Raw genomic sequence first — 72,089 nt, 5'->3', positions numbered from 1 at the left:
CTGCTTAATAATGTGAGAGAGCCTTCTTAAGTAGTCTTGCCTTTCATTGGACACACCTGCCAAACTAATTAGCACAGGTGTCTGCAATTGCTTACAGTGATATAAAGAGCCCTGACACACATCACCATCAATGAGTTTAACTGACAAACAAACAAATTCTTCCCTTATCACTCCTAATCACTTTTTGCATAATAATTTGGAACGCAGTGTACATGTGCTTTTCCACAAAACACCAGTGGTTCACGTAGTGAATCTTACAGTTCTAACTTGCCAACCGTGGTCTGTATGGAATTGTTCAATAAAGGGCCCAAAATTAAGATAACATAGATGGGAGAGGTCTCTATGAATAGGAATTCCTAAGTATTTGATACCCTGTGAGGGCCAGGCAAAGGGAAAGTTGGACTGGATGGAATCCTATATGGATTTGGGGAGGGAGACATCGAGGGCCTCAGACTTCGCTGCATTGATTTTAAAATTTTACCATGTAACAAAGTGATCTATTTCAGCCATAACAGCAGGGATGGATATATGTGATTGAGTGATATATACTAGGACATCATCAGCAAATAGAGAGCACTTGTACTCGTTGCCTCCCACCTCAATCCACCTAATATTGGGGTTATGGCGAATTGATGAGAGCAGGTGCTCCGTCACTAGGATGTATAAGAGAGGGGACAGAGGACATCCCTGCCTTGTCCCATTGGTGATTGTGAAAGGTGATGAAAATGTTCTGACGCACCCCCTGGGCCTTGGGACACCCGGAGCCGGACCCTTTTTGGTGGATGCTGGTGGTTGTAGTCTTCGTGGCGGCGACCCGGTTCCGTGGCTCAGGGCGGTCAAACCAGTGGCGGAACTATTTATGTGGTTTTGATGTTTAAATGTCCGACTACGCCACCCGTGGATTGCGGTCAGAGTGAACCGCCGCTACAGGGCAGACCGCTGAGGCTGGTGTTGTGGGTGCAGCAGAGCGTAGCATAACTCCCCACGGGAGGAGTATAGCCTCAGGGCAGTGTATGCGGAGGATGGGGGTGATGGTGCAGGGCAGCAGCAGTAACGACACGGAGTCAGTGATGCAGTCCAGGGCCTTTACTCACAGTTCTTATTATCCAGACCACGTCTGCAGGTAACGGCTGCCCACGTCGTACTGTGCTCACCAGGTGAGGGGCTCAGACAACTCCCAGATAACTTTGGAGCACTTAACAGGACCCCCTTTGTGTGTCCTTTGTCTGGCCTTTCTTACCAACACTTCTGTCCGGCTGCCTCGGGCCTCCTCTTGGTAAACTTGGCGCCAGTTTCCCTGACCCTATGTGGTGCCTTCCTAGCGGGTTTAGCGAGGGGCTGCGCCACATAAAATGTCAGAGCCTCCGGTTTCTAGCTGAGGGTCGTTTCCTGCCTCCACTAGTTCGGGGACCGGTCTCCCCCTTTGGCCTGACCCCTCCACGCAGGTGGATTCGGGCGTGCGGTGGCGACTCGCCCATCCGCACCCCTGGGATCCCTTCATTCCTCGTTCCTGGAGCCTTCTCCGCTCCTCTTCCTTCCTTCTCCCTCTTCCAGGCCTGGGCCTCTGTTACTAGGCCCGCCTCCGGAGCAGAGCTCATGCAGAGCCCCTGCTCCCTGCCACTTCTGCTCAGACTTCTCTGCACTGAACTAAGATGGTGCCCACCTTTTATACTCCCTTCTCAATGCACCCAGGAACTGCTTCCTTCCTGCTCCTGCACTACAGGGTTCCCCTTCCTCAGTGTTCCCTCCCCCCACTCCAGCCAGGGACAGGGACTGTCGTGCCCATCTCAGGGGCATATTGGTCGCCCTGCCCCACGGCAATGTGGTGTAATGCATGCAGGTGTCGGGTCCTGATCCACACTCCATCCTTACCTGAGAGTTAGATATCACACCTCTGGGTGAGGTGCAATACGTCTGTAGCAACCGAGCCCTCAGAGTGCTACAGTTCCATTTATCTTCAGCCTAGGTGACGTATTGCGATACAGGGCCGTGATTTTGGCTATAAAAGGGTCCCCTAGACCCCTACCCCAATCTTTTTAAGAGAATCATATATGGCGTGCCAGGAGACTCTATGGAATGCTTTCTCAGCATCCAACGAGAGTATCTAATTACAAATTTTTAACTGCATCTAGCCCAGGAAATACTTTGTGCCTAGTAGCAGTGTCTGCTAGTCAGCGGATTATCCCGGCTGTTAAGCAAGCTACACCACCTGTAGTTTAGACACTTAATTTTTTCAAAGGAAATGCTTCGGGACCATGGGATACTTAGTGAAGAGCATCAGGAGGCACCCCAAGGCATAGGGGCTGGGACTGGCAGTAGGATGCCTTGCGGTGGACAGCCGAGCTTGATCCTTATAAAAGCTTTTTAACTGCAGCAGCTTTAGTGGACGCTACTGGAGCTGGAATTACCGCGGCTGCTGGCATGAGACTTGCCCTCCAATAGATCCTTGTAAATGGATTTAAAGTGTATTCATTCAAATTAGAGAGACAATTTAAATTAAAAAGCTTAGAGCTGCCTCCACCACAGGGGGGCTCGCTCGACCCACCAGCGGACAGGCACCAGTATTGGGAGAGGGGGGCTGGCCGTCAGGGTTCACCTCGGCTCTGGCACATACCCGGCGACACGGAGGTGGCACGGGCAGGAGCGGACTGGCCGTGTCGGCTTCTCACTTTTTGGATTTTAGAAGGGCATGACATGCCTATATCTGTGTCTCCCCATCCTTTTACTCCTCCACCTCTTTTATTTTCGCATGACTATATGTACTTGTCACTTTTCCATGTGTTAGTTATGTCTTCTGAGCAGTTTGTCATCTTTTGGACACCTTTGAAGGTGTTTTCTATGTGTTTTTGTTTGCCTGCCATTGGTTTTAACGGTGTTCGAAGGTGTTCGACGAACAGTTCGACGAACAGTTCGGCGAACACACGGGTGTTCGACGAACCGAACCGAACTCGAACACTACGGGGGTGGCTCAACACTAGTTACCAGTCTGGCACGCATGGCTGACTTTTTGTTACGCTGCCTTAACCGTGACCCTTGCATTGTAAAAATGTTGGGTGACAGTCATTACTGGTTGGTGACACTTGTAGACCCCCGCTACAAGGAGAACTTTCACTCTCTTATTCCTGAGGTGGAGAGGTCTACAAAAATGGGGCAGTACCAGAAGGCCCTTGCTGCAGAACTGTTAAAAAAATTCCCATCTGAATACGCTAGCGGCAGAGGTCACAGTTCGTTGACCAACCAAGGCGTACAGGCGAGAGAGATGCAACTCCAATCCAGCAGAGGCAGGGGAACACTGTCAACATTCTGGGACAGTTTTCTGAGACCCGCCCAGCTTACAGGCCCTGAGGTGCAGGGTACTCTCACAAGGAGTTGAAAGTTTCAAAAGATGGTGAGGGAGTACCTTGCCGACCGTACCAGCGTCCTCCGTGATTCCTCTGTGCCTTTTAATTATTGGGTATCCAAGCTGGACACTTGGAATGAACTCGCTCTGTACGCTTTGGAGGTCCTGGCCTGCCCTGCCGCTAGCATGTTATCGGAGAGTGTTTTTAGTGCCGCTTGGGGAATTATCACTGATAAGCGCACTCGCCTGTCAACTGACAAAGCTGACAAGCTGACTGTTAGCAGGGTGGTTGCAGACAACTTTATTAAAATGGAACGCAACCGACCCCGGGGTCCGCGATGCAGCCTGGAGGACTGCTGCCTGACAGTTTCCGGGTGGAAAGTAAAGTAACCAACTTAAATGTTAAACCCTTCCGTGTTACAGCACACAGGAACGAGTATAACGGTTCGCTCTATCTCCGTTAACTGCACGGGAGAAGAGTGACCGGGATAGCACCTACTTAACTGAAGAACCACTCCGTGTTAATGCACACGGAGCGGGTTTCAGCTGTTCACACAATCTCCAAGAACCACAGGGAGACGTGCGACTGGGGGAAAAGCAGTAGCCCTGTCTTCAATTCAGGCGCTATGCTCTAGGGGTTGGCGCTAAGATGCGTGTGACTCACGCCGACGGGTAAGTGCCCTCTGCCGGCGTGATACCGGACAGAGGAGTGTTTCTCCACGTGGTCCTGCAGGTTGCTCGGGGTGTAAGGTGACCCCCACTGACAGAGCCAGCCAGCAAGGCGAAGCTACCTGCCTACTTTCACTAGCCTGCCTCTATAGAGCTAAATTGCCTAGCAGAAACTACACGTTGAGCACAGACATCCACACACCAGCATCATGCTCTATGATCTGAGCGCGCCGCCATGTTTGTGGGCGGGCCTTTTAAAGATTAAACCCTGCCCCACTGTCGCACCATTGGTGACGTCACCTGTGACCAATCAGGCGGTGCCAGGTCACCGGATCAGCTGGTTCCCGAACCACCAATCACGGTCCGCCATGTCACGGGCATGCTCAGTGTGAAGCATCTTGGACTTAGGCTGCCAGAGCCCTGACTCCCTCTGCAACCTATACTTCATAGTGCTAGGCACAAACACCCAAAATATAACTTGCACATCTTGTGCATTGGCTAGGCGTTGGGACTGATGGTGATGCTGTGCAGCATCAGCCCTGGCTGAACCAGAATGGGAGACCACAGAATCTGCTGATGACTCAGAATCCATTTATGATCCAGCAAGCGCACAGTGCCTAACAATGACCCTTATCAAAATGAAGAAAGGCTGGAATGGGCCAGACTTCTCATCACCACCAAATGACAGCAGAGTAACATTAAGTAAAATCCACTGTGGTATTTTGGGAGGTGTATTCTCATGTACCCCTTCACACCCACACATGGTTATTTGCTTCCTCATTTCAGCTGTATTTTGTTTTTCTCCTTATCCTCAGCCTCCCCCACCACTATACCACCAGGGTGAACTTGGTCCGTGTTGCCAGCATTGCAATTTCCTCCCTTCTAAATTTTGGCAGCTTTTGCTTGGAAGGCATAGTCAAAGATTATGGGAGACCCACTCCCCTATATTGGGAATAATGTTTTTAAGATGCTGTACTTCATGGCTCTTCCAAGGGGCATTAAAACAGTCTTGTTAAGCTACTGCAACCTCCACCATTCTTCCAAGGGGCATTAAAACCGTCTTGTTAAGCTACTGTGACCGCCACCACTCTTCCAACGGGCATTAAAACCATCTTGTTAAGTACTGCGACCTCCATCTCTTCTCCAAGGGGCATTAAAACCGTCTTGTAAAGCTATTGTGACCTCCACCACTTCTCCAAGGGGCATTATAACCATCTTGTTAAGCTACTGCAACGTCCACCTCTTTTCCCAGGGGCATTAAAACCGTCTTGTTAAGGTACTGCGACCTCCACCACATTTTCAAGGGGCATTGATATTGTCTTTTTATTCCACTGTGACCTCCACGTCTCTGCCAAGGGGCATTTAAACCGACTTTTTAAGCTACTGCGACATCCACCGCTCTTCCAAGGGGCATTAAAACCATCTTGCTAAGCTACTGCGACCTCCACCACATTTTCAAGGGGCATTGATGTTGTCTTTTTATTCCACTGTGACCTCCACGTCTCTACCAAGGGGCATTTAAACCATCTTTTTAAGCTACTGCGTCATCCACCGCTCTTCCAAGGGGCATTAAAACCGTCTTGTTAAGCTACTGCGACCTCCACTATTCTTCCAAGGGGCATTAAAACTGTCTTGTTAAGCTACTGCGACTTCCAACACTACTCCAAGGGGCATTAAAACCGTCTTGTTAAGCCACTACAACCTCCACCACTTTTCCCAGGGGCATTAAAACAGTCTTGTTGAGCTACTGCGACCTCCACCACTTCTCCAAGGGGCAATAAAACCATCTTGTTAAGCTACTGCGACCTCCAACATTCTTCCAAGGGGCATTAAAATCATCTTGTTAAGCTACTGCGACCTCCACGGCTCTTCCAAGGGGCATTTAAACCATCTTTTTAAGCTACTGCGACCTCCACCGCTCCTAAAAGGGTCATTAAAACCGTCTTATTAAGCTACTGCGACCTCCACCACATTTTCAAAGGGCATTGATATTGTCTTTTTATTCCACTGTGACCTCCACGTCTCTTCCAAGGGGCATTTAAACTGTCTTTTTAAGCAACTGCGACCTCCACCGCTCTTCCAAGGGGCATAAAAACCATCTTGTTAAACTACTGCGACCTCCATCATTCTTCCAAGGGGCATTAAAACCGTCTTGTTAAGCTACTGTGACCTCCACCACTACTCCAAGGGGCATTAAAACCGTATTGTTAAGCTACTGCAACCTCCACCACTTTTCCCAGGGGCATTAAAACCGTCTTGTTAAGCTACTGCGACCGCCACCACTTCTCCAAGGGGCATTAAAACCATCTTGTTAAGCTACTGCGACCTCCACCATTCTTCCAAGGGGCATTAAAACCGTCTTGTTAAGCTACTGTGACCTCAGCAACTTTTCCCAGGGGCATTAAAACAGTCTTAATAAGCTACTGCGACCCTCCACCACATTTTCAAGGGGCATTGATATTGTCTTTTTATTCCACTGTGACCTCTACGTCTATTCCAAGGGGCATTTAAACCGTCTTTTTAAGCTACTGCGACCTCCACCGCTCTTCCAAGGGGCATTAAAGCCATCTTGTTAAGCTACTGCCCCCTCCACCACTCTTCCAAGGGGCATTGCATTTCCTCCTAATTTTAGTCAACTTTTGCTTTTCAATGCATAGGCGAACACTAAGGGAGACCCACTCCCCAAAATGGGTAGAAGGTTTTTAGTATGCTGTAATCCATGTCTTTTTCAAGGGGCATTGCAGTTCCTCGTAATTTTTGGAAAGCCTTCCATTCACTGCTTAGGCCAACAGTGCACAGGAGACCCAGTTGCTATAAATGGAAGAAACAGTTTAGTTAAGGAACTCTGACCTCCATGTCACTTCCAAGGGGCATTGGAGTGCCTCAAAATTTTTAGTAGGCATTGCACTCTTTGCATGCCCTTTAACTGTATAGCCAAACCGCTCCTTTTGGTACAGAAACATATCCTAAAAGACATGTGTGGTTGACTGGCCTGATATTGATGTGATTGGTCCCTGTTCCTCCTGCTCTTTCTCCTTTGCCACCACCTCATCCATCATTCATCACCTGAAGCTTTGTTTTAACGGGAGTCATAGAACTGGGATAGTAGCAGGAAAACATCCAGCAATCCTCGGAGGAAGTAGGATATGCGCCAAAACGCTGACCACCTCAGGCCTAGCCGCTGCTACATACATGCGCTTGCATTCCAAGAAAACAAAGCAGACGCTAACTTCTATCATCATCATCATGCTCCTCATCTTGGCACTCTCAACTCCCCTCATGGAGAAGCCAGGGCCCACCGGAGGAGTCTGGTTCTCTGGTGGGCTCGTCCAATGCTGCCTTACACTGTGTTCAAAATTATTATGCAAAAAGTGTTTAGGAGTGATAAGGTAAGAATTTTTTTGTTTGTCAGTTAAACTCATTGATGGTGATGTGTGTCAGGGCTCTTTATATCACTGTAAGCAATTGCAGACACCTGTGCTAGATAGTTTGGCAGGTGTGTCCAATGAAAGGCAAGACTACTTAAGAAGGCTGTTAAATATTATTAAGCAGCCTACATTTTCTGACAAAATGGGAAAGAAAAAGGATGTGTCGGCTGCTGAGAAGCAACAAATTGTGGAGTGTTTAGGTCAAGGCATGACTACAATCAACATTGCCAAGACACTTCATCGTGATCATCGCACAATCAAGAAGTATGTAGCTGATTCACAGTACACATGTGTGCATGCTGATAAGGGAAAATTGAGGACTCTTTCCAACAGGCAATTACATCAGGTTAAAAGAGCAGCGGCAAAAAAGCCTTGTCATAGCAGCAGACAAGTTTTTGAAGCTGCTGGTGCCTCCAACGTCCCCCGAACAATAAGATGCAGAGTCCTTCAGAGGTTTGCAGCTGTGCGTAAGCCATCCTGTCGACCTCTTCTATCCACTGTACACAAGCAGAAACGGCTCCAGTGGGCCAAACAATACATGAAGACTGACTTCAAAACTGTTTTGTTCACCGATGAGTGCCGTGCAACGCTCGATGGTCCAGATGGATGGAGTGGAGGATGGCTGGTTGATGGACACCCCATGCAAACACGGCTACGGCGCCAACAAGGAGGAGGTGGAGTAATGTTTTGGGCTGGAATCATGGGGAGAGAGATTGTCGGCCCCTTTAGGATCCCTGAAGGGGTAAAGATGAACTCCATAATGTATGTTGAGTTTCTCAAACAGCACCTCCTGCCATGGTTCAAGAAGAAGAACCGTGCATTCCGCAGCAAGATCATTTTCATGCATGATAATACACCGTCTCATGCTGCACATAACACATCTGCATCTATGGCTGCTATGGGCATAAAAGGGGACAAACTTATGGTGTGACCCCCATGCTCCCCTGACCTCAACCCCATTGAGAACCTCTGGAGCATGATCAAAAGGAGTGTCTATGATGGCGGGAGGCAGTTCACATCTAAGCAACAGCTCTGGGAGGGTATTCTGTCCTCATGCAAAACAATTGAAGCAGAAACCATCCAAAACCTGACAAATTCAATGGACGAGAGAGTTCAGAAGCTCCTTTCGAACAAGGGGTCCTATGTGCAAATGTAACATCACCCAGAATAAAGTTTTGAGTTGAAAACTGCTTGATTTCAGTTTGTAATAACCTGCTCATGCTTATAATTTCAAAAATGACCATTTTTTTGTTCTTTCTTAAAATGAAAAGGTTGAAAACTCTGCTGTGCATAATAATTTGGAACATGCATTTTGAGTGCAGTTTGAGTGTTTTATTTTTTTAAAAATATACTGTTATCATAGGCAGTTTGTACAAAAACCTTTCAATTGTACTCTAATAGTTATTTGACTGGAAAATTACAATGACTGCAATTCATATAGGTAATTTGGAAAAATCTGAGAAAACATTATTTGCATAATAATTTGGAACATAGTGTAAAGCAGGCCGGGCTAAGAAAAGTGTGTGGGAGAATGTTGCAAGGAAAAATGGGGGCGGCTGGAGACCGATTATGGACACCCGGCTGCCCCCAGGCGGCTGGGGAGCGTGTGTGGATACCCGGCCGCGGGGCTGCTGGGGACCGAGTATGGACACCCGGCCGCCCCCTGGTGGCTGGGGACCGAGCGTGGACACCCGGCCGCCGGGCGGCTGGGGACTGAGTATGGATACCTCGCTGCTGAAGCAGCTATGAGGTAGTGGCCAGCTTTGGCCTCTAAAAGGCCCCATTTCAAGTGCAAGCTAGCAGTATGGTATTGCAGCCTGGGGGTGGGTGGGTGTTTGGTTGCACAATTACGCTTGCATTCCACAAAAACAAAGCAGATGCTAACTTCTATCATCATCATCATGCTACTCACCTTGGCACTCTCAACTCCCCTGATGGAGAAGCCAGGGCCCACCGGAGGAGTCTGGTTCTCTGGTGGGCTCGTTCAATGCTGCACTAAAGCAGGCTGGGCTAAGGAAAGTGTGTGGGGGGATGTTCCAAGGAGAAATGGGGGCGGCTGGGGACAGTTTATGGACACCCGGCTGCCCCCAGGCGGCTGGGGAGCGTGTGTGGACACCCGGCCGTGGGGCAGCTAGGGACCGAGTATGGACTTCCGGCCTACCTTTGGCGGCCGGGGATCGAGCGTGGACACCCGGCCGCCGGGCGGCTGGGGACTGAGTATGGATACCTTGCTGCCGAAGCAGCCATGAGGTAGTGGCCAGCTTCGGCCTCCTCCAAACTAAAAGGCCTCATTTCAAGTGCAAGCAAGCTAGCAGTATGGTATTGCAGCCTGGGGGTGGGTGGGTGGCAGGCTGCATACTTGCGCTTGCATTGCAAGGAATGGGGGAGGTACAATTGAACACTGCCCTGGGACAAGGACTTGCATGGGCATAGTTGCAAGTCTGCATCTTCTGATGCGGGAAGGATCACTTCTGATGGGCACACTTTTAGGCAGTGACCTGGGTGTCAGAGATGCTTCCAGGGGTCTTCCCCATGCTGTTCCCATGTATTTTCAGCACTGTATGCATGTGTCACACAGAACATGGCCAGATAATATTGTAAAATGTTAAAATGACATTTCCCGGTGAATGCATTTGTCACGGTTGAAAGCAATACAAAAGTGCAAAAACGCATAAAAAATGCTACTTGTGAACATAGCCCAAGGTGTGGAGGAGTATTTTTGCTTTTGGTTATTTATTTTATCTTATACACAAGTCTTTACCCTGGAAAGGAAGTTCCTTAACATTTTTCACAGGAAAAACGTTTCAGTTTTGTTTTTGAACATTTTATTGTGAGCCTGTAAAAGTGGCTTAATACCTTTGACCACGTTGTTGACAGCAGTTACCTGGGGGTCAGAAATGCTTCCTGGGACGATGCCCATGCTGAGCACTATCACTATCGTTTTGGGCACTTTTTAGGCTTTCTACAGACTGCCGGGGGTGCCGCCGCAAAAATGCTCGGGTCTCCCATAGACTAACATTGGGCTCGTTGCTCGGGTCGAGCACACGAGTATTACGGTGAGCTCGGCCCGAGCTTCGAGCACCCGAGCATTTTAGAGCTTGCTCAACACTAATTGTCATTAGTCTTGAGCGCAAGTGCTCGCCACTTGAGTTTGCATCGGTTACTCAGGTATGCACCATGTATCGCGCATGCTCGAGTGACATGCTCGAGTCCCCGCCCCCATGTTTCATGGTTATTAGACACCCAAAAAAAAAACATGCAGGGATCGCTCGTGCTTGGCAGGCAATCCCCGCAAGTTTTTTTTGGCCACGTAGCGTAGTGTTTGATTTGTTTTTCTTGCCCGGTTCCTCTTCCTTTTTCTTCCCTCCCCTTGTACCTTGGGGAACATTGGAGTATAATATTTAGAAAAAGGAACAGTACATCTTTTTTTGTCATACTGCCCATACCATTGCCTCATGTTGTGTTGTTGCCCACCTGTCCATTCTATGCACTTTTTTCATTTTGTATGTTTTACTACTAAAACATGTTTTTATATATATTTTTGAATAAAGTTGTGTTTTTACAAATTAACAGGTTTCTCTTACCCTGCTTATCCCAATTAGGCTTCAATGCTCCCCTGGTTTTTGTTTTGGTGGATAAATGTTTTTGGGAGTGCCCCCCTCTTAGGACCATGGTCCTTTTCTTAGTCCATAATGCTGTCTTTGTATGGGGGACATATTTGATATTGCTGCATTCGTAAAAGTCCTAAAAGTCTGATCTGTCAAAATAAAGTAAATTAATCTGCTAAATAAAAAGCTTAACGAGAAAAAAATAAAAATTTTAGAATTATGTTTTTTTTAGCCTCCTCAAGACTGCAATAAGATGCAGTAAGAGCCAATCAAAACAACATATCTATCCCAAAATTGTATCAGTAAAAACATCAGCTCATGGCTTAAAACATAAGCTACTGTACAATATTATATCACGAAAATTGAAAGCGTTACAGGTTTTGGAAAAAGGCAACAAAAGCCACATTTTTTATTTTCTACAAATTTCCCATTTTTTCCCCCACTTAAATATAAAAAAAAAAACATGTTTGCGATGAAGGAGCTTATGTGATATCCGACCTCCGGCTATCATAGCCAGGAGCAGTGCCCGCACAGTTCCCAGCTGTTTAACCCCCTAAATACTGCAATCAATGTCAATCTCAACATTTGGAAGGCTAGGAGAGGGACCGGAGCCCCTGAGATGGCCTGATCACTGTAATGGAAGCCAGGGGTCGTTATGATGACCTCCGGGTCTGCCAGCTTAGGAAGCCGGTTTAGACCATGCCAGAAGCATGGTCTAAAAGGCGTTCTGTCAGTCCGGCACTGACAGTTCTAATGCATTGCAGTACTAGTGCATTGCAGTGCATTATACCAGGGATCAGAGTAATAGAAGTTAAAGTCCCATGAAGGGACTAAGTAAAGAAAAGTAAAAAAATCACAAAATGAACAAAAAAATGAAAAAAATATTATACCAATAAATAGGTATGTTCATGTAAAAACCAAAATAAACAAATAATGCACACATATTTTTATAGCCGTGTCCAGAACGACCCGCTCTATGAAACTGTCACACTGGTTAACCCCTTCAGTGAACATCGTAACAAAATAAATTTAAAAAGTGGCAAAAAACTATGCTTTTTCATCATACTACCGAATAAAAAGTGGAATAAAACTTGATCAAAAAGTTGAATTGAATTAAAAATGGTATAGCTGGTATGGCATCATATTCTTCTACAAAATACAAGCCACCATATAGCTCCCTCAGTGGCGAAATAAAAAAGCTATAGCTCTCAGAATATAGTGATACAAAAACAATTATTATTTCTATAAAAGTTTTTACTGTGTAAAAGCGCCAAAACATAAAAAAATTATATAATATAAATGTGGTATTGCTGTAATCATAGTGGCTCAAAGAATAAAGCTGCTTTATCACTTTTACCATGTTGTGAATGGCATAAAAAAAATCCTAAATTGTTGGTTTTCATTCATTCTGCCTCCCAAAAATAGAAAGAAATCAAAAAATATCATGTGCCCAAAAATGGTACCAATAAAAACATCAACTCGTCCTACAAAAAACAAGCTCTCACATGTCGGCAGAAATATAGAAAAATTATAGCTCTCAAAATATGGCAATGCAAAAACTTGTTTTTGCAAAACAAATCGTTTTTATTGTGTGATAGCAGCCAAACATAAAAAAACAATATAAGTCTAGCATCACTGTAATTACACAGACCTGAAAAATAAAGTCATTGAGTCAAATAGACAACGTCCAAAATCAGGTGAAAAAAGGTGAAAAATAGGTCAAAATGTTGCATCTATGGCAGAAAAAATATGTTTTCAGATTTTTTCACTTGATTTTGGATGCTGTATATTTGATTCATTGATGTATATTACCAAGTGGAATCCTTAGGACTCTTCTGACGATGCGTCTATACTTGGGCTTAAGTGCCCTATCTGAGTGTTCATATTGGAGTGGTGCAAGCATTTTTCTATTTACTGTATATCCGGAGAATGAAATTGTCCAATAACTTATACTGCATGAGGAACGGCATAAAAATTAAATAGAACCAATTCTTGAACTGCTGTTGATTAATTCATTCTGCCTCCCAAAGATCGCAGTAAGGCTCAGTACACATACGAGCGCTTACACCAGGGTTTCCGTGTAAATCTCTAAATACATGATTCAGACTAAACCCACAGCAGAAGATTCGCTATAATGAGGCAGATGTAGACCCTGTGGATGCTGTCTGGCCTATGATCAGGTGGTGTCCATCTTTTTAAGCACGTATAAAAGTGCAGTCAGACACAGTTTTTTGCACCTCTGAAAAGATATCATTGAACAGAGGCAATACAGAGTCCAGGGTAATCTCCTGCCTCATTATAGTGAATGGATCTCTCAGGGGTTTCATCGGAATTACAAAACTTGGAGATGTAGATGGAAACTCCAATTTAACTGATCAGCCTAGAGCGCAGAATAAATGTGATCCAAAGTGTAATGTAAAAAGTTCCCAATGAAAACTTCAACTCAATCCACAAAAAAAGCAAGTCCCAACTCATGTCCATCATCTGTCAATGAAAATATACTTGGCGCTTCAACTTTACTGATAGCACAAAGGATCTGCAAAGGTGCTATGACTCTTCGTCCCCAAAAGTAATCTAGAAAATTCTGCACTCCCAAATTCAAAAGCCCCCCTCCCTTCTGAGCCCACAGTGAATCTATATCACATTTAGCTTCCACATGTCTGGCATTTCTGTAGCAATGAGAACCTGCTCAATTTACTATCAGAAAAATAAAGCATGAGTTGGGCACAACAATGTATGGGCAATAAAATATATGGGCACTACAATGGCAGATTTGTAATTTTCACTCAGCAACATCCACTGCTGCATGTTTCTGGAAACCACCCATGGAGTCAAAATCCTCACTACACTTGTAGATAAATTTCCAGAGGGGTGTGATTTTCATGGTATCACTTGAGGGGTATTATTGTCTTCTGGCACTTAGAGGCTCTGTATATGGATTTCACAAACTATTCTACAATAATTTGTTCTCCGAGTGTCAAATAGCGTTCCTTCCCACCCTAATCTCATCGTGTAGCTAAGCGGTTCTGTACAGCCACATATGGGTTATTGCCACGTTCAGGAAAAATTTTGTGACAAATTTTGGTGCCATTTTTACGCTTTTCCCAGTGTGACAATGTAAAATCTGGTGATAAAAGTAAATTTTTGTGGCAAAAACGTAATTATTTTTTCTTCACTGCCCAATGGTATAAAATTCCGTGACAAACCCATTGGAGTCAATATGATCACTGCACCCTTTGATGAATTAATTGGGAGGTGTAGTTTGTAAAATTTGGTCACATATAGGGGGCTTCTGCTGTTCTGGCACCTCAAGGGCTCTTCCAGTGGATCATGGCATCTGCAAATCATAACAGAAAAATCTGCACTATAATATGATGCTTCTTCCCTTCTGAGTTTTCCTCTGTGCCTGAAAAGTAGTTCCCGATTACATATAAGGTATTGACTCACTTTGGAGAAATTGCACAACAAACTATGTGGTCCATTTGTTCCTATTAGCCCTTATAAATATTAAAAACTTGGGGCTAAAACACCATTTTAGTGGTAAAAATGTGATTATTCTTTCTTCACCACCCAATGGTATAAAGTACAATGAGACATATGTGGTGTCAATATCCTCATTGCACCCCTAGATGAATTCATTGAGAAGTGTAGTTTGTAAAATGGGGTTCTTTATAGAGGGGTTCTGCTGTTCTGGCACTTCAGGAGCTCTGTAAATATGACATGGCACCCTCAAATGTTTTTGACCCCATATGGGGTATTGGCGTACTCAGGAGAAATTGCATAACAATCATATGGTCCATTTTCTCCTATTATCCCTTTGGAAAATTGAAAACTTGGGGCCAAAGCAACATTTTAGTGAAAAAAATTGTAATTTTCCATTTACTAAGCCCAATGTTGTACAATTTGATGAATCGCCTGAATGTTAAAAATGCTCACTGCATCCCTAGATGAATTCCTCAAGAAGTGTAGTTTCCATAATGAGATCATTAAAATCCTCCCTTTCCCAACTCAGAACTAACATCCACCCTCCCCACACTCGCCCACCGTGTACATTACAGTAAAACGATACACATACTTAAATAGGTGTTACCCTTAGACAATTAGTCAAATACATTGTCCTATTACACAGACAGGTGGTAATCATAATTTACATGATCAATAAATTAAATAAGACATCTCTAGCCAGCTCCTCCGAAACCACAGCTGCGCAAATCCAGTCTCCACATATTTTACCAAATTTACCAACGGCTCCACCCTTGATAAAACCCTTTATTCCATTAAGATAGTAGAGTTGAGTGCTTGGACCACTGCTTCTACACAAGGAGGTCTGGTTACCAACCAGTGTGTGGCTATAGATTTTCTAGTCTGGTAGATTACTGTATTTTGCGGATTATAAGACACACCCCAAATTTTAGGGAGGAAAACAGGAAAAAAATGTTTTTTTATAAACCAGTGTGTATTATAATTAACTTACCTGGGTGGTGGCATTGATAGAGCGAGTTCCCAGGGTTGCCGCTGGCTGAGGCAGGAGATGCTGTGGGGTCCCGGAGATGCTGCGGGGTCCTGGAGATGCTGTGAAGACAGGACGGGGTGTTCGGCGCCGAGATCTCAATCTGAACATGCGCCGCCTCAGGCGGCCATTTTCCCGGAGTTCACCGCATAAGACAGTATGGAAGGTGTGGGGCTCCGGATGCCACAAAATCTCGGGAAAAAAAAGTACGTCTTATAAAGTGAAAAATAAGGTGTTTTAGCAATAGCTAACTGTACTTGGGGAGATCCTCCCACCTTCCCCGTTAATCCTAATGCACAGGTTTTTGCACTAAGCATAGATCAAGTATTAAAGACTTCTGCTATTAATCTACCAACCTCAGCCCCACCAATCTTGAGCATTTCCAAAACATGTGCATCAGTTCTATGTTTTCTTCCCTGCAACGCAGACAACAGTCATCCGTCTTTAGGCCCATTCTATACAATACTTTGGGAGTCCTATATAAACTGTAAACTGTACTAGAAACAGTCGAGACCTTCTTTGTGTCATGTTTATTAAAAGCAACCCTGGAGATTCCAGAACGTCTTCCCATTCCTCTGTAGAAATGCTACTCACATCCTCCTACCACTTACCCCAAACCTGAGCCATTGGGTCACCCAAAATCGTTAGCAACAATGAGTTGTAAACCAGAGAGATGATTCCCTTTGTTGATTTTACATGTACTACGAAGTTGAACAACCCATTAGAGGATATAGAAAGATCAGAGACGGCTTCCTGAGCCCGTATTACATATCTTAGTTGCAAGTAATTAAAGAATTCAGTTTTACTCCTGAAAGCTGAAAACTCCTGTTTCAGCTGTTCGAAATACTTGAAAATATGTGCATCAAAGTGTAACTGATGCACATATTTTCAATCCCTGATTTTTCCATTCTCTGAATCCCTCATATTTCCGCAACTCCTCTAGATTAAAGTTATTCCAGATAGGAATGTACTTTGAGTCATCTGTCATTCCAAACAGCCTTTTACATGGCTACCAAATTTTATGGACCAGTGACCGGGTAGGGTATATACTCGGACTGCCTACAAGTTTTATGTGATTTCAGTATTTCCAGTAAATTATCCCCCACTCCCAAGTATTTTAATACTATCAATCCTGCTTTTTGGGCCTCCTCCAATTCCAGCCTCGGAAGTGCTGAAACTGGGAAGCTAAGTAGTATCCCCATATATGAGGCAAAGCTAACGCCCCTGATTTTTTGCTAATTGCATTTTTTCCAGTTTTATTCTGGGGGTCCTTCTTTTCCACACCAAATCTCTCAAGATGTTGTGCATTTTCCTAAACCAGTATTTAGGAATTCAGACAGGTGAGTTATACACAACATACAGAATGCATGGCATTAAGCACATCTTAATGAGGTTTACTCTACCCAAGGCTGACAGAGGTAGTTTTTCCCAAATGCACACTTTGTTCCTTATTTTAATAACTAGTGGACTTAGATTTAATGGAATAAACCTCTGTGGTTTAATAGTAATGTAAATCCCAAGATACTTGTATTTATGAACTACTAGAATGTTGAACAGACTCTCCCAAATACAAGTACTCCTGGTATCCAAAGAGCAGATTTAGACCAGCTTATTGTCAGGCCCAAAAAGGTCCCAAATCTCTCAATTGTGTCCATTATATTTGGAATAGAGTTATCTGAGTCATTAATGAATAATAATAGGTCATCAGCATATAGAGAAATATTTTCTTCTTTGTTCCTATACTTAAAACCCTCTATCCCTGGGTGTCTTCTAATAATACAAGCTAACAGTTCTACTGCAAGTGCAAAGAGAAGCGACAATAGCGGGCTGCCTTGTCTAGTCCCCCTGAAAAGCTTAAATTGCTCTGACATTCTCCCATTAGCCCTTACTTTAGCCTTTGGGGATTAATATAGTATCCATTTAATGAAATTAGGACTGAATCCCATCTTCCCCAGCACTGCCCACTTAAACTCCCACTCCACACTAGCGACATCAAAGGAGACAATAGATTTAGTGGACGGGTTATTTCATGCTGCTTGCAGATTTAAAAATACTCTTCACGGATTAATGGCTGTTGATTTTGAACTTATGAACCCAGTCTGATCAGAGTGGGCAACTGAAGAGATGACCAAATTTAACCGGGTGGCCTGGATTTTTGCTAGAATCTTGATGTTGGATGTCAACAATGATATAGGCCTATATGAATCCGGGAAATCTTTCTCCTTCCCCTCTATTGGAATCACTACGATTGTTGCTTCCCATAAAGAGTTTGGCAGGCTCCCTGACTGGAATGCATTGTTAATCATTAGTGTTGAGCGAGCATGCTCGACACTGCTCGGTCCTCGCCCGAGCATCACGGTACTCGGGATGTTCGGTGAGCACCGAGCATTTCCGGGTTACTCAGGCGGTAGCTCGGGTCTACGCCCTGCATGTTTGGCGCTCTTTACAGAGCCAATGAACATGCAGGGATTGCAAGCCAGTCACTGTAATGCCGCAGCCATGTTGTTTGTGGGCATTACAGTGATTGGCTGGCCGTACAGCGTCACCTCGAGTATTTAAAACGGGCGCCGCCATCTTGGACACAGTCGCTCCGGATTAGACAGTGTAGGGGCAGAGCTGCTAAACTAGGGAGAGATTTTTCCAGCGAAATAGTTAGTGTAGGGTCTGTAAAGGCTGCCAGAACAAACAAACAGTCCTTCTCAGGACTAATATCCATCCCAGATATCAGGAAGGCAGGCAGGCAGGCAGGCTGTATAGGAGACGCAGTGGTTATACCAGCAAACGCTGCATTACAGTCCTGTGTGCTCCTGTTTCTGAAATTGCTGGACGTAGCTCCAGGTCTTGGGGGTCAGTAAAAATCATTTTTTTTAATCTAAATCCTCTTTTTTTTTTCCTCCTTCACACTCTACAAATACCCGTCTTATTAACCTATTGGTGTCCCCCCCCCCCCCCCCAAAAAAAGTGTGTCTCTGATTTTTCAGACACAAATATGTCTGTTGAAAAGAGTCTGGTATAGGCCACAGAAACAGAAGTGTGGTTTTGCAGTTCCATGGGTCAAATCTCTGTATTATCCAGTTTTGGGCCTTTTGTATATAAAAAAAAACAGTTTGAGTGTGTCGCTCACTGTTCAGCCGCAAATCTATATATTTAAAAAAGTCTGGTATACACCAGTAAATTATAACTGTGGGTTTGCTGTTCCACGGTAAAAAATCTCTATTATCCTGCTTTTCGCATTTTTTGCAGAAAAAAAAAAATTGTAATCGTGTCTCCCTTATTGTCCAGACACAAAAATATATCTGTTGAAAATAGTCTGTTGTAGGCCCGACAAATCCCTGTGTGGTTTTGCAGTTCCACGGGTCAAATCTCTGTAGTATCCAGTTTTGGGCCTTGTGCATGTAAAAAAAAACAGTTTGAGTGTGTCGCTCACTGTTCAGCCGCAAATCTATATATTTAAAAAAGTCTGGTATACACTAGTAAATTAAAACTGTGGTTTCGCTGTTCCATGGTAAAAAATCTCTATTTTCCTGATTTTTGCTTTTTTTGCCTTAAAAAAAACAGTAGTGTCTCCTGACTGTTCTGACACAAAAATATATCTGTTGAAAATAGTCTGTTGCAGGCCCGACAAATCCCAGTGTGGTTTTGCAGTTCCACGGGTCAAATCTCTGTAGTATCCAGTATTGGGCCTTTTGTATCTAAAAAAAACAGTTTGAGTGTGTCGCTCACTGTTTAGCCGCAAATATATATATTTAAAATTTTATGGTATACCCCAGTAAACAATAACTGTGGTTTTGCCATTCCACGGTAAAAAATCTCTATTATTCAGGTTTTGGTATTTTTTCCGTAAAGAAAAACAGTAATAGTTTATCCCTGATTGTTCTGATTGTTTAAAAGAGTTGGGTGTAGGCCAGAGAAATAGAACTGTGGTTTTCCTCTTCCACGGTTCTAATCTCCTTTTTATTACCCTTTTTCCATTGATAGTACGAGTGTAAGCTATTTCACTTCCTTTACAGTGGGCAAGGCGCGTGGCAAGGGACATGGATGTGGACGTTCTGGTGATGGTGCGTGCAGAGGACGGGGCCGTGGCCAAGGTGAAAATGAGCCACAACCAACAGCCACATCATCTCGCTCCCACTTCTTGACCGACTTACTAGGGAAGCACAGAACAACACCAGTATTGCGAACTGATCTGTGTGAACAGGTTATTAATTGGATAGCAGATAATACTTCCAGTTACCTGAGCACCTCCACCTCCGGTCCGTCTTCCACACGGTCAAATGTTAGTAGCCATGAGTCTCGACCGCATACTCCTCCTCACCCTGATGCTCCTTGCTCCCACCATGCCGAGTGTCGTCAGACAGCAACTAATCCCACACTTGGACACTCTGAAGAGCTGTTCACTGGTCCATTTCCATATTTGTGCCCCTCGCCTGCTTCGCTTGAAGTGGTGGAAGAGGAGATCCCATGTAGCGATGCTCAAAAATTTGAACAGCCACGGCCACAGAAAGTCGAAGCTGGCTGGTGGAGATGGAATCCTTCCACAACCTTATGGCGGTGGCCATTCCTCGATACTCGGTCCCCAGCCGACACTATTTTGCCTGGTGTGCCATCCCCGCACTACACAAGCACGTGTCCCAAAACATCTGCCGTGCCCTCAACAATGCAGTTACTGGGAGGGTCCACCTGACAACGGACATGTGGACAAGTGCTTGTGGCCAGAGACGGTACATCTCCCTGAGGGCACACTGGGTAAACATAGTGGAAGCCGGGACCCAGTCGGACCTTGGGACGGAACACATACTCCCCACACCGAGGATTGCGGGCCCTTTGTCAGTCACAGTTGCCCCCACAGTGTACAGCTCCTGCGCATCATCCTCCTCCTCCTCCTCATGCTCAGCCTCCATCTCAGATATCACCACTAGAGATGAGCGTTGTTCTACTCGAACTGTTCGCCAATCTCAAATTCGAGCTGTTTTGGGCGGTGTTCGAGCCGGTCGGCGAACACGAATAATTTGAGAAAAATTCGGCTGTTCAAGGTTATGTTCGATAACTGTTCGTGCACCAAAATCATAACTGGATTTTTTCTCAGTAATGATGAAAATTAATGTTAATACGCAGTTTGAGTGTACAGCGGGGCGGGGGGAGGGGCAGGGGATGGATCTCTGCAGGAACAATGAAGATCTCCATTTTTTTTTCTCTTTCCCGCATTTGCAGTGGGGAGGTGCAATCTGTCAGCCTATCAGCAGCGCACACACGGAGCGAAGTGCTTTTTTTCACACAAGCAAGGGCATGTGTGATTGGCAGTGTATGTCACATGTCCTTGCCCTATAAGACCAAGCCATTTTCCCCGTCGCCACCATTTTCTCACTGCTGCAGCTGCGTGTTAGACGGCACCGCTGTTGCTGTGTGTGCTATACCTTGTTAATTTCAAGCCAATTTTCGCACAAATATACAGATAGCTTGGGAGTAGGGAATAGTTGTGATTGCAGTCCTTTTAAGGACTAGGTTACAGCATTTCCTACGACTTTTATCAGGGAGGTCTGTGCTCTTAAATAGATAGGTTGTGGGAGTAAAGACTAATTGTAATTGGAGTCCTTTTCAGGACTAGGTTACATGAGTTCCTATCAGTTTTTGCCAGGCAGGTCTGTGCCAGTGCTGTGCAAGTTTTTTTCACAGCATTTGGCTGAATCTAGCAAAGCTAATCCTTTTTGGCCTATTGCAGAGTGTGTTAGTCAGTGGAGTAGCCTATCTGTGTTGCAAGATATAACACCTGTGTATAGAATACCAATTTTTTTACTGCACCTAGTGAAGTAAAATCTTTTGGGCATAGCATCATTCTATTAGTCCATCTATACTGACCTCCATCAGGTTGCAAACTGAATATAATTTTTTTCTGCATCTAGCTCTGAAAAAATATTTGGGCTTCTAGCGGTGTGTGGGACTTGGTCTATTAGTCCATCTATACTGACCTCCATCAGGTTGCAAATTAAAAATAATTTTTTTCTGCATCTACCTCTGAAAAAATATTTGGGCTTCTAGCTGTGTGTGGGACTTGGTCTATTAGTCCATCTATACTGACCTACATCAGGTTGCAAATTAAAAATAATTTTTTTCTGCATCTAGCTCTGAAAAAATATTTGGGCTTCTAGCGGTGTGTGGGACTTGGTCTATTAGTCCATCTATACTGACCTCCATCAGGTTGCAAATTAAAAATAATTTTTTTCTGCATCTAGCTCTGGAAAAATATTTGGGCTTCTAGCGGTGTGTGGGACTTGGTCTATTAGTCCATCTATACTGACCTCCATCAGGTTGCAAATTAAAAATAATTTTTTTCTGCATCTAGCTCTGAAAAAATATTTGGGCTTCTAGCAGTGTGTGGGACTTGGTCTATTAGTCCATCTATACTGACCTCCATCAGGTTGCAAATTAAAAATAATTTTTTTCCGCATCTAGCTCTGAAAAAATATTTGGGCTTCTAGCAGTGTGTGGGACTTGGTCTATTAGTCCATCTATACTGACCTCCATCAGGTTGCAAATTAAAAATAATTTTTTTCTGCATCTAGCTCTGAAAAAATATTTGGGCTTCTAGCGGTGTGTGGGACTTGGTCTATTAGTCCATCTATACTGACCTCCATCAGGTTGCAAATTAAAAATAATTTTTTTCTGCATCTAGCTCTGAAAAAATATTTGGGCTTCTAGCAGTGTGTGGGACTTGGTCTATTAGTCCATCTATACTGACCTACATCAGGTTGCAAATTAAAAATAATTTTTTTCTGCATCTAGCTCTGAAAAAATATTTGGGCTTCTAGCGGTGTGTGGGACTTGGTCTATTAGTCCATCTATACTGACCTCCATCAGGTTGCAAATTAAAAATAATTTTTTTCTGCATCTAGCTCTGAAAAAATATTTGGGCTTCTAGCAGTGTGTGGGACTTGGTCTATTAGTCCATCTATACTGACCTACATCAGGTTGCAAATTAAAAATAATTTTTTTCTGCATCTAGCTCTGAAAAAATATTTGGGCTTCTAGCGGTGTGTGGGACTTGGTCTATTAGTCCATCTATACTGACCTCCATCAGGTTGCAAATTAAAAATAATTTTTTTCTGCATCTAGCTCTGAAAAAATATTTGGGCTTCTAGCAGTGTGTGGGACTTGGTCTATTAGTCCATCTATACTGACCTCCATCAGGTTGCAAATTAAAAATAATTTTTTTCTTCATTTATCTCTGAAAAAATATTTGGGCTTCTAGCAGCGTGTGGGACTTGTTCTATTAGTCCATCTATACTGACCTCCATCAGGTTGCAAATTAAAAATAATTTTTTTCTGCATCTAGCTCTGAAAAAATATTTGGGCTTCTAGCAGTGTGTGGGACTTGGTCTATTAGTCCATCTATACTGACCTCCATCAGGTTGCAAATTAAAAATATTTTTTTTCTGCATCTAGCTCTGAAAAAATATTTGGGCTTCTAGCAGTGTGTGGGACTTGGTCTATTAGTCCATCTATACTGACCTCCATCAGGTTGCAAATTGAATAAAAAAATTTTCTGCATCTAGCTCTGAAAAAATATTTGGGCTTCTAGCGGTGTGTGGGACTTGGTCTATTAGTCCATCTATACTGACCTCCATCAGGTTGCAAATTAAAAATAATTTTTTTCTGCATCTAACCCAGCCAATAGTTTTGGCCTAATACCACAGTTTGGCCACTCAGCTCTGCTCGGTTACCATCCATTGTTTTTTTGTGCAAACAACTCCAGAGTTGTGAATTAGTTAACCACCAAAATGAGTGGAAAAAGGACTGCTGCTGGTGGAAAGGGAAATAGGCGTGTTGGGAAGGGGAAAAAAGGTTGTGTCCGTGGGGTAGGTGCAGAAGAAAGACCATCTTCCAGCCAAACTAAAATGTCTACTTCTTTTAGCGGACAATGTGATAAGATCCCTTTCTTACGGCCACGCCAATCGCTACAAATTCCAGATGAGGCACAAAAACAGCAGGTGCTTCAACGGATATCAAGTGCTCCTTTAAGTGGGCTCTCCTCCACATCAACTTCAACATCACAAATACTCCAGTCCTCAAAGGTGTCACCCAAATCGCACTTGCTTCCTCACAGCTCCCAAATCTCCAGCTGCCCGTCTGAGTGTGAGGTAGAACAGATGGTTGAGTATGCAGAGCTGTTTACTCATACTATAGCCTGGGAATCAGAGGTCGACTCCAGCGCTTCTGTGAATCCAGACGAGGAAATGATCTGCACTGATGCCCAGAATCTTTATGAGTCGGATCCAGGACCAGACGCAGAAAGTTCTGACCATAATGTAGACCCTCATTCCCAAACTGTAACTCCTGTTGGTGGAGACAATGAGGAAGACGATGATAAGACTCAAATACCTGATTGGAGCGACAACTTTAGTTTTTTGTCAGGGCAGGAACAGGTTGGCTCTGAGGACGACGGGTGTGATAACGCACAGGGTGATGATGATGAGGTCGGAGATCCCACTTACTGTCAACCCACAGTCAGCCAAGAGATGAGGTCAGCAGAGGAGGTGGAGGAAGATGCTAGTGACGACGAGGTCAGGTTGCGCCTTCCTGGACAGAGACGTAGTACTGGAAGCACGTCAACAACTGCATCCTCAAACACAACTCTGCCTCTCACCACAAGTCGTGGTGGCTCTTCAGGTCGCATGGGTGCTAAGCCTTGCATAGCCTGGGCATTTTTTCAGATCGATAAAGATGACCCAACTCGTGTTATCTGTAACATTTGTCAGCAAAAGCTAAGTAGAGGCCAAAAAATACATAGTTTGAGTACTTCATGCATGAACCGGCACATGGACATGAAGCATAAGTTGCAGTGGGAAGCTCAGTGTGCTACAATGCGGCCTAGCCGGCCGGGCCAATCACCGTCTGCCATATCTTGTGCATCCGCGGCCTCTTCATCCTCTGTGACTGGGGGGACAGCAGTCACACCTGTTTTGGGGCGCAGACCTGCCACCTCTTTACCCGCAACAGCCAGCGTGATTGGCAGGTCATCATTTTCTTTGGAGGTGGTAACACCAGCTGGTGTTGAGCGCTGTCCGACATCGATTGCACCACCTTTGGATCAAGGCAACCTAACATGTCCGCCTGCATCTTCCTCACAGACCGGCAGTTTGCCGGGGACACCCTTATCAACCCCGTCTAAGCACAATAGCCAGCCCTCGGTCCCTCAGATGTGGACAAGTAAAAGACCATTTCCTCCTAGCCATGAGAAAGCTAAGAGGTTGAATTTCACCATCTGCAAGCTCTTGGCTACAGAAATGCTGCCTTTCCGCCTGGTGGACACAGAGGATTTTCGAGACCTTATGTCCGTCGCAGTGCCCCAGTACCAGATGCCCAGTCGGCACTACTTCTCAAAGAAAGGTGTGCCTGCGCTCCACCAGCATGTCGCACACAACATCACCGCTTCTTTGAGAAACTCTGTGTGTGACAGGGTGCATTTCACCACAGACACTTGGACGAGTAGGCATGGACAGGGGCGTTACATGTCGCTGACTGGGCACTGGGTAACTATGGTGACAGCAGGACAAGGGGCTGCTGTCCAAGTCTTGCCGTCCCCACGAGTTGTGCGTCAATCCTCTTTATGTCAAAGTTCCTCCACTGCTTCTGCCTCCTCAACCTCCTCTCGGTCTTCCACCTGCACCCAAAGCCTGTCTGGTCATGCCACAAGCTTTCTAACTGCGCAGAAGGGATCCTGCACACCTCCTTACTATGCTGGCAGTAGGGCTCAACGTCATCAGGCGGTTTTTACATTGAAATGTCTGGGAAATGTGAGTCACACAGCTGAGGAGTTGTGGTCAGCTCTGGAGAACCAATTTCATGAATGGTTGTCTCCACTGGACCTGAAACCAGGGAAGGCCGTGTGCGACAATGCTGCAAACCTGGGTGCGGCCCTTCGCCGGGGCAATGTCACACACGTGCCTTGTATGGCTCACGTGTTGAACCTGGTTGTGCAGCAATTTTTAGCCCACTATCCCAGACTAGATGGCCTTCTGCAGAGGGCACGGTCGCTGTGTGCTCACTTCCGCCGTTCGCATCCCGCAGCTCAGCGACTTACATCTCTACAGAAGTCGTTGGGCCTGCCACTTCACCGGCTAAAATGCGATGTGCCTACCCGGTGGAATTCAACTCTGCACATGTTGCAGCGACTGTGGCAGCACCGACAAGCCCTGGTGCAATACGTTCTGACGTATAGCCTGGGCCAACGAGATTCAGAGGTGGGGCAAATCACGCTGGAGGAGTGGTCTCAGATCAGGGACCTATGCACCCTTCTGCACAGTTTTGAAATGGCGACGAAGATGTTTAGTGCTGACGATGCCATTATCAGCATGACTATTCCGGTGATTTACATGCTGGAGCACATGTTAAACAGAATTCGGAGTCAGGTGGTGGCACAAGAGGAGGTGGAGGAAGTAGAGGAGGAGTTGTATGCGGAAGGGCTAACATCTGCAAGGTCCAGACGGTCGGCAGCACCAAGGCGGCAGGCATGTGAGGGTGGGGGAGATGGTTTTACCAGGGCGCATGGTAGCAGCCAAACTAGTGAGGAAGGTGCAGGAGCCCAGGAAGAAGTGGAGGACGAACTGATGGAAGACTCATCAGATGAGGGAGACCTTGATCACATTTCTGTTGTGCGAGGTTGGGGGGAGAGGACAGAGGAAGGAAGCATGATTGTTACCTCGCCACCAACACAACAGGGACTTGGTGCTCCTGGATGCGCAACACACATGAGTGCCTTCTTGCTGCGCTACCTGCAACATGACCCTCGAATTGTGAGAATTAGAAATAATCCTGACTACTGGGTTGCCACACTGTTAGATCCCCGGTACAAAAGTAAATTTGCAGAAATTATTCCTGCCATAGAAAGGGATGCACGCATGCAGGAGTATCAGCAGAGACTGTTGCAGAATCTTACATGTGCTTTTCCACAAAATACCAGTGGTGCACGTAGTGAATCTCACAGTTCCAACTTGCCAACCGTGGGACCGTCAAGTGTTCAGCACTCAAACCGTAACAGAACCACAGTATCTGCTGGTAACATCAATTTTGCGGAATCATTTCACCACTTTTTTAGCCCATCCTTTGCAAGGCCACAGGAGACAAGAAGTCTGACACATAGTCAACGCCTAGAGACGATGGTACAGGAGTATCTCCAAGTAAACATTGAAGCCACGACTGTGTCACTGGACCCTTGCTCTTTTTGGGCTTCCAATCTGGATAAATGGCCGGAGCTAGCCACTTACGCCTTGGAGATCTTGTCATGCCCCGCAGCCAGCGTTCTGTCTGAACGTGTGTTCAGCGCTGCTGGTGGTGTGCTGACAGATAAGCGCACGCGGCTCTCCACTGATAATGTAGACAGACTCACGTTCATAAATATGAACAAATCATGGATCCGAAACGACTTTTCTACCCCTGTGTCATCCTGGGGAGAGTAAAAGCTTGATGATTGGTTAAAATCACCCTACTAACCGTTTTAAGCTTTCAAATTACTAATCATGTTTATCTGTATCTTGACTGGAAAATAATTTGGGCTTTGTAGCAGTGTGCAGCACTGATCCTATTAGGCCATCTATACTAAAGCTTCACCAGATTTAAAATTAAAAATAATTTTTAGCTGCATCTAGCCCGGAAAATAATTTTGGGGCTCCGAGATGCGCAAGGCACATAAGTGCCTTCTTGCTGCACTACCTGCAGCATGACCCTCATATTGTCAGAATTCGAAGTAATCATGACTACTGGGTTGCCACACTCTTAGATCCCCCAAACTTTTCGATCAACCTTTTCATTTTAATAAAGACCAAAAAAATGGTCATTTTTGAAATTATAAGCATTAGCAGGTTGTTAGAAACTGAAATCAAACAGTTTTCAACTCAAAACTTTATTCTAGGTGATGTTACATTTTCACATAGGACCCCTTGTTCGAAAGGAGCTTCTGAACTCTCTCGTCCATTGAATTTGTCAGGTTTTGGATGGTTTCTGCTTCAATTGTTTTGCATGAGGACAGAATACCCTCCCAGAGCTGTTGCTTAGATGTGAACTGCCTCCCGCCATCATAGACACTCCTTTTAATGATGCTCCAAAGGTTCTGAATGGGGTAGAGGTCAGGGGAGCATGGGGGTCACACCATAAGTTTGTCCCCTTTTATGCCCATATCAGCCAGAGATGCAGATGTTTTATGTGCAGCATGAGATGGTGCATTATCATACGGAAAAATGATCTTGCTGTGAAATACACGGTTCTTCTTCTTGAACCATGGCAGGAAGTGCTGTTTGAGAAAATCCACATACATTATGGAGTTCATCTTTAGCGCCTTCAGGGATCCTAAAGGGGCCGACAATCTCTCTCCCCATGATTCCAGCCCAAAACATTACTCCACCTCCTCCTTGTTGGCGCTGTAGCCGTGTTTGCGTGGGGTGTCCATCAACCAGCCATCCTCCACTCCATCCATCTGGACCATCGAGCGCTGCACGGCACTCATCCGTGAACAAAACAGTTTTGAAATCAGTCTTCATGTAATGTTTGGCCCACTGGAGCCGTTTCTGCTTGTGTGAAGTGGATAGAGGAGGTCGACAGGATGGCGCATGCACAGCTGCAAACCTCTGAAGGAACCTGCATCTTGTTGTTCGGGGGACGTTGGAGGCACAAGCAGCTTCAAAAACTTGTCTGCTGCTATGACAAGGCTTTTTTGCCGCTGCTCTTTCAACCTGACGTAATTGCCTGTAGGAAAGAGTCCTCAATTTGCCCTTATCAGCACGCACACGTGTGTACTGTGAATCAGCTACATACTTCTTGATTGCCAGGACACTTCATCCTGATCATCGCACAATGTTGATTGTAGTCATGCCTTGACCTAAACACTCCACAATTTGTTGCTTCTCAGCAGCCGACACATCCTTTTTCTTTCCCATTTTGGCAGAAAATGTAGGCTGCTTAATAATGTGAGAGAGCCTTCTTAAGTAGTCTTGCCTTTCATTGGACACACCTGCCAAACTAATTAGCACAGGTGTCTGCAATTGCTTACAGTGATATAAAGAGCCCTGACACACATCACCATCAATGAGTTTAACTGACAAACAAACAAATTCTTCCCTTATCACTCCTAAACACTTTTTGTATAATAATTTGGAATGCAGTGTACATGTGCTTTTCCACAAAACACCAGTGGTTCACGTAGTGAATCTTACAGTTCTAACTTGCCAACCGTGGTCTGTATGGAGTTGTTCAATAAAGGGCCCAAAATTAAGATAACATAGATGGGAGAGGTCTCTATGAATAGGAATTCCTAAGTATTTGATACCCTGTGAGGGCCAGGCAAAGGGAAAGTTGGACTGGATGGAATCCTATATGGATTTGGGGAGGGAGACATCGAGGGCCTCAGACTTCACTGCATTGATTTTAAAATTTTACCATGTAACAAAGTGATCTATTTCAGCCATAACAGCATGGATGGATATATGTGATTGAGTGATATATACTAGGACATCATCAGCAAATAGAGAGCACTTGTACTCGGTGCCTCCCACCTCAATCCACCTAATATTGGGGTTATGGCGAATTGATGAGAGCAGGTGCTCCGTCACTAGGATGTATAAGAGAGGGGACAGAGGACATCACTGCCTTGTCCCATTGGTGATTGTGAAAGGTGATGAAAATGTTCTGACGCACCCCCTGGGCCTTGGGACACCCGGAGCCGGACCCTTTTTGGTGGATGCTGGTGGTTGTAGTCTTCGTGGCGGCGACCCAGTTCCGTGGCTCAGGGCGGTCAAACCAGTGGCGGAACTATTTATGTGGTTTTCATGTTTAAATGTCCGACTACGCCACCCGTGGATTGCGGTCAGAGTGAACCGCCGCTACAGGGCAGACCACTGAGGCTGGTGTTGTGGGTGCAGCAGAGCGTAGCATAACTCCCCACGGGAGGAGTATAGCCTCAGGGCAGTGTATGCGGAGGATGGGGGTGATGGTGCAGGGCAGCAGCAGTAACGACACGGAGTCAGTGATGCAGTTCAGGGCCTTTACTCACAGTTCTTATTATCCAGACCACGTCTGCAGGTAACGGCTGCCCACGTCGTACTGTGCTCACCAGGTGAGGGGCTCAGACAACTCCCAGATAACTTTGGAGCACTTCACAGGACCCCCTTTGTGTGTCCTTTGTCTGGCCTTTCTTACCAACACTTCTGTCCGGCTGCCTCGGGCCTCCTCTTGGTAAACTTGGCGCCAGTTTCCCTGACCCTATGTGGTGCCTTCCTAGCGGGTGTAGCGAGGGGCTGCGCCACATAAAATGTCAGAGCCTCCGGTTTCTAGCTGAGGGTCGTTTCCTGCCTCCACTAGTTCGGGGACCGGTCTCCCCCTTTGGCCTGACCCCTCCACGCAGGTGGATTCGGGCGTGCGGTGGCGACTCGCCCGTCCGCACCCCTGGGATCCCTTCATTCCTCGTTCCTGGAGCCTTCTCCGCTCCTCTTCCTTCCTTCTCCCTCTTCCAGGCCTGGGCCTCTGTTACTAGGCCCGCCTCCGGAGCAGAGCTCATGCAGAGCCCCTGCTCCCTGCCACTTCTGCTCAGACTTCTCTGCACTGAACTAAGATGGTGCCCACCTTTTATACTCCCTTCTCAATGCACCCAGGAACTGCTTCCTCCCTGCTCCTGCACTACAGGGTTCCCCTTCCTCAGTGTTCCCTCCCCCCACTCCAGCCAGGGACAGGGACTGTCGTGCCCATCTCAGGGGCATATTGGTCGCCCTGCCCCACGGCAATGTGGTGTAATGCATGCAGGTGTCGGGTCCTGATCCACACTCCATCCTTACCTGACAGTGAGATATCACACCTCTGGGTGAGGTGCAATACGTCTTTAGCAACCGAGCCCTCAGGGTGCTACAGTTCCATTTATCTTCAGCCTAGGTGACGTATTGCGATACAGGGCCGTGATTTTGGCTATAAAAGGGTCCCCTAGACCCCTACCCAAAGCTTTTTAAGAGAATCATATATGGCGTGCCAGGAGACTCTATGGAATGCTTTCTCAGCATCCAACGAGAGTATCTAATTACAAATTTTTAACTGCATCTAGCCCAGGAAATACTTTGTGCCTAGTAGCAGTGTCTGCTAGTAAGCGGATTATCCCGGCTGTTAAGCAAGCTACACCACCTGTAGTTTAGACACTTAATTTTTTCAAAGGAAATGCTTCGGGACCATGGGATACTTAGTGAAGAGCATCAGGAGGCACCCCAAGGCATAGGGGCTGGGACTGGCAGTAGGATGCCTTGCGGTGGACAGCCGAGCTCGATCCTTATAAAAGCTTTTTAACTGCAGCAGCTTTAGTGGACGCTACTGGAGCTGGAATTACCGCGGCTGCTGGCATGAGACTTGCCCTCCAATAGATCCTTGTAAATGGATTTAAAGTGTATTCATTCAAATTAGAGAGACAATTTAAATTAAAAAGCTTAGAGCTGCCTCCACCACAGGGGGGCTCGCTCGACCCACCAGCGGACAGGCACCAGTATTGGGAGAGGGGGGCTGGCCGTCAGGGTTCACCGCGGCTCTGGCACAAACCCGGCGACACGGAGGTGGCACGGGCAGGAGCGGACTGGCCGTGTCGGCTTCTCACTTTTTGGATTTTAGAAGGGCATGACATGCCTATATCTGTGTCTCCCCCTCCTTTTACTCCTCCACCTCTTTTATTTTCGCATGACTATATGTACTTGTCACTTTTCCATGTGTTAGTTATGTCTTCTGAGCAGTTTGTCAGCTTTTGGACACCTTTGAAGGTGTTTTCTATGTGTTTCTATGTGTTTTTGTTTGCCTGCCATTGGTTTTAACGGTGTTCGAAGGTGTTCGACGAACAGTTCGACGAACAGTTCGGCGAACACACGGGTATTCGACGAACCGAACCGAACTCGAACACTACGGGGGTGGCTCAACACTAATCACCACATCAGTTACAAGCTGGAAGCATTGCAGTACTGCCTCCGCCAAGCGGCAACAGACTGTGATGAAACTCATAAGCTTAGGTGATAAACCTCATGCTCCTTGTGAGTTGTGGACAGCTGTGAAAGAGCAGGCAGATCTGTGACTGAGACCGCTGAACCTATATCCAGGCATGGTCGTGTGTGAAAATGGCCGTAACCTGGTGGCGGCTCTGAGGCGAGGCGAGATCACACACGTACCATGCCTGGCTCATGTGCTTAACCTTGTGGTTCAGCAGTTTCTTAGATTGTACCCCAAGTTGCCAGATCTGCTTGTGAAAGTACGCCGCCTGTCAGCTCATTTTCGCGAGTCGACTACAGCTTTCGCCGCCCTTGCTGTGTTGCAACAGCGTTTGCAGCTTCCTGCACACCGACTGGTGTGTGATGTCCCCACACGTTGGAACTCTACACTCCACATGTTGCTAAGGATTTGTGAGCAGAAGAGAGCAGTTGTGGAGTACCAGCTGCAACAAGGCCGTCGATATTCAGGTCAGACTCCACACATAAGACCTCAGGAGTGGACCTGGATGTCTGACATATGTACCATCCTGACAAACTTTGAGGAGGCCACCAAGATGGTGAGTGGCGATGACTCCATCATTAGTGTCAGCATCCCACTTGTCTGTCTTTTGCAACGCTCTCTACAGAGAATTAAAGAGAAGGCATTGCAGCCAGAGTATGATGAGATGGATGAAGAAGCCATTGCGGGCAATTACACACAGCCCAGCCTCATCTTATCCCAACGTGCTTTGGGGGACAATGAGGGAGAGGAGGAGGAGGAGGAGGACGAACAGGAGCTGGTATCATGCGCTGTAGGTGGTAGTACCTCTACAACTCTCATACCGTCGGTTCAGCGTGGGTGGCCTGAGGACGGGGGGGGAGGAGCAGGAGGAGGAGGAGAGCATGGTCAGTCATCATCTTGGTGAGGACACGGAAATCTTGCCCGTTACCAGTCTGGCACGCATGGCTGACTTTATGTTACGCTGCCTTAACCGTGACCCTCACGTTGTCAAAATGTTGGGTGACAGTCATTACTGGTTGGTGACACTTGTAGACCCCCACTACAAGGAGAACTTTCACTCTCTTATTCCTGAGGTGGACAGGTCTACAAAAATGGGGCAGTACCAGAAGACCCTTGCTGCAGAACTGTTAAAAAAATTCCCATCTGAACACGCTAGCGGCAGAGGTCACAGTTCGTTGCCCAACCAAGGTGTACATGCAAGAGAGACGCAACTCCAATCCAGCAGAGGCAGGGGAACACTGTCAACATTCTGGGACAGTTTTGTCAGACCCTCCTTTCGGACAGACACTGAGGCGCCGGGTACTCTCACAAGGAGTGGAAAGTTTCAAAAGATGGTGAGGGAGTACCTTGCCGACCGTACCAGCGTCCTCTGTGATACCTCTGTGCCTTTTAATTATTGGGTATCCAAGCTGGACTCTTGGAATGAACTCGCTCTGTACGCCTTGGAAGTCCTGGCCTGCCCTGCCACTAGCGTGTTATTGAAGCGTGTTTTTAGTGCCGCTGGGGGAATTTTAACTGATAAGCACACTCGCCTGTCAACTGACAATGCTGACAAGCTGACCCTTATCAAAATGAACAGGGGCTGGATTGGGCCAGACTTCTCATCACCACCAAATGACAGCAGAGTAACATAAAGTCAAATCCACTGTGTTATTTCGGGAGGTGTATTCACATGCACCGCTTCACACCCACACATGGGTATACGCTTCCTCATTTCGGCTGTTTTATGTTCTTCTCCTTATCCTCAGCCTCCACCACCACTATACCACCAGGGTGACCGTGGTCTGTTTTGCCATTATTGAAAGTTCCTCCATCCTGATTTTTGTCAGCTTTTGCTTGGAAGGCATAAGCAAAGACTGTGTCAGACCAACTCCCCAATAATGGGAATAATATTTTTAAGATGTTGTACTGAATGGCTCTTCCAGCGGGCATTAAAAGTGTCTTGTTACACCACTCTGACCTCCACGTCTCTTCCGAGGGGCATTAAAAGTGTCTTGTTACACCACTCTGACCTCCACGTCTCTTCTGAGGGGCATTAAAAGCATCTTGTTATACCACTCTGACCTCCACGTCTCTTGAAAGGGGCATTAAAACTGTCTTGTTATACCACTCTGACCTCCACGTCTCTTATGAGGGGCATTAAAAGCGTCTTGTTATACCACTCTGACCTCCACGTCTCTTCTGAGGGGCATTAAAAGTGTCTTGTTAAGCTACTGGGACCTTCACGACTCTTCGAACGGGCATTGCATTTCCTCTTAATTTTTGGAAGCTTTTGCTTGGAAGGCATAAGCAAATACTATGGGAGACCCACTTCCCAATAATGGGACTAATGTTTGTAATATGCTGTACTGCATGGCTCTTGTAAGAGGCATTGCAAGTTGCTCCCTCCTAATTTTTGGAAGCTTTTGCTTGGAAGGCATAAGCAAATACTATGGGAGACCCACTCCCCAATAATGAGACTTATATTTGTAATATGCTGTACTGCATGGCTCTTGTAAGGGGCATTGCAAGTTGCTCCGTCCTAATTTTTGGAAGCTTTTACTTGGAAGGCATAAGAAAATACTATGGGAGACCCACTCCCCAATAATGGGACTAATGTTTGTAATATGCTGTACTGCATGGCTCTTGTAAGGGGCATTAAAACCGTCTTGTTAAGCTTCTGTGACCTCAATTTCTCTTCCAAGGGGCATTAAAACTGTCTTGTTAAACCACTCTGAACTCCACAGCTCTTCCAAGGGGCATTAAAACCGTCTTGTTAAGCTACTGTGACCTCAACGTCTATTCCACGGGGCATTGATATTGTCTTTTTATTCCACTGTAACTTCCACCACTCTTCCAAGGGGCATTAAAACCGTCTTGATAAGCTACTGTGACCTCCACGTCTCTTCCAAGGGGCATTAAAACCATCTTGTTAAACCACTCTGAACGCCACAGCTCTGCCAAGGGGCATTAAAACCGTCTTGTTAAGCTACTGTGACCTCTATGTCTCTTCCGAGGGGCATTAAAACAGTCTTGTTAAGCTACTGTGACCTCAACGTCTATTCCACGGGGCATTGATATTGTCTTTTTATTCCACTGTAACTTCCACCACTCTTCCAAGGGGCATTAAAACCATCTTGTTAAGCTACTGTGACCTCCACATCTCTTCCAAGGGGCATTAAAACCGTGTTGTTAAACCACTCTGAACTCCACAGCTCTTCCAAGGGGCATTAAAACCGTCTTATTAAGCTACTGTTAACTCCACGTCTCTTCCACGGGGCATTGATATTGTCTATTATTCCACTGCGACCTCCACCACTCTTCCAAGTGGTATTAAAACCATCTTGTTAAGCTACTGTGACCTCCATGACTCCTCCAAGGGGCATTAAAACCATCTTGTTAAACCAGTCTGAACTCCACAGCTATTCTAAGGGGCATTAAAACCATCTTGTTAAGCTACTGTGACCTCAACATCAATTTCACGGGGCATTGATATTGTCTTTTTATTCCAATGTAACTTCCACCACTCTTCCAAGGGCCATTAAAACCGCCTTGTTAAACCACTCTGAACTCCACAGCTCTTCCAAGGGGCATTAAAACCGTCTTGTTAAGCTACTGTGACCTCCACGTCTCTTCAAATAGACATTAAAAGCATCTTCTTAAGTCCCTCTGAACTCCACAGCTCTTCCAAGGGGCATTGAAATGTTGTTTTTAATTACCTTACCTCTAATCTCCACGACTCTTCCAACGAGCATTGCATTTCCTCCTAACTTTAGTCAGCTTTTGCTTTTCAATGCAAAGGTGAAAACTAAGGGAGACCCACTCCCCAATAATGGGTAGAATGTTTTTAGTATGCTGTAATCCACATCTGTTTCAAGGGGCATTGCAGTTCCTCATAATTTTTGGAAAGCCTTCCATTCACTGCTTAGGCCAACAGTGCACAGGAGACCCAGTTGCTATAAATGGAAAAAAAGGTTTAGTTAAGGCCATCTGACCTCCATGTCATTTCCAAGGGGCATTGGAGTGCCTCAAAATTTTTGGTAGGCATTGCACTCACTGTATGCCCTATAAGTGTGTAGCCGAACCGCTCCTTTTGTTACAGAAACATATTAAACAAGACATATGTGGTTGACTGGCCTGATATTGATGTGAATGGTCCCTGTTCCTCCTGCTCTTTCTCCTTTGCCACTACCTCATCCATCATTTATCACCTGAAGCTTTGCTTTAATGGGAGACATAGAACTTGGATAGTAGCAGGAAAACATCCAGCAATCCTCGGAGGAGGTAGGATATGCGCCCAAATGCTGACCAACTCAGGCCTAGCCGCTACTACATACATGCGCTTGCATTCCTTGAAAACAAAGCAGATGCTAACTTCTATCATCATCATGCTCCTCACCTTGGCACAAACAACTCCCCTCATGGAGAAGCCAGGGCACGGGAGGAATCGGGTTCTCTGGTGGGCTCGTTCAATGCTGCCCTAAAGCAGGCCAGTCTAAGAAAAGTGTGTGGGGATGTTCCGCGGAGAAATCGGGGCGGCAGGGGACTGTTTGTGGATACCCGGCAGGGGGGCGGCTGGTGACAGAGTGTGGACACCCGGCCGCCCCCTGGCGGCTGGGGACCAAGCTTGGACACCCGGACACCGGGCGGCAGAGTACTGAGTATGGATAAAAGGGCCGCCGACGCAGCCATGACATGGTGGCCGGCGTCTGCCTCCACATGCCTAAAATACCCAATTTCAAGTGCAAGCAAGCTAGCAGTATGGTTTTGCAGCCTGGGGGTGGGTGGGTGGCAGGTTGCACACTTACGCTTGCATTCCAACAAAACAAAGCAAATGCTAACGTCTATCATCATCATGCTCCTCACCTTGGCACAAACAACTCCCCTGATGGAGAAGCCAGGGCCCACCGGAGGAGTAGGGTTCTCTGGTGGGCTCTTCCAAAGCTGCCCTAAAGCAGGCCAGTCTAAGAAGTGTGTAGGGATGTTCCGCAGAGAAATCGGGGTGGCTGGAGACCGTTTATGGACACCCGGCCGCCCCCAGGCGGCTGGGGACCGAGTGTGGACACCCGGCCGAGGGGCGGCTGGGGACCGAGCATGGTGTGGACACCCGGCCACCCCTGGCGGCTGGGGACCGAGTGTGGACACCCGGCCGCCCCCTGGTGGCTGGGGACCCTGTGTGGACACCCGGCCGTGGGGCGGCTGGGGGCCAAGTGTAGACACCCGGCCGCCCCCTGGCGGCTGGGGACCGAGCGTGGACACCCGGCCGCTAGGCGGCTGGGGACTGAGTATGTGTACCTCGCTGCCGGACCAGTCATGAGGTAGTGGCCAGTTTCGGCCTCCTCAAAACTAAAAGGCCCCATTTCAAGTGCAAGCTAGCAGTATGGTATTGCAGCCTGGGGGTGGGTGGGTGGTTGGCTGCATATTTGCGCTTGCATTGCAAGGAATGGGGGAGGTACAATTGAACACTGCCCTGGGACAAGGACTTGCGCGGGGATAGTTGAAAGTCTGCATCTTCTGATGCAGCATGGATCACTTCTGATGGGCACACTTTTAGGCAGTGACCTGGGAGTTAGAGATGCTTCCAGGGGTCTTCCCCATTCTGTCCTCATGTCTTTTCAGCACTGTATGCATGTGTCACACAGCACATGGCCAGATAAGGTTGTAAAATGTTAAAATGACATTTCCCGGTGAATGCATTTGTCACAGTTGAAAGCAATACAAAAGTGCAAAAACGCATAAAAAAATGCTACTTGTGAACATAGCCCAAGGTGTGGAGGAGTATTTTTGTTTTTGGTTATTTATTTTACCTTATACACAAGTCTTTACCCTGGAAAAGAAATTCCTTAACATATTTCACAGGAAAAAAGTTTCACTTTCGTTTTTGAACGTTTTATTATGAGCCTGTAAAAGTGGCTTAATACCTCTAAACACATTGTTGACAACAGTGACCTGGGGGTCAGAAATGCTTCCTGGGGCGATCCCCATGCTGTCCCCATGTCATTTGAGCACTGTCACTATCGTTTTGGGGACTTTTTAGACTTTCTACAGACTGCAGGGGGTGCCGCCGCAAAAATGCACGGGTCTCCCATAGACTAACATTGGGCTCGTTGCTCGGGTCGAGCACCCGAGTATCACGGCGAGCTCGGGCCTAGCTTCGAGCACCCGAGCATTTTAGTGCTCGCTCAACACTATTAATCATGTCCAGGTATTTTTGCCACAACACCTCCACAAACCGCTTATAGAGTTCTATTGGCAGGCCATCTGTCATTAGGCATCTTCCCCATTGCCTGCTGCACTTTTTCCAAAGAAATTTGACTCTCTAGAGCATCCCTATCTGTGCGCTGCAGAACCAGTAGACCAACCCAGATAGTCCAATAGCTCCTCTTGTGAATAATTGACTCTAGATGAGCACAACCTAGAGTATAAACTCGGTAATACTTCTAATATTTCCCCTGTTTGGGATGTAACATTTCCCTCACTGTCTTTAACCCCTCCACGCCGCGGCCCTTTTCCATTTTTGCACTTTTGTTTTTTATTCCTCTTTTTCCCAGAGCCAAAACTTTTTTATTTTTTTTGTCAATATGGCAAAAAAAGGTGCAATTTCACAACTGATTTTTGCTTTTTACCACGTTCACTATATGGTAAAACTGACCTGCCATTATGATTCTACAAGGTCATTACGAGTTTGTAGATATATAGGTTCTTTTTTATTTAAGTGGTGAAACAAAAATCAAAAGTTTGTTAAAAAAAAAAAGTTGCCATATTTCGAGACTCATAGCATCTCCATTTTTTGGGATCTGGGGCCAGGTGAGGGGTTATTTTTTGTGCACCAAGCTGATGTTTTTGTTGATACCATTTTGAGATAGATACGATGTTCTGATCACTCGTTATTGCATTTTATTGCAATGTTGGGCGACCAAAAAAAACGTAATTCTGGAGTTTTGATTTTTTTACTCGTTATGCCGTTTATGATCATATTAATTATTTTATATATTGATAGATCGGATGGTTCTGAACACGGTGATACCAAATATGTGTATATTTCATTTGTTTTATTGTTTTATTTTGAATGGGTCAAAAGGGGGGTTATTTAAACTTTTATATATATTTTTTTTTTTTCATATTTTTTAACCTTTTTTTTTTTACATTTTACTGCCTTCAATAGTCTCCATCAGATCGCCTGTGTGTAGTTGAATTGTTCACTTGCAATGACTGCCGACCACTGGGGCAATGGCAATGACAATGACAACCGCAGGGGTCTGTTTCAGACCCCGGGTTGTCATGCCAACCCATCGGCGACCCGCGGTCATGTGACATGGGCGCAGATGGGTGGGACTAGTGACGTCCTTCTGCCGTGGCCATGTTAAATGTTGCTGTCAAAGATTGACAGCGGCATTTAACATGTTAACAGCCTCGGGTGGATCGCGATTCCACACATGGCTGTTAGGAGCTCATGACAGCTGATCAGATCAGCTGTCATGTGTTTGGAAAGGTGCGGGCTCATCGCCGGAGCCCGCACCGAAGCGGGAGACACACCATGTGCCTTACATGTACGGAGCATGTCATGAAAGGGTTAAGCTATATATATAAGAGTTTTCTCTTTGCATTTTAGCTAAGTTAGCTAGCAGGCCAGTTGTCTCTCCCTCCTCATAATGCTGCTGCTTTAAAAATATACGCTCGTTATCTGCCTGTTCCAGCTGAAAGGACTGTAGCAGCTTTTGAGCGTCCTTTCACTGTGCCAAATTCTCAGGGCATTTGTTTAGAATATACATTTTCTTCATCTCCCTGAATCTATCTTCCAATTCTATACCCCTTTTCTGTGAGATATCTTTAACTGTAATAATTTCTTTTAAAAGTACCCCCCTCAGAAAAGCCTTCATGGTATCCCATACAACATTATTTGTATAAGTTCCTCCAAAATTCCTCACAATTAATTAATTTCAGCCAGAAAGGATTATTTTTCACTCAAGGGGTTGTCTAATGCCCATGGGATCTGCCTGGATCCAGAATATTAGAGGGGAATGGTCCGACAAGGATTTTGGAGCATACTCAATGTCAAACAGAGATGGTACCATAAATTAATTACATCACACCATGTCTATTCTCAAAAGTGATTGTCATGATGCTGAAGCGCAAGAGTATACCCATGCCAATGGATTCTTTCACCTCCACACATCTATCCACCCCAGTTTGGCAGCGAAATGTCCAAATGGAGAAACTTTATCTGTCCCCCTTGGAAACTTATCCTCATGTGGATTACAAATGTTATTAAAATCGCCAATAATTATTAGCATTAGTTCTAGCCATCCTGCAAGTTTTACCAGGATTTTCTAAATTGGGACATTTGAAAAGGAAGGGGGAATATATACCACTACAATAATACATTCGAAGCATGGCACCTTACAGCACACCCCCACAAATATTCCCTCCTCATCTCTAAAAAGGTCAATACATTGAAAGAGGATTTTCCTGAGAATTAGAAGGCTAACCTACCCCCATGAGTAATTAGAGAAAACCAAGTAAAGTGCAAACCCAATCCATGCTCTAGTTATCAAACTAATGAACTCAGCCACCATGCGTTTCTTACAGACCTATAATCATTGCCCCTGATTTCCTAATATATTCTAAAACAGCTTGTCTTTTTGAATTGTCTCTCATGCTTCGGATATTCCATGAGAGAGACTTAACTGCTACCCTTTAAGAATCTAGGGAAATATCTGCCCATACCCTTCACAATTTTACATTCCACCTGTCCCAGCAACCTAAATTTATCTAAATATCCAACCATATGCACAACCCACAAAAAACACCCCATCCCTCCTGCCCTTCTTCCCTACCATTTCCACTGTAATATAGACCAATGCCTATCTGTAAGGGATGGGGCATAGGAATACTCCAAGCCAGCCACTCTTTTCCCTCGCAGAGTGCGACCAATGAGATAATACACTCAGTAAACCTCACATGGCATGAACTGAGCCCCACTTTATATAACAATCACCCCTCCCTCAAAAATAATAGCAGTAGAGTGAACCAGGAGCCCAGCCAGGCAGCCCCACAACATTAGAATACCAGAGGTGTAATACTTCTTATACACATAAGTAAATGCAAATCAACAACTGACACTTGATAAAAAAAACATCACAAAGCTACGATCCTCCACGTCTCCTCTTCTGTCGGATCTGATGTTCATGTGTGTCCAGCCATCTCAAAGCTTCTCTCAGGTTTTCAAAAAATGTAGTGGAACCCAGCACAACAACTCTCAATTTGGCAGGGTAAATCAAGGAGTATTGCAGACCCAGTACATGCATTCTTCTTTTAATGTCAAGGAACATAAACATCTTGCGCTGTACTTCCACTGAAAAATCTGGAAAAAATGAGACCTTTTGGCCTCCAAGAGTAATATCTGGCAGATCAAGTGCCTTCCTCAGGATTGTGTCCCGATCCTTGAAGTAAAGAATTTGAATCAGCATAGGTCTAGGTGGCCTTCCCACTGAGCCCAGCATTGTAGGGACTCTGTGAGCCCTTTCCACTGCAAACAATGGGGAGAGAGACTCTTTTCCGAAAATCTTTAACAGCTACTTTTTGATAAACCAGTCAGGATACCTTCCCTCCATTTTCTCCGGGACGTCGACCAGCCAGACAATATTGCACCTCTGGCGGTTTTCCAGATTGTCCACCTTGGCTAGCAGAAATGTCACCACCTGGGAATGATTTTGAATGTTACTGTGGATGAAGGGGGGCGTCCTCAAGCAGCCTCACTCTCCCATTGACTGCCGAAGCTTGCTCCATCAGTTTTTGGACATCATTCCGGATAATGGCAATAGTTTCTTGAATGTAAACTACCCAGCCGGTCAATGAGACCAGATTGGTGTTATTTTTGGTTACGACATTAAATAAGTCCAGAAGGGAGGGGGATTCCCCCAGGGATGTTTCACCAAGATTAGAGTCCTTTACCTTGGGAGGTTTCTCCGCATTTGAAGATGTCGAAACGGATTGGGTCAGCATCAGGATGCTATCATCCTGTCTTTCTTCCACCACTATGGCTGAATAGTGGGATCCTATGGGTGTGGTATTCTGTGTCCCCTGTAAATGCGACCCTGACTGCTGTGGACCAGGTGTACAAACAGGCCATCCATGTGCAAATTTCCTCAATCTTGCTGCAATGTCTCCCGACTAGTGTTGAACATTCCGATACTGAAATATCGGGTATCGACCGATATTCGCGGTATCGGAGTTCCGATACTTTTAGAATATCGAATACCGGAATCGGAAGTTCCCATAATGCCTGCGCTCTGCAGTGTCTCTGAAGGATGACAAGCTGGATGGCAGCACTCAGCTTACTGTACTTGTCACTTAGTGTAAAGGATTTATTAAAAAAAATAATATTGTTTTCATGCACAGTCTCTTAAAAAAAACCGGCCGGCAATTCATCAGCGGTACCCGACAATTTAGAATAGAAAGAATAGAGCATCACACATAGATTAGATACATAGAAACATGTCAGTCACATATATAATAAGTACAGTGACAGTGTTGCTTACTGTACTTGTCATTTAGTGTAAAGGATTTATTTAAAAAAATAATAGTGTTTTCATGCACCGTCTCTTTAAAAAAGCCGGCCGGCAATTCAGCATCAGTATCCGACAATTTAGAATAGAAAGAATAGAGCATCACACATAGATTAGATACATAGAAACATGTCAGTCACATATATAATAAGTACAGTGACAGTGTTGCTTACTGTACTTGTCATTTAGTGTAAAGGATTTATTTAAAAAAATAATAGTGTTTTCATGCACCGTCTCTTTAAAAAAGCCGGCCGGCAATTCAGCATCGGTATCCGACAATTTAGAATAGAAAGAATAGAGCATCACACATAGATTAGATACATAGAAACATGTCAGTCACATATATAATAAGTACAGTGACAGTGTTGCTTACTGTACTTGTCATTTAGTGTAAAGGATTTATTTAAAAAAATAATAGTGTTTTCATGCACCGTCTCTTTAAAAAAGCCGGTTGGCAATTCAGCAGCGGTACCCGACAATTTACAGCAGAAAGAATAGAGCATCATACATAGGTTAGAGAGATAGAAACATGTCAGTCACATATATAAGAAGTACAGTGACAGTGTTGCTTACTGTGCTTGTCATTTAGTGTTAAAATAAAGGATTTATTAAAAAAAATATTGGCGTGTGGTTTCCCGTAATTTTAGGCTCTAGCGGAGGTTAAGCAGACAGCTGGGGCAGATGTGTCCAGCCAGGTACAACTAGGCAGCTGGGGGCTGGAATCTGCAGTGCAGGGAGACCCAAGCTTTCTGCCCCCCCCCCCCCGCAGCAAATTGCAGTCCGCAGCCACCCCGGAAAATGGCGCGTTCATAGAAGCGCCATTTTCTGGCGCTGTACCCAACTCATCCAGGGCCCGGGTGCGGTGGCTCACTGGGTAATAAAGGAGTTAGGGCCAGCTTGGTATTATCAGCTGGCCCTAAGCCCGAAATTCATGGGGTCACGCCAATATTAGACATGACCGCCATTAATTTCTAGTAAAGTATTTAAAAAAAACACAACACCCAGAAAAAAGTCATTTAATTGAAATAAACACACAATTCTTTATTGTTCTAAATTAAACCATACTTACCATCACGCCCATTCCAGCTGAAGCCATCGATCTCCTGCAATAAAAGAAAAATAATAAAGCAACATCATCCTTACCTTTCCATGGTTCCCACGACAGCTTCAGCTCTGCTACATCGAGATGACAGGCTGGACCGCAGTAGAAAGCTGCCATCCAGCCTGTCATCTCGCAGACACTGAGAAGCGCAGGCATGCTTGCGCTCTGCAGTGTCTGGCTGTGACGGCATCCAGATGAGCCGAGGTCATGTCCAATGAACTCAGCTCACCTCATGCACGTCACTGACAGCGTGGGAAAATTCTCCTGCGCTAAGCGCTTCAGCGTGAGAATTCGCTCACGCTCACCGCATGCGCAGGAGAATTCTCCCACGCTGTCAGTGACGTGCATGATGTGAGCTGAGATCATTGTCGGCTCATCTGGATGCCCTCACAGCCAGAAACTGAGGAGCGCAAGCATAGATAGATAGATAGAAACATGTCAGTCACATATATAATAAGTACAGTGACAGTGTTGCTCACTGTACTTGTCATTTAGTGTTAAAATAAAGGATTTATTAAAAAAAAAATTGACGTGGGGTTCCCCGTAATTTTATTCTCTAGCGGAGGTTAAGCAGACGGCTGGGGCAGATGTTTGAAGCCTGGGAAGGGGGTAATACCCATGGAGCTTCCCAGGCTATTAATATCAGCCCTCAGCTGAATACCTAGCCTTTACTAGCTATTAAAATGGGGGACCCCCCAAAAAAAATGACGTGGGGTCCCCCCTATTTTAATAGCTAGCAAAGGCTGGGCAGACAGCTGGAAGCTGATATTAATAGCCAAGGAAGGGTGCCATGAATATTGGCCCCCTCCCAGGCTAGAAACACCTGCCGTCAGCCACCCCAGAAATGACACATCCATAGAATGCACCAATTCTGGCACTTAGCCTCGCTCTTCCCACTGCCCTGTAGCGGTGGCAGTGGGGTAATAGGGCTGGGGTTGATGTCAGCTTATAATTCCAGCTGACATCAAGCCCAGGTTAGTAATGGAGAGGCGTCTATAAGACACCCCCATTACTAACCCCATAGTCAAAGTTACAAAAAAACACAAACACCCAGAATGAAGTCCTTTAATTGAAATAAAGACACAATTCTTTATTGTTCTAAATTAAACCATACTTACCATCTCGCCCATTCCAGCTGAAGCCAACGATCTCCTGCAATAAAAGAAAAATAATAAAGCAACATCATCCTTACCTTTCCATGGTTCCCAGGACAGCTCCAGCTCTGCTACATCGAGATGACAGGCTGGACCGCAGCAGAACGCTGCCATCCAGCCTGTCATCCCGCAGACACTGAGAAGGGCAGGCATGCTTGCGCTCCTCAGTTTCTGTCTGTGACGGCATCCAGATGAGCCGACAATAAACTCAGCTCACCTCATGCACGTCACTGACAGTGTGGGAGAATTCTCCTGCGCATGCGGTGAGCGTGAGAGACTCGGCTCATTGGGATGCCGTCACAGACTGACACTGAGGAGCACAAGCATGCCTGCGCTTCTCAGTGTCTGCGGGATGACAGGCTGGATGGCAGCTTTCTGCTGCGGTCCAGCCTGTCATCTCGATGTAGCAGAGCTGAAGCTGTCGTGGGAACCATGGAAAGGTAAGGATGATGTTGCTTTATTGTTTTTCTTTTATTGCAGGAGATCGTTGGCTTCAGCTGGAATGGGCGTGATGGTAAGTATGGTTTAATTTAGAACAATAAAGAATTGTGTCTTTATTTCAATTAAAGGACTTTTTTCTGGGTGCTTGTGTTTTTTTTTAAATACTTTACTAGAAATTCATGGCTGTCATGTCTAATATTGGCGTGACCCCATGAATTTTGGGCTTAGGGCCAGCTGATAATACCAAGCTGGCCCTAACCCCTTTATTACCCAGTGAGCCACCACACCAGGGACCTGGATGAGTTGGGTACAGCGCCAAAAGATGGTGCTTCTATGAACGCGCCATTTTCCGGGGTGACTGCGGACTGCAATTTGCAGCGGGGGGGCCCAGAAAGCTTGGGCTTCCCTGCGCTGCAGATTCCAGTCCCCAGCTGCCTAGTTGTACCTGGCTGGACACAAAAATAGGGCGAAGCCCCACGTACTTTTTTTTTTTCAACTTATTTCATGAAATTCATGAAATAATAAAAAAAAGGGCTTCCCTATATTGTTGTGTCCGGCCAGGTACAAATAGGCAGCTGGTGGTTGGGGGCAGCCCGTTCCTGCCTGCTGTACCTGGCTGGACACAAATATAGGGCGAAGCCCCACATCAATTTTTTTTTAATTATTTCATGAATTTCCTGAAATAATTTAAAAAAAATTGACGTGGGGCTTCGCACTATATTTTGGACCTGCCAGGTACAGCAGGCAGGAACGAGCTGACCACAACCACCAGCTGCCTATTTGTACCTGGCCGGATACAACAATATAGGGAAGCCCTTTTTTTCTTAATTATTTCATGAATTTCATGAAATAATTAAAAAAAAAAATACGTGGGGCTTCGCCCTATTTTTGTGTCCAGCCAAGTACAACTAGGCAGCTGGGGGCTGGAATCTGCAGCGCAGGGAGGCCCAAGCTTTCTGGGCCCCCCCTGTAAGTAGAGTTTAATTTAGAGCAATAAAGAATTGTGTGTTTATTTCAATTAAAGGACTTTATTCTGGGTGTTGTGTTTTTTTTAAATACTTTACTAGAAATTCATAGCGGTCATGTCTAATATTGGCGTGACCCCATGAATTTCGGGCTTAGGGCCAGCGTATAATACAAAGTTGGCCCTAACCCCTTTATTACCCAGTGAGCCACCGCACCAGGGCCCTGGATGAGCTGGATACAGCGCCAGGAGATGGCGCTTCTATGAACGCAACATTTTCTGGGGTGGCTGCGGACTGCAGTTCGGAGCAGGGGGGGGCCCACAAAGCTTGGGCCACCCTGCGCTGTGGATTCCAGCCCCCAGCTGCTTAGTTGTACCTGGCTGGACACAAAAATAGGGCAAAGCCCCACGTATTTTTTTTTTTAAACTTATTTCATGAAATTCATGAAATAATAAAAGAAAAGGGCTTCCCTATATTGTTGTGTCTGGCCAGGTACAAATAGGCAGCTGGGAGTTGGGGGCAGCCCGTTCCTGGATTCTGTACCTGGCTGGCATACAAAAATATGGCAAAGCCCACGTCAAAATTTTTAGGAAAAATTAATTAAAAAATAAATAATAATTTAGGGACTGCATCATTATTAACCCCTCAAGTGTCATTTAGTGTTAAAATAAAGGATTTATTAAAAAAAAATTTGCATGGGATCCCCCATAATTTTAGTCTCTAGCGGAGGTTAAGCAGACAACTGGGGCAGATGTTTGAAGCCTGGGAAGGGGGTAATACCCACAGAGCTTCCCAGGCTACTAATATCTGCCCCCAGCTGAATACCAAGCCTTTACTAGCTATTAAAATGGGAGACCCCCCCAAAAAATGACGTGGGGTCCCCGCTATTTTAATAGCTAGCAAAGGCTAGGCAGACAGCTGGGGGCTGATATTAATAGCCCAAGAAGGGTGCCATGAATATTGGCCCCCTCCCATGCTAGAAATACCAGCCATCACCCGCCCCAGAAATGGCGCATCCATAGGATGCGCCAACTCTGGCACTTTGCCTCGCTCTTCCACGCTGCCCTTGTGCGGTGGCCGGGGGTAATGGTGGGGTTCATGTCAGCGCCAGCTGCCATGAAGCCCAGGTTAGTAATGATGGGCGTCTATAAGACACCCCCATTACTAACCTACAAAGTGTTAAAAAGAAAAAACACACACTACACCCAGAAAAAAATAATTTATTTGAAATAAAACACACCATTTTATTTAATTCTTAGTTTACTAAAAAAAAATAGTTACCTGTCCACGTTCCTGCGCTGATCTCCCATGCACAGCTGTCACATCTGGAGATGGTGACAGCTGTGCATGGCTGCTGTAAGCTCACACTGCCGGGAACATGTCCGCTCCCGGCAGCGGGAGCCACTGACTGAGGTCACCGGAGTGCATTCAGTCAGCGCAGCTCCGGAGACCTCCTATACGGCACTGCTGTACCGTGGGAATTTCTCACGGTACAGCAGGGCCATAAAGGAGCTGACCGGAGCAGTGCTGCCTGGACTCCGGGGAACCCGCTTATGCAATGACGGGGCTGCTTTACGGCCCCGTCATTCTAGCGGCGGCAGCAGTTCAGAGCGGTCACATTCTATGTGGCTGCTCTAAACTGGAGATCATCGTGGGACACTCGTGGACTACTACGGAGGGGTAAGGATAAGGTTGTGGTTTATTATTTTATATTTTATTACAGGAGATCGATGGCTTCGGGGAATTAGGTGTCTAGGTGAGTATAGGTGTAGTTTTTTATTTTTTACTTTATTTTAGGTGGCGATCGGCGGGGACAGGTATTGTATGAATTAATTTATTTTAGGTAACCACTGGCCACCAATGAAATGTATTTAAAATTTATTGGGGACACAGTAGGGCAATTTAAATAGCAGGATCAGGCTGATGGCAACTACTGCTCTCATCGAGCTGATCCTGCTGGCACAAGTGGACGGGGGACAGACATAGGCCGATGGGAGTAGTAGTGTCACATTGGCCTATGTCTGCCTGCACGCACACACCCGCAGACATCGCACAGACACCCGCACACTCCAATCATGACGGGCTGATGGTCTGCGAGGTGTGGCTGACCTGTGCGGCCGTGGGAAAGTTCATGTGAGTTCATGCAGTGCAATCAAGCATGAACTCACATGAACCCTCTGAGGGCACCGCGGCGACTTCAAATGAACAGCTGATCAGCATCACCTGATACCTCAGCTGTTCATTTGAAATAACCGGCGGGAGAGCGCAGCACAGAATGGCAAAGCCGGCGGTGAAGTCTTTTCATTGCCGGCTTCCCCGCCCGGGTCCTTCGCTCCACGCTCCTTGGTGCTGTGCTCCCCGCCCGGTCCTAACTTACGATCGGGATGGGAGGTGGCGAGGGGAGCGGAGGATTGGGGTGGGAGGCTGCGGGGAAGCGAGTATGGGGCTGAGTGATTGTTTAAAAGCCGGCGGGCGGTAAAAAGCCGCCGGCTTTTAAACAATCAGGAGAATTCTCCCACCCTGGGATGGCATTCTGATGACAGGCTGGATCGCAGCTGTGCGCTGCCATCCAGCTTGTCATCCTTCAGAGACACTGCAGAGGGCAGGCATTATGGGAACTTCCGATTCCGGTATCCGATATTGTAAAAATATCGGAACCAGTATCGGAACTCCGATACCGCGAATATCGGCCGATACCCGATATTACAGTATCGGAATGCTCAACACTAGTTCTAAATTGTCGGGTACCGGTGTATGCCGCTGCTGAATTGACGGCTTTTCATGTTTCACTGTGAGCACTGTTCCCATCGATTAGGGCAACCACCTCCCCCAATACATTCTACATTATTGTTAGTTGTTTTCCTTCATGTAGAATTAACCTACAAGGAAAGAAAGGGTTTATTTTCATTCCGATAATTGTGTCCCATTGACTTGCATTGGTTTCCGGTATCGGAATCGGCGATATCCGATACTTTTTGAGTATCGGCCCGATCCAATCCGATCCGATATTTCCTGATATCGGAAGGTATTGCTCAACACTACTCCCGACACATCTTTTTGCCTCCTTGCACTAGCCACACGGGACTCATCTCGGAACAATTCCCAGTGAAGAGATACATAAGTTGTAAAAGGGGAGAGGGTGGTTGAGAAAAGTCTTGCTATCCTACCCAATGAAACCTTTTTTTGCTTTTTTTTGCAATTTTTCATTTAAAACTTGGCGCTGTTCTCTACATGATTTTAAGTTCCAGAAAAATGTTGACTTTTTATTAAAAATGAAAGGAATAAAGAAATCAAAACTGAATCTGAATCGCAACTGGACTCCAGCTTATTTATTAAAGTAGAAGTCGAGCCATGCCCCCATCGCAGTTATGCTCACCGGTGTTTATAGGCACTGGTTGATTGAGGGATTTCATTGGCAACTTGGGGAAAGGGTGAGGGTAGTTGACTGCTACATTGGGACAACAGCAGGCAGAATGCTCATGACTATACTTGCAGAATGCATAGCAGTGACCTTCATTAAACAACCAGCATGCGCTATATGCGCATATAGGCAGAGGCTTGCCAGTCACTGGAGGGGAGATGCCGTCCGGGACTTGCCTGTATGACTAATGCACGGCTCTACCCCCTGGTAGCTATTAAAATTATGTTTTTCTACGAAACGCCATAGTGTTTCAGGGACAAACATACATGGCTGTGATCGTACAGCCAGTGATGTGGGCAGCACTGTTTGGGCAACATGTATTACCTCTCAGGTTCCTTTAAGCTACACATCCCTTCTTCCCATTTTTTAAACTAGGAATAAAAGTGTCTAAACCACATCATAAATGTAGTGCACAGGATATAATACAGTTTTGGGGGACTAGTTTAGAAAAAAAGCTGGCACATTTAGCATAGTAAATTTAGCTCTTGCATCAAATTAAAAAGAATCTGTCATCAGACATCCCACTCAACATACTCACACATCAAACCACATATCATAGATGGGCTTAATTACTGTCAATGCACTGATTACTCCCAGAACACTGATCACAGGCGTGACTCTTAAGTGTTTCAGCTCTACACAGAAGACGGAAACAGCAGTACTAGGGTATATAACTTTTTCTTCCTACTACTAAAATGTGACTCTAGCCAAGGACATTGTAAAAAGGTATTTAAATGTACTGTACTATCATGACTTTAGTTATATAAGGAAAAATACACAAGTTTACTTTAGGGACTTAAAAATAGAAATATAGTCAAATTGATTACAGTTTAATATATAGAGAGACTTATTTTAAAAGTGATAATTCCAAATTGTGACAAAGATGCTGGAAAGTGATGCAAGTCTTCTAAATGTGCACAAGAGAGGCTATAGACTGCATAGCCATCAAACCAATCAGTTTTCCTAGGAGTTACCCAATCTTCAGATGATGAGGATGTTTGATTTGGAAAGATGGCATATGTACTTTGTGGATGACAAGTTAAGTTAACTAATAGACTGACATAATGCCTTGTGGCGGACCGCCAAGCTTGATCCTTATAAAAGCTTTTTAACTGCAGCAGCTTTAGTGGACGCTACTGGAGCTGGAATTACCGCGGCTGCTGGCACCAAACTTGCCCTCCAATAGATCCTTGTAAAAGGATTTAAAGTGTACTCATTCAAATTACAGAACTTAGACCTGCCTCCACCATGGGGGGGCTTTATCCACCAACGGACAGGCACCAGTATTGAGAGAGGGGGGCTGGCCGTCAGGGTCCACCTCGGCTCTTGCACAAACCCGGCGACAAGGAGGTCGCACGGGCAGGAATGGCCTGGCCGTGTCGGCTTCGCACTCAAGCGTAGTCCCTCTGCCCGCTCGCGCCCGTAACCTCAAAGGGATGCGCAAGCGGCTTTTTTTCCCAGGGCTGTTCCCCGCCCAGCAGGAACGTGGGAGAGCTCAGGTCAGCCTTCCACCTTACTCCCTTACCTCCCTCGCCCTCTTTCCTTCTTCCGTTCTCCATCTAACCCCTCAGCTCTGTGGTGTCTGCTCTACCTCCAGCTCTTTCCTTCTCACAGGTGGACTACCGCGTGTATTCACACTGTGGCGAATTTTTTGGGCCCAGGCATAAGAAGTCATCGAGGTAATGGATAATATGTGCCCCCTTTGAAACGTCCATGATGATCCATTCGAGGAAGAAACTAAACGCCTCAAATAGTGAGCAGGATATGGAGCACCCCAATGGGCAAACAGCGATCTATATCGTATGCTCCTTCCCAGAAGCAGGCCAATAGGCGGACACTATTCGGAGGCACAGGTAATAAGTAACCGGAACGCTCGCTCAATGTCTGTTTTGGCCATTACGGTTCCCCTTCCCAACTTCTTGACCCACCTGATTGCCTTGTCAAAGGAGGTACAGTATATACTACTGCACTTGGTTCCGCGTCGATGTTTTCGTTTACTGACCTGCCCCTTGGATATGACAAATGGTGGATTAGTCCGAATGTATTCGGTTCCATTTTTGGCACGACTCCCAACGGGAATACCACTACGTCTTGTAAGGAAAGTGTTCTGAATGGAACCGCCATTCTACCTAAAGATATTTATTTTTTTAATTTTCTTGTCACGACGTCTGGGTGTTGGTAGGCTGATTTTAGATTTTTACTCCAGCCTTTCTTGATTTTAGAAGGGCATGACATGCCTATATCTGTGTCTCCTCCTCCTTTAACTCCTCCACCTCTTTTCTTTTCGCATGACTATAGGTACTTGTCACTTTTCCATGTGTTAGCTGTTATGATCTGCTACAAGCACTAAGGAAAGAAAGGAGATCTGTCCCTACAATAGAACTAAGCTAGATCCCTACGATGTAACGGGGAACCTGATCCTGCGATCAGACCCGCTAAAGTCCTCGGCTAGTCTGTACGAAGACCTATAGATGCAAGGGAGGGATCCCTACAAGAACTAGGGACTGCAATAAAGTTTGGCACCTCCTAGCAGAAATTGTAGCAGTAAAAGACAAACACACAACATAGAACATAAAGGTCCGAAGACCAAGCTAAACAGACTGAGAAAGGTAACTAAGCACCAGGCTAACTTAAGAGTAGAAATTACAATGAAGTCCAGCAAGGCCAGGAGGGCGAAGCAGGATTAAATAGGCAAACAAGGTCATGTGACCAGCAAGATAGAAAAAACCTAACGGGAGAGTTCTAACATTAGCTGTGTCTTCTAAGCAGTTTGTCAGCTTTTGGACACCTTTGAAGGTGTTTTCTATGTGTTTTCTATGTGTTTCTATGTGTTTTTGTTTGCCTGCCATTGGTTTTAACGGTGTTCGACGGTGTTCGACGAACCGTTTGACTAACCGTTCGGCGAACATGCCGCTGTTTGATGAACCGAACCAAACCCGAACACTACGGGGGTGGCTCAAAAGTAATGTCTACATGTTTTAAAAAATATTGTATCCTGTACTACTACCCCTGTAGTTGGCTAGCTGTTGGCTAGCCTCTCCTCAGTGCTGCCATACTCTGCTCCTATATCAATATAACTGAATTCATCATCTTTCCAACATCTCATTCATACCCCCCACCTGACCTATCTATCAACATCAATGACTGTTCATTCTCCCCAGTCCCGCAAGCTCGCTGCCTTGGGGTAACCCTGGACTCTGATCTCTCCTTCAAACCACATATCCAAGCCCTTTCCACTTCCTGTCGACTCCAACTCAAAAACATCTCCCGGATCCGCACATTCCTCAACCACCAACCTGCAAAAACAGTAGTGCACGCCATGATCATCTCCTGCCTCGACTACTGCAACCTCCTGCTCTGTGGCCTCCCTTCCAACACTTTTGCAACCCTCCAATCTATCCTAAACTCTGCTGCCCGACTAATCCACCTGTCCCCCCCCCCCGCTATTCCCTGACCTCTCCTCCCTATCAATCCCTTCACTGGCTCCCCATTGCCCAGAGACTGCAGTTCAAAACCTTAACCATGGCATACAAAGCCATCCACAACCTGTCTCCCCCATACATCTGTGACCTTGTCTCCCGATACATACCTGCACGCTGCCTCCGATACTCACAAGATCTCCTGCTTTACTCCCCTGTTATCTCCTCTTCCCACAATCGCATACAAGATATCTCCTGTGCATCCACCCTACTCTGGAACTCTCTACCCCAACATATTAGACTCTCGCCTACCGTGGAAACCTTCAAAATGAACCTGAAGATCCACCTCTTCCGACAAGCGTGCAACCTGCTGTAACCCTCGTTCTACCATACCGCTGCACGACCAGCCCTGCTTCACCTATTGTAGCCACACACATTCCTTGTAGGCTGTGAGCCCTCATGGGCAGGGTCCTCGCTCTTCCTGTACCAGTCGCCGTCACTTTTTGTTCAAGATTATTGTAATTGTTCTTGTATGTATACCCCTTTTTCACATGTAAAGCACCATGGAATAAATGGCGCTATAATAATAAATAACAATAATAATATAACTCTGTGAAGGATCTCTCTCAGCTTGACATCTCTGAGGCTGTGCCCTGTGTAGCAGCAGGAGATATGTCAAAGGCATTGCATAAACTCCAGCCCATTGCAGGGAGGAAGCTACAAGGACAGAACAAACAACTTGGAGAAGATTCATTGACAATAGCACCAAGGACTAGGAAGATTTGTGGTCATTACCCAGTACATGCTATTAATTTTTGCTATGCTAAAGCACAAACACATTCTACAGCATGTTTTATTCTAAACGAGGCTGCCTACTAACATAACAGCTTTACATATGTCATTTTTAGGCTTACAGAACAATATACTCTATTTAAATCTTATCTATCTGCTCTACTTCCCTATATACATTTTAGTGCCCGAGGTCCCCAGATCTCTTTCATTCCCTTATTTCTCTGTGCATGTCCATATTAATGTTATGAACCTGCTAGTCATCTATACATATAAATATTCCCTCTTCTGTTAAGATTTTATTTAATGGTTATAAATATTCATACAGTATAATTCTGTTGAAAAGGCAGTTAGCTTTGTATGAGGGATATTAGGAAATCCCATGATTCCAATAAAGAATTTAAAAGGGCAATATAGCAGATGATGATGATAGTCACAGTGGTTATGAAAAATCAATGGTATAAATAGTTTATAAAACAGTTTTTCGCGTTTATATTGGTCAATGGTACCTAAGTCATTTGAAAAATATACCACACAATTATTTATTATTTCTTTATGTATATCGCAGACTCAAACTTTGCTCATGTTCTGAAAATATCTGCACTTAGATGTTATAGATTAGATTAGTTACTAATCAAACAAAAAAGATCAAGACTAACTTTCTAATTTAACAGTCATTTCCTAAACATTGTAATAACTTTACTGTAATTAGTGGAATTGCCTTGTTAGAGAAATACAGTACAGTGGAACAGTAAAGATTGAAAACTAATATACATTATATAATAATATAATGTATTATGTATATAATAACACCTTTTATTAATATATCATCCAATAAGTTCCTTTCTTTTTTGCTGTTATATTTGCATCGTATTTTGTTGTGTTGGTGGAAACAGTACCTAATGAAGATGAGTGGATCTTTTGAAGTTTGAAATTTGATCTTGCCGGCTCTGCTAATTTTTTTCCAAAGCATTAAATCTGAGTCTCAAAAAAAAGTCTCTAATTGTCCTAAAAATATGTGTATAACACTCTGCGGTCTCTTAGATGAGTATTGAACCTGTTTAGAGATATGTAATGCAAACACAGAATTATTAATGTCCAAGTAATATCAATCTATCTAGCTAGAAGAAAATGGATGGTAATAAGTAATAACCAGCAGCCTGTTTAACTACACACTGCGGTTTCAGTCTTTGTAGACTACCAAAATTTTAGACATAGACCAAATTGTCTCTTCAGAGAGGAAGAGGACTAGAACTCTAGTGCCACCTACAGGAAGTAGATACCAGTCTGACGCCTCTCACCCTGCCAAACTAGAACTCACACTTTGCACTGATGAGGGGCCATACCCCGAAACACAGTGTCTGCAAATTTGAGTTTCTGATTCTGGATTATATCCTAAGTCATGTGATAAGGCTCGTTAAGGGTCAATATTGATTTTTAGGATTACTACTTCCTGTAGGTGGCACTAAAGTTCTAGTCCTCTTCCTCTCTGAAGAGACAATTTTCATATTTCCCAGAGGAGCATTGCGGCTTTAAAAGTCTCCTCACCTTGACATGCTTAACATGTCACTCTCTGCAAGGAGAAATGTTACCCCTTAGATATAAATAGACCAAAAATTATCCCTTTTTGGGGGGCAGATGCCTGCCTTTCTGGTGTTTATATAGAGAGCTGTAAATTGAAGAAGCTGTGGCTTTTTTCACACAGGGAGAGCAAAAATTATTCCTGTTTGGGTAATGTCGAGAGCTTTGTTCTGTGCTAAATGAAGTTTTATTTACTTTATAACAAGCCATCTAAAAAGTATCCCTTTATTTAGGGAGACAAAGTAGGTTCATTGTTTTGAAAGTGAAGAAGTAAAAGTTTCTCAACTAGGATCAAAGAAATTACCCCTTTATTGAATTCCGCAACAATGTTTCTAGTTCCAAAATGATTAAGCAATTACAAAGGCTTATATTAATTTCATCCAAACAGTATCCCTTTTTTTAGGAAGTAAAGACAGGCTAGCTGTTTTTAAAGTGAAGAAGCAATGGATTGTCTCCAAATCTTTCCAAAAATAAGCTTTATTTTGGGAGCTGTTTAATGTGTGTTTGCATTCAAGAAAAGAAAATTTCATATCAGTAGAACAGTGAATCACTATAAAATAGTAGGAAAACAGTGAGGAATTGAGCAGCTGGCTTAGCTATGCAATGGCATTGGCATTTTGACAAATCTAAGGTTTTTCATAATTGTTAATCTGGTCCATTTGGGTGTAACAAAGCAAATGGCCACACTGATCACCATCTCTAATGTTACACTGGAAACTAGATATGACAGTATGCCCTTTGAAAACTGAACCAATTCTTGCCACTGGTTCAATATGTTTACCAAGAAATCCATAAGATTGAAGCTCAGTGTAACGGCTGGCTGAAGTACATAGTGCAGATATGACTATACCTGGCTGTTCAGGAGCTGCAAATCTGCTGATGTGCATCAGTTTGTTGTATCGGCAGATAAACCAACTGGTCTGTCATGTCATATACATGGTAATTGGTGCTGCTGTTGGTTGTTTGTAAAATTGGTTATTTTGTGAAAGAAAATTGCAGTTATGAAATTAAAAGAATTTGGGTGGTTAATAATTGTTTACAATTTAGTCCTTTGTGAAAAGTTTTCCCATTCTGACCTGCACTGCAGAGAGGCTGTGCACACATGAAAGTGTTTACTCCACATGAAGCACATAGTGTTCACTGGGTCATAAATGCAGTCTAAACCGTCCACTGTGCAAAAGCTTCACTGATTAGGGAATACAGATTTTCCTGCTAATACACCAATTCCCCTGCCCCAAAATTTTCTTAACAATTTTCTAAAACAATATAATGTTTTGTCTACAGAATTGAAATCATGGAATGCAAAGAATTTTTGTTTGATCATTTTAAGCAATTTTGTACTTTGTGAACTGACCTGCACTGGGAAGTGTTGAATCTGCAGGGAGGGCATAGTTGTCACCAGGTAATACCACAGTTGTCATCCATACACTGTTCTAAAGCTTAACTGATTAGGGAACAAAACATTCCCAGGTAATATGCCAATTACCCCATCCTAAAAATTTCTTAACAATTTTGCCTCTTCAAAGAAAAAGACGACTTGAACTCTATAGCGCCACCTATTGGAAACAGCAATCCTACAATAGGTGGAGCAATAAAGTTCAAGTCCTCTTTTTCTCTGAAGAGGCAATTTGCATATTACATTTTTCAGAGGAGCATTGTACAGCAAATTAGCCTCCTTACCTTGGCATGCCAGAGCCAGTATGTCACTCTCCACAAGGAGAAAAATTACCCCTTAGAACCCTTAACATTTTTGGAAAGAAAAAAGAATCAATATTTTATGAAAGAAAATTGCCATCATGGTCACAGTTGTGATAGTTGTGGAAGTGAATTAATTTTAGTTTGCTAATTTTAAAAATTTTGACTGTTGTGAACTGCGCTGCACAATTTTGAATAAAAAAATGATAGTTTATTTTAAATCGAATTTTACTTATGGAACTCAAGGAATTGGTTTCAAGATTTTCAGCAATTTAGCTCTGTCTCACAATCGTGATCAGTATACTATTGGGAAAATTTGTCCAAAATGCACAAAACAAAATTTGATTTCACAGAAATTTTGAAAAAAGGTGAGTTCATTGCAGGGCCGGCGTCATCACCCGGCAAACCTGGGCAAGTGCCGGGGCCCTGGACCATCAGGGGGGCCCACTCGTCATCGCTTCCCCGGCATCTGTGCAGGGCCGCCGATGCTGTTCAACCCCTGCTCTGCTTCATGCAGCAGCAGCAGTGTGCGGTCAGTGTGCTGCTGCTCCACCAATCAGGCCCAGTGCTGCCACTTTCAAGACATGGCCGCTCGCTGTGCGCAGTGCGGCTGTGTCTGGTAGTAATGACACGCAGGGGCGACACTGCGCCTTTAATTGTGCTTGTGTGTCGCACTGACCGCATCATTACTACCAGACACAGCCGCACAGAGTGCGGCCATGTCTGGAAAGTGACAGCACTGGGCCTGATTGGTGGAGCAGTAGCACACTGATCCCACACTGCTGCTGCTTGTAGCAGAGCAGGGCTTGAACAGCACCGGCGGTCCTGCACAGATGCTAGGGAAGTGACCTGGGCCCTGCCGGCGAGTGGGTCCCCCTGATGGTCCAGGGCCATGTGACACGCCTGAGGCCCTGCACTGCCACATGATGGAGGAGCTGGATGGGACACAGGCCAGGGGGCAGGTGAACGAGCTTCCCCAATTCCCATATAAAAATAATTCTTATGAGTGTGTGCATGTATGATGTGACTGTCTGTGTATGTCAGCGTGTATGACTGTGTATATATATTTATGTCTGTTTTTTATGTGGTTTTAAGAATGTGTTCAAATATATATGTGTATGTATCTGTGCGTGTCTGAGTATTGTGTGTGTATATCTGTGTACCATGTTCATGTGTGTGTGTATGTGTGTGCATGCCTGCATACCGTGTGCATGCGCATGTCTTTGCACTGTGTGTGCGTGTCTGCGTATTGTGTGCGTGTCTGTGTATTGTGTGCGTGTCTACGTATTGTTTGTGCGTGTTTGCGTATTGTGTGTGCATGTCTACATATTGTGTGTGAGTGTCTGCGCATATTGTGTGTGTCTGCGTATTGTGTGTCTGCGTATTGTGCGTGTGTGTCTGCGTATTGTGTGTGCGTGTCTGACTATTGTGTGCATGCGTGTCTGCGTATTGTGTGTGTGTGCGTGCGTACTGTGTGTGTGCGTGCATACTTACTGTGTGCATGCATGTCTGCATACTGTGTGTGTGTGCGTGCATGTCTGCATACTGTGTGTGTGTGCTTGTCTGCGTACTGTGTGCGTGCGCGCATGTTTGCATATGTGAAAGATGAGGTGGCAGGCTGGGCCCTGTGTTGTATAACTATATTTCTCCGCCGTATCTGTGCATCATGAATCGTGGTATGTGCTAAAGGGGCCCACTGAGACTCTTTCGCCCGGGGCCCACAAAAACCTGGAGCCGGCCCTGTTCATTGTATGGAGCACAATTGATGCACATAGCACAATAAATTTTGTTGTGGAAAAAACTTAGCATTTTGTGCCCAAACCTGGTAGAGATGGCATTTTAGTGCAATAAATTATGGCGGCTAGCTATACTCCACTGAGCCTAAGTGCACAAGATTCTTTTGCAAAGTGCAGTACAATCTAGGTGGTGTGGCATCAGTTGTGGTGAACTTGGAAATGTAGAACAATCTCCACATAATTGCATAACTGAATGCATATCTCTTGGGTAGAGTTGAGCAAATGTTTCAATATTGGATTCGGATTACGATCGCTGAATTTGCAATATTCTTATTCATCGAATGTTCTTCGAACGTTACCGAACGCCATAGGATTCAATGGAAGGACAAAAAAAAAACGCATACACAACACCTTCAAATGGGCCCAAAAGCTGCCAATACACATCAAATTAGGGGTAGACACCTGAATAGTGCCATCAATTGACCCAGCTTACAAGTACTATAATTATTATTACTATTACAGCTACATTTATTGCGTGGTGCTTTACATGGGAAAAGTAGTCACCGTCGGTAACTCATCGACTGGTACAAGAGGAGAGAGGACCCTGCCCACAAGTGTGCACAAACAATTGATAAGGGATTGGTGAGGATGCAGTAGGTCAGGGTACAGCTAGTCGTGCAGCGGTATGCTGGAGCGAGACTTACCGCAGATTGTACACTTGTCACAAGAAGTGGGTTTTTAGCTTTCTTTTCAAGGTTTTCATGGTAAGCGACAGTCTGATGTGTTGGGGTACAGCGTTATCACAGTAGGGGAGATGCACGGGACAAATCTGTTGACAAAGCTTCCAGGAGCTCACAACTGAGCAGATTAACCCCTGCATCGATTAATATGAAGGCAAAAGGCTTCTTTCTAATGACTGCAGGAGTGAAAGGAATCAGACGCTGCAGTCTTCTGGCTCCTCTCTGTCACAGTAAACCTGTGACACCTTGCAAGCTTCAACACAATGTTCACAAAGTAGACAGCAGTGGTGGTCAGTCTCCTAGACAATGAGCTAACTCCTTTATGATGATAGAGGACAACATCTGCAAGTAGATGGTATGTTCTCTCTGTGTTTGCGGGGGTTTCCTCAAGGTTCTCCGGTTTCCTCCTCAGTAAAAAAGCAGCCATACAGGAGTGTTCACAGTTCAAAAAATTAGGGCCTGATACCACCATTTCTGTAGCCATCAGATTGGAGATGATTGATTTCCACCTCTTAGCTTTGTCATGTGTGGGAGGAAACAATCTTTTATGTGACTACAAATGCGGGACTGAGAGCTGGCTGCAATGCTGAGAGAGGGCAGAGCACGGTGAAACGGACAAACTGCTGGACTGTAAGTGAGGTGCAGGGGGACATGTTACGGTGGATTGAGAAACATGTGGTGTGCTCGGTGAAACAAACACAGCAGGCATGTCCACTTCCATTACAGCTGACGGGCTCTCACTCAGCCTGACTGTAGCAGGTAGAGAAGCAGAGGTTCTGCAGTGGGAGACATTCATGCAAATACTTGGCATGGTAACAGAGGAAGAGGAAGAAGCAGCGAATGCAGTTGATGGGGCAGCTGATGGTTGTTGAGGTAGGCTGGTCCGCATTTTATCGCAGTGAGATGGCCAGAGTAATGCATGTTGATTGCGCATGTGAAGGTTCATGCATGTAGTAGTCAAATTACTGCACTTTTTCCCTCTACTAAGTTTTTTATCGCAAAGTTTGCAGATTACGTGAACTGGCTCATCCTTTGCAGTCTCAAAAAAGGCCGAGGCTAGGCAACCCTTGCTGCCCCTGCAAGTTGCAGACTCACTACTGCTGCTGGTTACTGCCACGGTTGTGGATAAAAATGCAGTGCTCCTCGTGCTTCCATCACTCCGTGTCTGCGCCAAAAGACGCAAAATAACCTCCTCGTCTTCCTCCTCCACCTCTTCAGATGAGCTACTCAGCTGCGTGCATCTGGGTTCACACCAAGTTGTATGTGCAACCTGATCATCATCCAATGTGTTATCCCATTCCTCGCCCTCAGAGTCACCCTCCTTTTCTTCTTGCCATGACAGCACAGCACAGTTGAGGGTCAGGAAGCTGCTCGGACTCAATCTTTTTTTTCCCCCCTGTGAGGAGAAGAATATCTGCCCCCAAAAATTTTAAGCTGAGATATAGTATGCTTTAAATACCCATTTTATCAGGTCTGTGTGCTCCTGTGTGGAGAAGATTATCTGCCCAAAACAATTTTAAGCTGAGATGCAGTCTGCTTTATATATCCATGTTGAGTTTATCAGGTCTGTATACCGCTGTGTGGAGAAAAATATCTGCCCCAACAATTTTAAGCTGAGATGTAGCCTGCTATATATACCCATGTTGAGTTTATCAGGTCTATGTACACCTGTGTGAAGAATATCTGCCCCAAACAATTTTAAGGTGAGATGTGTATGCCTTATATACCCATGTTGAGTTTATCAGGTCTGTGTACTCCTGTGTGGAGAACAATATCAAAACCAAAAAAATATTTTCACTAGAGTATAACTATTGTAAAGGAGACCAAAACCTCTTCCACTGCAGCCAACACAGCACATGGAGACCCAATCAAGAGTGTTCACATTTCCCTAAATTAGGGCCAATTAGCAATGACATTTCTTCCCCTACAGCCAACACAGTAGATCGAGACCCAATCAGGACTGTTCCAGTTTGAAAACATTTTGACATAAAACCACAATAGTGGCATCAATTTCACTAGAGTATAAGTAGTACAATGGGGACCGACACCTTTTCCACTACAGATAACCCAATAAATGGAGACCCAATCAGGATTCCCCATATTTCTAAAAATTACTGGCAGACACCAACAAAGTGGCATCAATTTCAGTACAGTAGAAATTGTACAATTAGCAATGACACCTCTTCCCCTACAGCCAACCCAGTAAGTAGATAAGTAGATGGAGACCCAATCAGGAGTGTTCCCATTTGAAAACATTTGGGTCTAAAATTGCCAAAATGGCATCAATTTCACTAGAGTATAAGTAGTATAATAGGGACCGACACCTCTTCCACTACAGCCAACCCAATGGATTGAGAGACCAAATCTTCATTCTCCACATTTTCAAAAATTAGGGCCTAAAACCTGCAGTCGCAGCAAGAGCAGGTGCACAAGCCATATTACAGACTGCAATTTGGCAAGATCAATGCAGCACACTAAAAACAACAACATCGTGTACTCTGTACATTCTGCAATTGGGTTGCAAAAGTCCTTTGAGATCCATGACTTGTTCATCTTGATGAAAATTAGGCACTCAACACTTTCATGGGACAGCCGGTTGCGCTTATCTGTCAGGATACCACCAGCAGCGATGAACACACGTTCTGAGAGAATGCTGGCTGCCGAGCATGATAAAACCTCTAAGACGTGACAAGCAAGCTGAGGCCATTCATCCATCTTTTAAGACCAAAATGTAAAAGGGTCAAAATCCTCACTGATGGTATTCATATTGAGCTCTAGATAGTCCTCCACCATCATCTCCAGTCGTTCTCCACCTGTCAGACTTGTACTCTGTTGTGCTGGTGCATAAGCTGGTCTAAAAAATATGTGATAGGACTCACAGAAATTGCTTCTGCCACTTACTCTGCTGCTGCTAATGTTTTGGCATTGACGAACTAACGTGCCAAAGATTGAAAGACTACAGCTGCGATGCACAGTGTGCCTCACTCCTATCTTGGGGAAAAGCTCTATTAAGATTGCTTAAATGATTTTTTCGATACTACTACATTAGCGTGTCCCTTTCCAGGGCGAGAAGCATCTGGCAAAATTTACTCTTATAACGTGGATCTAACAGAGTGGCAACTCAGTAGTCAGCATTATTTCAAATCCTAACTATACGGGGATCATGTTGCAGAAAGTGCAGTAAAAAGGCACTCATATGTCAGGCTCTTCCAGGTGGTCCAAAGCCAGATTCTACTGTTGGCTGCGTAACACCGATGCATGTTTCCTCCATCCCCTCCTGCCAACCACGTTCAACAGAGAGGGGATGATTATCCTCCTCATCTTCTGACTGTTGCTCGCCCATCACCTCTTCTTCCTACATTTGTTCCTCGGCTCTTGCACCTTCACTAACAGTATCTGTGATATCATCAAACTCCCTTGATTGCAGGAAGCCACCATCACTTGGCATCTGCCTGCGTGACGACAGTCTGGAAATTTGAGACATTATTATCCCTTCTGCATCCTCCTCTTCTTCTGGGACAACAACATCCTGCCACATGCTATTCAGTCTTCTTCAGCTTGTATATGACCGGAACAGTGATGCTGATGATGGCATTGTCAACGCTAACTAGTTTAGTAGCCATTTCAATACAGGCCAGAAGGGTGCAGAGGTCCTTAATCTGTTCCCACTCCGTAAACGTGATATGCCCCACGTCTTTTCTGTGTAGGCGTAGGCCAGGGGTCCTCAAACTACGGCCCGCGGAGGACTTTCATCCGGCCCGCCGGGCTATGGGCGGAGGAGAGGAGAGCGGTGCCATTGCCCGCCCTTCCCCCCGCTTGCTCAGGGCCCCGGCAGGAGGATACTTACCTCTCCCCGTGCCTCTGCAGATCCAGTGTCTTCCATGCTCTGCGCTTCCTGTGACGTCTCAGGTCAGAGGGTGCGGTGACGTCTTTACACCGCGCCCTCCCGAGTGCTGTCACAGGCAGCGCCGAGCGGGACAACGCCGCCGCGACGCTGGAGTCCAGACCAGAGCAGCGGCAGCGGCAGCAAGTGAGAAGTGAGGTGAGTATTGGATTTTTTTATTTTTTTTTGTATGGAGGCATAGGTCATTATATGGAGGGTGACATCCTGCAAGGGGTATAATATGGAGTGGTGACATCCTGCATGGGGTATAATATGGGGGGTGACATCCTGCATGGGGCATGATATGGGGGGAAAGGGACATCCTGCATGGGGCATAATATGGGGGGGTGACATGCTGCATGGGGCATTATATGGGGGGGTGACATGCTGCATGGCGCATTATAATGGGGGTGACATGCTGCATGGGGCATAATATGGGGGGGTGACATGCTGCATGGGGCATAATATGGGGGGGTGACATCCTGCATGTGGCATTATATGGGGGGGTGGCATGCTGCATGGGGCATTATATGGGGGGGTGACATGCTGCATGGGGCATTATATGGGGGTGACATGCTGCATGGGGCATTATATGGTTGGGGGGGTGACATGCTGCATGGGGCATTATAAAGACAGGGGAGTGATATCCTGCATGGGGCATTATATGGGGGGGTGACATCCTGCATGGGGCATTATATGGGGGGTGACATCCTGCATGGGGCATGACATGGGGGGTGACATCCTGCATGGGGCATTATATGGTGGGGAAAGGGACATCCTGCATGGGCCATTATAAAGACAGGGGAGTGATATCTTGCATGGGGAATTATATGGTGTGAGAAAGGGACATCCTGCATGGGGCATTATATGGGGGGGTGGCATCCAGCATGGGGCATTATAAGGGGGGAACAGCCTGCATGGGGCATTATAAGGGGGGAACAGCCTGCATATGGCATTATAAGGGGGAAACAGCCTGCCTATTGGGAACATTTACCTGCCCATTGAGGACCTATGCTGCCTATTGGGGACCTATGCTGCCTATTGGGGACCTATGCTGAATATTGGGGACATTTACCTGCCTATTGGGGACATTTACCTGCCTATTGGGGACCTATGCTGCCTATTGGGTACATTTACCTGCCTATTGGGGACCTATGCTGCCTATTGGGTACAGTTACCTACCTATTGAAATACCGGTTGATTTAATTTTACTTGTTCTTCATTTTAAATATTGTATTTGTTCCTGTATTGTTTTTTTTTACTTCAAAATAAGATATGTGCAGTGTGCATAGGAATTTGTTCATAGTTTTTTCTAAAAACTATATTCCGGCCCCCCAATGGTCTGAGGGACCGTGAACTGGCCCCCTGTTTAAAAAGTTTGAGGACCCCTGGCGTAGGCTATACAACTTGACATGCTGCAGCGCCGGCTCCAGGTTTTTGTGGGCCCTGGGTGAAAGAGTCTCAGTGGGCCACAGATACCACAGAGAAATATAGATATAGTAAAATGCCGAAGATTTCACTTTTTACATTACATGAGTGATATCTATAGTAAATTCTACAACAGCTCCAAAACCGGCGATTCCTCACAGCACACAGTGCAGGCCAGATAGTATATTCCTCCATTATGGGCACCATATAGTCCTCCATACAGTATTATGGGCCCCATATAATGCTCCATACAGCATAATGACCCCACATAGTCCTCCGTACAGTATTATGGGCACCACATAGTCCTCTATACAGTATTATGGGCCCCATATATTGCTCCATACAGAATAATGGACCCCATATAACGCTCCATGCAGATTACTGGTCCCCATATAACGCTCCATACAGGATACTGGTCCCCATATAACGTTCCATGGAGGATACTGGTCCCCATATAATGCTCCATACAGGATACTGGCCGCCATATAAAGCTCCATGGAGGATACTGGCCCCCTTATAACGCTCCATACAGAATTCTTGCCCCCACATAATGCCCCATGCAGGATGTCAATTCCCCTTATATAATGCGCCATATAGGATGTCACTCCCCCATATAATGCCCCACGCAGGATGTCACCTCTCCCCACCAAATAATGCCCCATGCAGTATGTCACTGCTCCCCCATATAATGCCCCATGCAGGATGTCACTTCCCCCCCATATAATGCCCCATGCAGGATGTCACCCCCCCATTTAATGCCCCATACAGGATGTTACCTCTCCCCCACATATAATGCCCCATGCAGGATGTCACCTCTCCCCCCAATATAATGCCCCATGCAGGATGTCACCCTCCCCTCATATAATGCCCCATGCAGGATGTCACCTCTCCCCTCATATAATGCCTCATGCTGGATGTCACCTCTCCCCCCCATATAATGCCCGATGCAGGATGTCACCTCTCCCCCCATATAATGCCATATGCAGGATGTCCCCTCTCCCCCATAAAATGCCCCATGCAGGAAGTCACCTTTCCCCCTCCCTTATAATGCTCCTTGTAGGATGTCACCTCTCCCCCCCATATAATGCCCCATGCAGGATGTCCCCCCCCCATATAAAGCCCCATGCAGGATGTCACCCCCCATATAATGCCCCATGCAGGATGTCACCCCCCCATATAATGCCCCATGCAGGATGTCACCTCTACCCCCATATAATGCCCCATGCAGGATGTCACCTCTCCCCCATATAATGGCCTATGCAGGATGTCCCCTCCCCCCATATAATGCCCCATGCAGGAAGTCACCTCTCCACCTCCCTTATAATGCCCCTTGTAGGATGTCACCTCCCCCCCATATAATGCCCCATGCAGGATGTCACCTCTCCCCCCCATATAATGCCCCATGCAGGAAGTCACCTCTCCCCCTCCCTTATAATGCCCCATGCCTCCATAAATATAAAAAATAAAAATCAGATACTCACCTCACTTCTTACCTGCTGCCACTGCTTCGGACTCCAGAGTCACAGGGGTCTTCCCGCTCTGTGCTGTGACTGCTCAGCAGAGGGCGGAGTGTAAAGATGTCACCACACACTCTGACCTGAGACGTCACAGTGCAGGAGCCGCGGAAGAGACCGGACCTGCTGCAGAGGCACGGGTAGAGGTAAGTAATTATCCGCCAGCTGCCGGGGCCCTGAGCGAGGGGGGGCACCAGCACCACACCGCACTGCTCACGGGTCTCATAGCACGCCGGGGTGCCAGGCGGTGAACGGGCCCCCCCGCCTGCTCAGGGCCCCGGCACATGCCCGGGGATGCTGGGTGCTGACGCCGGGCCTGACATGCTGCATCAGGGCTCGTTGCTGCTGCCACAGTCGCTTTTAGGCAGGTAGGCAGTGTATGTGGCAGACTGCAGTGTATGATACAGCACAAGAGGTTCCATTGAACGTCCTGTCTGCTGCTGCTGTAATAATTACAGATATTTGTAGACATAGTCCCAGATATCAGGGGCCAAGGCAAATTATTTTTTGTATCTTAATCCTGGTTATTTGCTTAAAAACCAATCCAGAGTACACCATTTTTCTGCTCCATTTGCTTGTTCTCACTGCAGATTAAAGCAAGATCTGTTCCATATTTCAGTGATAAAAATCCAGAAATTTAAACTGAACGTGGAAAATATTGGCCTCCTTTTCCATTCTGTTGCAGTGTGTCTGTCAAGATATTCACACTAGCTGTCTGTGAAGAATAGTATTAGTAAATTACAGCCCTGCTATTTAAAACCGTGGTTCTCTGTCAGACATATCACCTATAAAACTGTTCCAAAATCAGACATTTCTTCCAATTTCATACCATTGCAGAGTGTTGGTCAAGCTATTCACACTAGGTGCCTGTGAAGAATAGTATTAGCAAATTAGAGGCCTGCTATTTAAAACCGTGGTTCTCTGTCAGACCTAACACCTATAAGAGTGTTCCAAAATCAGCCATTTCTTCCATTTTCATTTGGTTGCAGTGTGTCGTTCAAGCTATTCACACTAGGTCTCTGTGTAGAATAGTATTAGCAAATTACAGGCCTGCTATTTAAAACCGTGGTTCTCTGTCACTTTTCCATTTGTTGATTCGGGCCTCTCGCCTGGCCAGCTTCAAGCGAGTCAAGAGGAGAACGCGTGTAGCGATGCCCAAATATTGGAGCAGCCACGGTCACACGAAGGCGACGGTGGGAAAGTGCAATTACTGTTGCAAAGGTGGATGATGATGATGATGAGACACAATTGCCAGAAAGTCAGGAGGAGGACCAGGGTGTGGAAGTGGAAGATGAGGTTGTGGATGATATAGTAGCTGACCCAACATGGCAGGGGGACATACAGAGCAAGGACAGTAGCACACAGGGGGAGGGAGGCGTAGCACCACAACAGGCAGGATGACGCAGTGTGGTTGCCCCAGACAGAAGGCGGGCAACCATTCCTTGTAACATCAACACGATGCAAGCGCAAATATGCAGCCAAAGCCCCACAGGCCACACTACTAAATTCACATGTTTTCGCGAATGCTTGCTCTCGAAATGTTGCCTTTTAGGCTCTTGGAGATGGAAGCATTCCGCAACCTGATGGCGGCAGCCATCCCTCGGTACTTGGTCTCCAGCCGCCACTATTTCTCCCGGTGTGCTGTCCCCGCGTTACACAAGCACGTGTCCCACAACATTAGACGTGTCCTCAAAAATTCAGTCACTGGGAAAGTCCACCTAACCACGGACATGTGGACAAGCGCTTGTGGGCACAGATGGTAAATCTTGCTGACGGCACACGGGTTAATATAGTGGAAGCTGGGACCCAGAGAGACCTTGGAGCGGAACACATCCTCCCGATACCGAAGATTGGGGGCCCTGGGTCAATCAGGATTGCCCCCACAGTCTACAGCTCCTGCACCTCCTCCTCTTCAGCCTCCATCTCTGAAATGACCACATCAGTCGCAAGCTGGAAGCACTGCAGCACTGCCTCGGCCAAATGGCAATAGGCTGTGCTGAAGCTAATATGCATAGGTGACAAACCGCACAATGCTGAAGAGTTGGGGAGAGCTCTGAAAGAGCAGGCAGTTCTGTGGCTGACACTGCTGACCCTACAGCCAGGCATGGTCGTGTGTGACAATGGCCGGAACCTGGTGGTGGCTCTGAGGCGAGTCAAGCTCACACACGTACCATGCCTGGCCCATGTGCTTAACCTCGTGGTTCAGCAATTTCTCAAAACCTATCCGAATCTGTAGGATCTGCTTGTGAAAGTATGCCACCTGTGTGCCTATTTTAGAAAGTTAGATACAGCTTCCGCCGCCTTTGCCGTGCTTCAGCAGCGTTTGCAGCTTCCAGCTCACCAACTGATCTGCGATGTCCCCTGAGTTGGAACTTTACATTGCAGATGTTGGGAAGAATTTGTGAGCAAAAGAGGGCAGTTGTTTACTACCAGCATCAACAAGGCCGTCAGTATTCAGGTCAGACTCCACACATAAAACCTCAGGAGTGGACATGGATGTCAGACATATGTACCATCCTCCAAAACTTTGAGGACTCTACCAAGATGTTGAGCGGCGATGATGCAATAATTAGCATCACCATCCCGCTTCTCTGTCTTCTGAAACGCTCTCTGCTCACAAGATGGAGCAAGGAACCATACAGGGTGATTCCACACAGCCCAGCCTCATTTCATCCCAACATGGATTGAGTGACAATGAGGAAGAGGAGGAGGAAGAACAGGAGCTAGTTTCCTGCGCTATATACGGTACTACCTGTACAACTGTCATACTGGCTGTTCAATGTGGATGGCCTGAGGACAGGGAAGAGGAGGCGGATGAGGAGGCGAGCATGGTCAGTCATCCCTTTTGTTGAGGACATGGAAGTCTTGCCTCTTGGCAGTCTGGCACACATGGCTGAGTTTATGTTACGCTGCCTTTCCTGTGACCCTCGCATTGTCCAAATTTTGGGTGACAGCCATTACTGGTTGGTGACACTTCTAGACCCACGCTACAAGGAGAACTTTCTGTCTCTTATGCAGGAAAGGCCTAATAAAATGGGGCAGTACCAGAAGGCCCTTGTTGCAAAATTATTTAAAAAAATTCTCATCTGAAAACACTGGCGGCAGAGGTCACAGTTCGTTGGACAACCAAGGAATACAGGCAAGAGAGACGCAAATGCAATCCAGCAGAGATAGGAGAACACTGCCAACGTTATGGGACAGTTTTCTCACACCCTCCCATCGCACAGGCCCTGTGGCGCGGGGTAAACTTCCAAGGAGGGAAAAGTTTCAGAAGATGGTTAGGGAGTACCTTGCAGATCGTACCAACGTCCTCTGTGATTCCTCTGTGCCTTATAATTATTGAGTTTCCAAGCTGGACACGTGGCATGAACTGTCTCTCTACGTCTTGGAGATCCTGGCCTGCCCTGCAGCTAGCATTTTGTCAGAGTGGGCTCTTAGTGCCACTGGAGGAATTATAACCGATAGGCGCATCAGCCTGTCAACTGAAAATGCTGACAGGTTGACGCTTATAAAAATGAACAAGGGCTGAATTGGGCCAGACTTCTCAACACCACCGAATGATAGCAGCATAGCATAAACTCAAATACAGTGTCTTTTTTTTTGGGAGGTCTAACTCTATTGGCATGCACCTCAGTCTTCACACCCAGATATGGGTATACACTTCCTGATTTTGTCTATTTTCTCTTGTCCTCCTCCTTCTCCTCATCCTCATACTCCACCACCATATCACCACAATATCTGCCATATCACCATGTCTATGTCTCTTGCAAGGGGGTTTGGAATTCCTCCAAATTTTTAGCAGCCGTTGCATTCACTGCATAAGCAAACAGAATGGGAGACCCACTTCCTAATAATGGGAACATTGTTTTCTTGAGACCCTCTGACCTCTACGTCTCTTGCAAGGGGGTTTGGAATTCCTCCAAATTTTTAGCAGCCGTTGCATTCACTGCATAAGCAAACAGTATGGGAGACCCACTTCCTAATAATGGGAACATTGTTTTCTTGAGACCCTCTGACCTCTACGTCTCTTGCAAGGGGCATTGGAGTTCCTCCAAATTTTTGGCAGCTGTTGGATTCACTGCATAAGCAAACAGTATGGGAGACCCACTTCCTAGTAATGGGAACATTGATTTCAGGAGACCCTCCAACCTCTACGTCTCTTTCAAGGGGCATAGGAGTTCCTCCAAATTTTTGGCAGCTTTTACATTCACTACATAGACAAAGAGTTTGGGAGACCCACTTCCTAATAATGGGAAAATTGTTTTCAGGAGGCCCTCTGACCTCTACGTCTCTTGCAAGGGGCATTGGAGTTCCTCCAATTTTTTGGCAGCTCTTGCATTCAATCCATAGGCAAACAGTATGGGAGACATACTTCCTAATAATGGGAACATTGTTTTCAGGAGGCCCTCTGACCTCTACGTCTCTTGCAAGGGACATTGGAGTTCCTCCAAATTTTTGGCACCCGTTGAAGACACTGCATAAGCAATAACAGTATGGGAGACTCACTCCTTTCTAATGGGAACATGTTGTCACTGTGGCCCAGCTCTATGTGTCTTTAAATTGTTATTGGTGTTTTTCCTAAATTTTGGCAGCCGTTGGACTCACTGCATACCCTATAACTGTATAGCAGTACAGCTCCTTTCTAATGGGAACATGTCGTTACTATGGCCCAGCTCGATGTGTCTTTAAATTGGTGTGGGGTTTTTTTCCTAAATTTTGGCAGCCGTTGGACTAACTGCATACACTATAACTGGATAGCAGATCCACTCCTTTCAAACGGGAACATGTCATAACTGAGGCCCAGCTCTATGTGTCTTTAAAGTGGTATTGGGGTTTTCCCAAATTTTAGCAGCTCTTGCAGTCACTGAATGGACATTACCACTATAGGAGATCCACTCCTTTATAATGGGAACATTTTTTTTACTGAGGCCCTTCTCTATGTCTGTTCAAAGGGCCATTGGGGTGCATCCAAATCTTTTGCAGCCCTTGCAGTCGCTGCATACCAATAAAGGTATAGGAGACCCACTCCTTAATAATGGGAACAACAAAGCATAGCCGACTGCTGGCCCTTTAAGAATTGTAAGGGCCTCCTGATCGCCCTATAAAAATAGTGTTTGTGACTTTCAGAATCCCTCCTTCATAAATGAAACAGTATGTGTCTGATCATGTCTCACACACCACATGGCAAGTGTAACGGGTCTGGGAGACGGAACCTCTGAGCAACTATACAAGGGGGCGGTCCTTGTAAGGAAGCGGGTGGCTCCCAGGGAAGACGGGCAGGTAGTCACGGCAAGTGACAGGGACAGTCTCTGGGTAGAAGGGCAGGTAGTCACGGCTAGTGACAGGGACAGTCTCTGGGTAGAAGGGCAGGTAGTCACGGCAAGTGACAGGGACAGTCTCTGGGTAGAAGGGCAGGTAGTCACAGCAAGTGACGGCAAAGCCTCCAGGTAGGCTAGCAGGCAGGTAGCAGGTGAGCGCTCCCAGGTGAGCGGGCAAGAGTCTCTGGACAGGCAGGTGGTCACGGCAAGTGACGGCAGAGCCTCCAGGTAGGCTAGCAGGCAGGTAGCAGGTGAGCGCTCCCAGGTGAGCGGGCAAGAGTCTCTGGACTGGCAGGTGGTCACGGCAAGTGACGGCAGAGCCTCCAGGTAGGCTAGCAGGCAGGTAGCAGGTGAGCGCTCCCAGGTGAGCGGGCAGGCTGGTCCATAGACAGACTGACAGGTGTCGGAAGGCAGACCATCGGACCGTAGGCTTGCAAGCAGGTAAGCGGATATCAGGCAGGTATCAAGCAGGAATCTGGCAGGTGACTGGCAGGTAACTGGTAACGGGACCTGAGGGCTGAAGCAAAGTGAAGGCTTTGCAACAACATTGCTCGGGCACCTCCATTTTGGAGGAGGTGCCTTATATATGGTGAGGTCCTCCGGTCATTGGCCGGGGACTCCTTAGGACGGCGCGCGCGGCCCCTTTAAGAGAGGGGGAGCGCGCGCGCGCGCGCGCCCTAAGCACAGTGGCCGGGAAGCAGCGCGCTGCCAGCAGAGCGGGAGGACGCCGGGCATGGAGCGGAGAGGTGAGGGGAACAGCGTCCCTGCCTAGCAGGAGGCAGGGACGCCAACGCTACATTACCCCCCC

Source organism: Phyllobates terribilis, unplaced genomic scaffold (assembly GCF_046119375.1).
Source record: "Phyllobates terribilis strain yellow unplaced genomic scaffold, ASM4611937v1 Scaffold_9__5_contigs__length_417890890, whole genome shotgun sequence".
Classification (NCBI taxonomy): Eukaryota; Metazoa; Chordata; class Amphibia; order Anura; family Dendrobatidae; genus Phyllobates; species Phyllobates terribilis.
The sequence above is the reverse complement of the archived record's forward strand: the minus strand, read 5'-3'. Positions refer to the sequence as shown.